The sequence below is a fragment of the Aristolochia californica genome, unplaced genomic scaffold, assembly GCF_029961685.1.
Source record: "Aristolochia californica isolate CCGP_79_NKW_82.1479 unplaced genomic scaffold, dmAriCali1.0.hap1 SCAF_6, whole genome shotgun sequence".
NCBI lineage: Eukaryota > Viridiplantae > Streptophyta > Magnoliopsida > Piperales > Aristolochiaceae > Aristolochia > Aristolochia californica.
In genome coordinates this window covers 22,965,660-23,037,748 of record NW_027182257.1, presented here as the reverse complement: position 1 = coordinate 23,037,748, position 72,089 = coordinate 22,965,660, and positions in this window count along the sequence as shown.

The following is a 72,089-nucleotide window of genomic DNA, read 5'->3' as shown; positions in this document are numbered from 1 at the left end:
AAAATTGGTGCATTACCATTTTGGATGTTCAATTTTTTTTTAAATCCTAGCTTGTCTCACTTTTCTCGTAAACAAAACGATCACAACAAAATAAAATTTGTAGAGTTCATGTATGCAAAATAATTTGAAAACTATAATAAATTTAAGTGAAGAAAATTATTTCGCGCAGTTAAAATGAACTCCAAAGTTTTGTTATCCATATATGGGAAATTCCACTAGTACAACCCCTAATATCTTGGTGGAATTTTATAAGAAAGATATTTCCAATTAATCCTAACATGTTTTAAATACAGTGGATATGCATGCCAGAAACATGTTGAAGATTCAAATAACCTAATGATCCAAAAATTTCTAGGAGTAGAAAAAAATTATACTCTCAAGTTAACGCATTGTTGGATATTTAGTAGAGCCAAAAAACCAAATTTTTGCCTACCTTCAAAATCACAGATACTTTTAGGAATTATCTCTCTCAGCATTTGTGAATTTCTATTTCGGATGATAATTTTTTATTCAAATCTAAAATTGTCCCACTTTTCTTGTAAACAAAACGATCACAACAAAATGAAAATTTTGGAGTTCATGTATGCTAAAAAATTTGAAAACTATAATAAATGTAAGTGAAGATAATTATTTCACGCACAAAAATAAACTCCAAAGTTTTGTTATCCATGTTTGGGAAATTCCACTAGTACAACCCTTAATAGCTTGGTGGAATTTTATAAGGAAGAGATTTCTAATATATCCTAACATGTTTTAAATGTGGTGGATAAGCACGCCAGAAACATGTTGAAGATCCAAATGACCTAATGATCCAAAAATTTCAAGGAGTAGAAAAAAATTAAATTCTCATGTTAACGAGTGGTTGGATATTTATCAAAGTCAAACAACCAACTTTTTGCCGATCCTTCAAAATGACAGATACTTTTTGGAATTATCTCTCTCAGCATTTGTGCACTTCCATTTTGGATGTTCAATTTTTTTCAAATCAAAACTTGTCCCACTTTTCTCCTAAACAAAACGACCCCAACAAAATGAAAATTTTAGAGTTCATGTATGAAAAAAAAATTGAAAACTATAATAAATATAAGTGATGAAAATTATTTCACTCACTAAAAATGAACTCCAGAGTTTTGTTATCTATATTTGGAAAATTCCACTAGTACAACCCCTATTAGCTTGGTGGAATTTTATAAGAAAGAGATTTCTTATAGATCCTATCATGTTTTAAATGTGGTGGATATGCATGCTAGAAACATGTTGAAGATGCAAATAACCTAATGATCCAAAAATTTCAAGGAGAAAAAAAAAATTAAATTCTCAAGTTAACGTGAGGATGGATATTTATTAGAGCCAAAAAAACCCACTTTTTGCCTATCCTTCAAAATTACGGATGCTTTTTGGAATTATCTCTCTCAGCATTTGTGCATTTCCATTTTGCTTGTTAATATTTTTTCAAATGCAAACTTGTCCCACTTTTCTCGTAAACAAAACGAGGACAACAAAATGAAAAATTAAGAGTTCATGTTTGCCAAAAAAAATTGAAGACTATAATAAATGTAAGTGAAAAAAATTATTTAACGCACTAAAAATGAACTCCATAGTTTTGTTATCCATGTTTGGGAAATTCAATCTACTACAACCCCTAATAGCTTGGTGGAATTTTAAATGAAAGAGATTTCTAATTGATCCTAACATGTTTTAAATGTGGTAGATATGCATGCGAGAAACATGTTGAAGATGCAAATGACCTAATGATCCAAAACTTTCAAGGAGTAGAAAAAAATTAAATTCTCAAGTTAATGTGAGGTTGGATATTTACTAGAGCCAAACAACCCACTTTTTGCCTTTCCGTCAAAATCACAGATACTTTTTGGAATTATCTCTCTTAGCATTTGTGCATTTCCATTTTGGATGTTCAATTTTTTTTGAAATCCAAACTTGTCCCACTTTTGTCATAAACAAAACGATCACAACAATATAAAAAATTTAGAATTCATGTATGAAATTTTTTTTGAAAACACTAATAAATTTTACTAAAGAAAATTATTTCACGGACTAAAAATGAACTCAAGAGTTTTTTTATCCATGTTTGGGAAATTCCACTAGTACAATCCCTAAGAGCTTGGTGAAATTATATAAGAAAACGATTTCTAATAGATCCTAACATGTTTTAAATGTGGTGGATATGTATGCCGGAAACATGTTGAAGATGCAACTGACTTAATGATCCAAAAATTTCAAGGAGAAGAAAAAATTAAATTCTCAAGTTAACATGTGGTTGGATATTTACAAGAGGCAAACAACCCAATTTTTTTCCTATCCTTCAAAATCACAGATACTTTTTGGAATTATCTCTCTCATCATTTATGCATTTTCATTTTGGATGTTCAATTTTTTTTTCAAATCGAAAGTTGTCCCACTTTTCTCGTAAAAAAAACGATGACAACAAAATGAAAATTTTAGAGTTCAATTATGAAAAAAAGTTAAAAACACTAATAAATGTATGTGAAGAAAATTATTTCACCCACTAATAATGAACTCCAATGCTTTGTTTTCTATGTTAGGGAAATTCCACTAGTACAACCCCTAATAGCTTGGTGGAATTTTAAAAGAAAGATATGCATGCCAGAAACATGTTGAAGATGCAAATGACCTAACGATCCAAAAATTTCGAGTGGAAAAAATTAAATTCTCAAGTTAACGTGTGGTTGGATATTTACTAGAGTCAAAAAACCCACTTTTTGCCTATCCTTTAAAATCACAGATACTTTTTGGAATTATCTCTCTCAGCATTTGTGCATTTCTATTTTGGATGTTCAATTTTTTTTCAAATCCAAACTTGTCCCTCTTTTCTCGTAAAAAAAATGTTCACAACAAAATGAAAATTTTAGAATTCATGTATGCAAAAAAAAATTGAAAACTATAATAAATGTAAGTGAAAAAAATTATTTCACGCTCTAAATATGAACTCCAAAGTTTTGTTATCCATGTTAGGTAAATTCCACTTGTACAACCTCTAATAGCTTCGTGGAATTTTATAGGAAAGAGATTCCTAATGGATCCTAACATGTTTTAAATGTGGTGGATATGCATGCCAGAAACATGTTGAATATGCAAATGACCTAATGATCCAAAGATTTCTAGGAGTTAAAAAATATTAAATCCTCAAGTTAACGTGTGGTTGGATATTTACCAGAGCCAAACATGCCACTTTTTGCCTATCCTTCAAAATCATAGATACTTTTTTGAATTATCTCTCTCTGCATTTGTGCATTTCCATTTTGGATGTTCAATTTTTTTTCATAACTAAACTTGTCCCACTTTCCTCATAAACAAAACGATCACAAAAAAATGAAAATTTTAGAGTTCATGTATGCAAAAACATTTGAAAACTGTAATAAATGTTAGTAAAGAAAATTATTTCAAACACTTAAAATGATCTCCAAACTTTTGTTATCCATATTTGGGAAATTCCACGAGTACAACCCCTAATAGCATGGTGGAATTTTATAAGAAAGAGATTTCTGATTTATCATAACATGTTCTAAATGTGGTGGATATGCATGTCGGAAACATGTTGAAGATGCAAATGACCTAATGATCCAAAAATTTCAAGGAGTAGAAAAAAATTAAATTCTCAAGTTAACGTGTGGTTAAATATTTACCAGAGCCAAACAACCCACTTTTTGCCTAATCTTCAAAATTACAGATACTTTTTGGAATTATCTCTTTCTGCATTTGTGCATTTCCATTTTTTATGTTAATTTTTTTTCAAATACAAACTTGTCCCACTTTTCTCGTAATCAAAACCTTCACGACAAAATGAAAATTTTAGAATTCATCTATGTGAGAAAAATTGAAAACTATAATAAATGTAACTGAAGAAAATTATTTAACGTACCAAAAATGAACTCCAAAGTTTTGTTATCCATGTTTAGGAAATTCCACTAGTACAACCCCTAATAGCTTGGTGGAATTTTATAAGAAATAGATTTCTAATTGATCCTAACATGTTTTAAAAGTGGTTGATATGCATTGCACAAACATGTTGAAGATGCAAATGACCTAATGATCAAAAAATTTCAAGGAGTAGAAAAAAATTAAATTCTCACGTTAGTGTGTGGTTGGATATTTACTAGAGCCAAAACATCCACTTTTTGCCTATTCTTCAAAATCTCAGATACTTTTTGGAATTATCTCTCCCAGAATTTGTCCAATTCCATTTTGGATTTTCAATTTCTTTTCAAATCCAAACTTGTCCTACTTTTCTCGTAAACAAAAGGACGACAACAAATTGAAAATTTTAGAGTTCATCTATGCAAAAAAAAATTTAAAACTACATTAAATGTAAGTGATGAAAATTATTTCACGCACTAAAAATGAACTCCAAAGTTTTGTTATCGATGTTTGGGAAATTCCTCTAGTGCAGCCCCTAATAGCTAGGTGGAATTTTACAAGAAAGAGATTTTTATTTGGTCCTAACATGTTTTCAATGTGGTGGATATGCATGTCAGAAACATGTTGAAGATGCAAATGACCTAATGATCAAAAAATTTGAAGGAGTAGAAAAAAATTAAATTCTCAAGTTAGCGTGTGGTTGGATATTTACCAGAGCCAAACAACCTACTTTTTGCCTATTGTTCATAATAACAGCTACTTTTATGAATTATCTCTCCCAGCATTTGTCCAATTCCATTTTCGATTTTCAGTTTTTTTTCTAATCCTAACTTGTCCCACGTTTCTCGTAAACCAAAGGACGACAACAAATTGAAAATTTTAGAGTTCATCTATGCAAAAAAAATGAAAACTAAGATAAATGTAAGTGAAGAAAATTATTTCACACACTAAAAATGAACTCCAATGTTTTGTTATCCATGTTTGGGAAATTCCACTAGTACAACCCCAAATAGCTTGGTGGAATTTTATAAGAATGAGATTTCTAATTGATCCTAACATGTTTTAAATGTGGTGGATATGCATGCTTGAAACTTGTTGAAGATGCAAATGACCTATTGATCCTAAAATTTCAAGGTGTAGAAAGAAATTAAATTCTCAAGTTAAGATGTGGTTGGATATTTAACAGAGCCAAACAACCCAATTTTTGCCAATCCTTCATAATCCCAAATACTTTTTGGAATTATCTCTCTCAACATTTGTGCATTTCCCTTTTGGATGTTCAATTTTTTTTCTAACCCAAACTTTTCCTACTTTTCTCGTAAACAAAACGTCGACACCAAAATGAAAATTTTAGAGTTCATGTCTACTAAACAATTTAAAAACTATAATAAATATAAAAGAAGAAAATTATTTCACACACAAAAAATGAACTCCAAAGTTTTGTTATCCACGTTTGGGAAATTCCACTAGTACAACCCCTAATAGTTCGGTGGAATTTTATCAGAAAGAGATTTCTAATTGACCCTAACATTTTTTAAAAGTGGTAGATATGCATGCCAGAAACATGCTGAAAATGGAAATGACCTAATGATAAAAACAATTCAATGAGTTGAAATTTTTTTTTTCCAAAGTTAACGTTTGGTTGGATATTTACCAGAGCCAAAAAACCCACTTTTTGCCTATCCTTCAAAATCACAGATACATTTTGGAATTATCTCTCTCAACATTTGTGCATTTCCCTTTTGGATGTTCAATTTTTTTTCTAATCCAAGCTTGTCCTTCTTTTCTCGTAAACAAAACGTCGACACCAAAATGAAAATTTTGGAGTTCATGTATGTAAAAAAAATTGAAAACTATAATAAATGTAAGTGAAGAAAATAATTTCACGCACAAAAAATGAACTCCAAACTTTTCTTATCCTTGTTTGGAAAATTCCACTAGTACAACGCCTAATAGCTTGGTGGAATTTTTAACGATATTTCTAATTGATCCTAACATGTTTTAAATGTGGTGGATATACATGCCAGAAACATGTTGAAGATGCAAATAACCTAATGATCCAAAAATTTCATGGAGTTGAAAAAAATTAAATTCTCAAGTTAATGTGGTGGGATATATAGCAGAGCCAAACAACCCACTTTTTGCGAAACCTTCAAAATCACAGATACTTTTTTGAATTATCTCTCTCAGCATTTGTGTATTTCCATTTTGGATGTTCAATTTTTTTTCAAATCCAAACTTGTCCCACTTTTCTCGTAAACAAAACGATGACAACAATATGAAAATTTTAGAGTTCATGTATGCAAAAAAATTGAAAACCTATAATAAATGTAAGTGAAGAAAATTATTTCGAGCACTAAAAATGATCTCCCAAGTTTTGTTGTCCATGTTTGGGAAATTCCACTAGTACAACCCCCAATAGCTATGTGGAATTTTATAAGAAAGAGATTTCTAATTGATCCTAACAATTATAAATGTGGTGAAGATGCATGCCAGAAACATGTTGACCAAGAATATGACCTAATGATCCAAAAATTTCATGGAGTTGAAAAAAATTAAATTCTCAAGTTAATGTGTGGTTGGATATTTAAAAAAGCCAAACAACCCACTTTTTTCCTATCCTTCAAAATCACAGATACTTTTTGGAATTATCTCTCTCAGCATATGTACATTTCCATTTTGGATGTTCATTTCTCATAAAAAAAACGATGACAACAAAATGAAAATTTTAGAGTTCATGTATGCAAAAAAATTGGAAAACTGCAATAAATTTAAATGAAGAGAACTATTTCGTGCACTAAAAATGAACTCCAAAGTTTTGTTATCCATGTTTGGGAAATATCTCTAGTACAACCCTAATAGCTTGATGAAATTTTATAAGAAAGAGATTTATAATTGATCCTAACATGTTTTAAATGTGGTGGATATGCATGTCAAAAACATGTTGAAGATGCAAAAAACCTAATGATCCAAAAATTGCAAGGAGTAGAAAAAAATTAAATTCTCAAGTTAACATGTGGTTGGATATATATACCAGAGCCAAACAACCCACTTTTTCCCTATCCTTCCAAATCACAGATACTTTCTGGAAATATCTCTCTTAGCATTTGTGCATTTCCATTTTGGATGTTCAATTTTTGTTTCAAATCCAAACTTGTCCCACTTCTCTCGAAAACAAAACGATGACAACACAATGAAATATTTAGAGTTCATGTATGCAAAAAAAATTGAAAACTCTTATAAATATAAGAGAAGAAAATTATTTCACGCACTAAAAATGAACTCCAAATTTTTGTTATCCATGTTTGGGAAATTCCACAAGTACAACCCCTAATAGCTTGGTGGAATTTTGTTAGAAAGAGATTTCTAATTGATCCTAACATGTTTTAATTGTGGTGAATATGCAAGCCAGAAACATGTTGAAGATGCAAATGACCTAATGATCCAAAAATTTCATGGAGTTGAAAAAAATTAAATTCTAAAGCTAACGTGTGGTGGGATATATACCGGAGCCAAACAACCCACTTTTTGCCTATCCTTCAAAATCACAGATACGTTATTGAATTATCTCTCTCAGCATTTGTGTATTTCCATTTTGGATCTTCAATTTTTTTTCAAATCCAAACTTGTCACACTTTTCTCGTAAACAAAACGATGAACACAATATGAAAATTTTAGAGCTCAAGTATGCAAAAAAATTTGAAAAGCACAATAAATGTAAGTGAAAAAAATTATTTCACACACTAAAAATGAACTCCAAAGTTTTGTTATCCATGTTTGGGAAATTCCATTAGTACAACCCCTAATAGCTTGGTGGAATTTTATAAGAACGAGTTTTCTAATTGAACCAAACATGTTTTAAATGTGTTGGATATGCATGCCAGAAACATGTTGAAGATGTAAATGACATTATGATACAAAAATTTCAAGGAGTAGAAAAAAATTAAATTCTCAAATTAACGTGTGGTTGGATATTTACCTGAGCCAAACAACACACTTTTTGCCTATCCTTAAAAATCACAGATACTTTTTGGAATTAAATCTCTCAGAATTTGTGGATTTTCTTTTTGGAAGTTCAATTTTTTTTCAAATCCTAACTTGTCTCACTTTTCTCGTAAACAAAACGATCACAACAAAATGAAAATTTTAGAGTTCATCTATGCAAAAAAAATTGAAAATTGTAATAAATGTAAGTGAAGAAAATTATTTCACGCACTAAAACTGAACTCCTAAGTATTGTTATCGATGTTTGGGTAATTCCACTAGTAGAACCCCAAATAGCTTGGAGGAATTTTATAAGAACGAGATTTCTAATTGATCCTAACATGTTTTAAATGTGGTGGATATGCATACCAGAAACATGTTGAAGATGCAAATGACCTAATGATCCAAAAATTTCAAGGAGTAGAAAAAATATAAATTCTCAAGTAAACGTGTGGTTGGATATTTATCTGAGCCAAACAATCCACTTTTTGCCTATCCTTAAAAATCACTGATACTTTTTGAAATTAAATCTCTCAGCATTTGTGTATTTTCAATTTGGATCTTAAACTTTTTTTCAAATCCAAACTTGTCCCGCTTTTCTAGTAAACAAAACGATGACAACAAAATGAAAATTTTGAGAGTTCATGTATGCAAAAAAATTTGAAAACTATAATAAATGTAAGTGAAGAAAATTACTTCACACACTAAAAATGAACTCCGAAGTTTTGTTATCCATGTTTTGGAAATTCCACTAGTACAACCCCTAATAGTTTGGTGGAATTTTATAAGAACGAGATTTCTAATTGATCCTAACATGTTTTAAATGTGGTGGATATGCATGATTGAAACTTGTTGAAGATGCAAATGACCTATTGATCCTAAAATTTCAAGGAGAAGAAAAAAATGAATTTCTCAAGTTAACGTGTGGTTGGATATATACTAGAGTCATACAACCCACTTTTTGCATATCCTTCAAAATCACAGATACTTTTTTGAATTATCTCTCTCAGCATTTGTGTATTTCCTTTTTGGATGTTCAATTTTTTTTCAAATCCAAACTTGTCCCACTTTTCTCGTAAACAAAATGATGACAACAAAATGAAAATTTTAGAGTTCATGTATGCAAAAAAAATTGAAAACTTTAATAAGTGTAAGTGAAAACAATTATTTCACACACTAAAAATGAACTCCAAAATTTTGTTATCCATGTTTGGACAATTCCACTAGTACAACCCTAAATAGCTTGGTGGAATTTTATAAGAAATATATTTCTAATTGATCCTAACATGTTTTGAATGTGGTGGATATGCAGGCCAGACACATGTTGAGGATGCAAATGACCTAATGATCCAAAAATTTCAATGAGTAGAAATAAATTAAATTCTAAAGTTAATGTGTGGTTGTATATTTACAAGAGCAAAACAATCCACTTTTTGCCTATCCTTCAAAATGACAGATACTTTTTGGAATGATCTCTTTCAGCATTTGTGCATTTCCATTTTGGATGTTCAATTTGTTTTTCAAATCCAAACTTGTCCCACTTTTTTCGTAAACAAAACGATCCCAACAAAATGAAAATTTTAGAGTTCAAGTATGCAAAATAATTTGAAACCTATAATAAATGTCAGAGAAGAAAATTATTTCACACACTAAAAATGAACTCCAAAGTTTTGTTATCCATGTTTGGGAAATTCTACAAGTACAACCCCTAATAGCTTGGTGGAATTTTGTTAGAAAGAGATTTCTAAATGATCCTAACAAGTTTTAAATGTGGTGAATATGCTTGCAAGAAACATGTTGAAGATGCAAATGACCTAATGATCCAAAAATTTCATGGAGTTGAAAAAAATTAAATTCTCAAGTTAACGTGTGGTTGGATATATACCAGAGCCAAACAACCCACTTTTTACCTATCCATCAAAATCATAGATACTTTTTTCAATTATCTCTCTCAGCATTTGTGTATTTCCATTTTGGATGTTCAATTTTTTTTCAAATCAAAACTTGTCCCACTTTTCTCGTAAACAAAACTATGACAAAAAAATGAAAATTTTAGAGTTCTTGTATGCAAAAATATTTGAAAAGTATAATAAATGTAAGTGAAGAAATTATTTCACACACTACAAATGAACTCCAAAGTTTTGTTATCCATGTTTGGGAAATTCCACTAGTACAACCCCTAATAGGTTGGTGGAATTTTATAAGAAAGAGATTTCTAATTGAACCTAACATGTTTTAAATGTGGTGGATATGGATGCCAGAAACATATTGAAGATCCAAATGACCTAATGATGCAAAAATTTCAAGGAGTATAAAAAAATTAAATATTCAAGTTAACGGGTCGTTGGATATTTACAGGGCCAAACAACCCTCTTTTTGCCTATCCTTCAAAATCATAGATACTTTTTGGAATTATCTCTCTCAGCATTTGTGCATTTCCATTTTGGATGTTCAATGTTTTGTTGAAATCCAAACTTGTCCTGCTTTTGTCGTAAACATAACGATCACAAAAAAATGAAAATTTTAGACTTCATGTATGCAAAATAAATAGAAAACTATAATAAATGAAAGTGAAGAAAATTATTTCACGCACTAAAAATGAACTCCAAAGTTTTGTTATCCATGTTTGGGAAATTCCACTAGTACAACCCCTAATAGCTTGGTGGAATTTTGCAAGAACGAGATTTCTAATTGATCCGAACATGTTTTAAATGTGTTGGATATGCATGCCAGAAACATGTTGAAGATGCAAATGACCTAATGATCCAAAAATTTCAAGGAGTAGAAAAAAATTAAATTCTCAAGTTAACATGTGGTTGGATATTTACCTGAGCCAAACAACCCTTTTTTTGCCTATCCTTAAAAATCACAGATACTTTTGGAATTAACTCTCTCAGCATTTGTGCATTTCCATATTGGATGTTCAATTTTTTTTCCAATCCAAACTTGTCCCACTTTTCTCGTAAACAAAACGATGAGAACAAAATGAAAAATTAAGATTTCATCTGTGCAAAAAAAATTGAAAACTACAATAAATATCAGTGAAGAAAATTATTTCATGCACTAACAATGAACTCCAAAGTTTTGTTATCTATGTTTGGGAAATTCCACTAATAAAAACCCTATAGCTCGGTGGAATTTAATAAGAAAGCGATTTCTAATTGATCCTAACATGTTTTAAATGTTTTGGATATGCGTGCAAGATATAAGTTGAGGATGCAAATGACCTAATCACCAAAAAATTTCAACGAGTAGAAAAAAATTAAATTCTCTAGTTAACGTGTGGTTGGATATTTACCAGAGCCAAACAACCCAGTTTTTGCCTATTCTTAAAAATCACATATACTTTTTTGAATTATTTCTCTCAGCATTAGTGCATTTCCATTTTGGATGATCAATTTTTTTTCAAATCCAAACATGTCCCACTTTTGTTGTAAACAAAGCAATCACAACAAAATGAAAATTTTAGAGTTTATGTATGCAAAATAAATTGAAAACTATAACAAATGTAAGTGAAGAAAATTATTTCACGCACTAAAAATGAACACCAAAGTTTTGTTATCCATGTTTGGGAAGTTCCACTAGTACAACCCCTAATAGCTTGGTGGAATTTTATCTGAACGAGATTTCTAATTGATCCTAACATGTTTTAAATGCGGTGGATATGCATGCCAAAAACATGTTGAAGATGAAAATGACCTAATCATACAAAAATTTCAAGGAGTAGAAAAAAATTAAATTCTCAAGTTAACGTGTGGTTGGATATTTACCTGAGCCAAACAACCAACTTTCTACCTATCCTTAAAAATCACAGATACTTTTTGGAATTAACTCTCTCAGCATTTGTGCATTTCATTTTTGGATGTTCAATTTTTTTTTCAAATTCAAACTTCCCACTTTTCTTGTAAACAAAACGATCACAACAAAATGAAAATTTTAGAGTTCATCGATGCAAAAAAAAATGGAAAACTATAATAACGAAAGTGAAGAAAATTATTTCACGTACTAAAAATGAACTCCAAAGTTTTGTTATCCATATTTGGGAAATTCCACTAGTACAACCCCTAATAGCTAGGTGGAAATTTTTAGGAAAGAGATTTCTAATTGATCATATCATATTTTAAATGTGGTAGATATGCATGCCAAAAACAAGTTGAAGATGCAAATGACCTAAGTATCCAAAAATTTCAGCGAGTAGAAAAAATTAAATTCTCAAGTTAACGTGTGGTTGGATATTTACCAGAGCCAAACAACCTACTTTTTGCCTATCCTTCAAAATCACATATACTTTTTGGAATGATCTCTTTTAGTATTTGTCCATTTCCATTTTGGATGTTCATTTTTTTTTCAAATCCTAACTTTCCCTCTTTTCTTGTAATTAAAACGATGACAACAAAATGAAAATTTTAATGTTCATGTATGCAAAAAAATTTGAAAACTATAATAAATGCAAGTGAAGAAAAATATTTCACTAAAAATAAACTCCAAAGTTTTTTTATCCATGTTTGGGAAATTCCACTACTACAACCCCTAATAGCTTCCTGGAATTTGATAAGAACAAGATTACTAATTGATCCTAACATGTTTTAAATGTGGTGGACATCCATGCCAGAAACATCTTGAAGATGCAAATGACCTAATGATCCAAAATTGCAAAGAGTACAAACAAATTAAATTATCAAATTAACATGTGGTTGGAAATATACCAGAGCCAAACAATCCAATTTTTGCCTATCCTTCAAAATCACAAATAGTTTTTTGAATTATCTCTCTCATTATTTGTGTATTTCCATTTTGGATGTTCAATTTTTTTTCAAATCCAAACTTGTCCCGCTTTCCTCATAAACAAAATGATGAAAATAAAATGAAAATTTTGGAGTTCATGTATGCAAAAAAAATATAAAACTATAATAAATGTAAGTGAAGAAAACTACTTCATGCATTAAAATGAACTCAAAAGTTTTTTTATCCTTGTTTGGGAAATTCCACTAGTACAACCCCAAATAGCTTGATGGAATTTTATAAGAAAGAGATTTCTAATTGATCCTAACATGTTTTAAATGTGGTGGATATGCTTGCCTAAAACATGTTAAAGATGCAAATGACCACAAGATCAAAAAATTTCAAGGAGTACAAACAAATTAAATTCTCAAGTGAATGTGTGGTTGGAAATTTAGCAGAGTCAAACAACCCACTTTTTGCCTATCCTTCAAAATCACAGATACTTTTTAGAACTATCTCTCTCAGCATTTGTGCATTCCAATTTTGGATTTTCAAGTTTTTTTCAAATCGTAACTTGTCCCAGAGCTTGTTGAAATTTTATAAGAAGGAGATTTATAATTGATCCTAACATGTTTTAAATGTGGTGTTGAAGATGCAATTGACCTATTGATCCAAAAATTGTGAGTAGAAAAAAATTAAATTCTCTAGTTAACGTGTGGTTGGATATATACCAGAGCCACACAACTCACTTTTTGCCTATCCTTCAAAATTACAAATACTTTTTTGAATTATCTCTCTCAGCATTTGTGTATTTCCAGTTTGGATGTTCAATTTTTTTTTTCAAATCCAAACTTGTCCCACTTTTCTCATAAAAAAAATGATGAAAACAAAATGAAAATTTTAGAGTTCATTTATGCAAAAAAAAATTGAAAACTATGATAAATGTAAGAGAAGAAAATTATTTCATGCACTAAAAATGAACTCAAAAGTTTTGTTGTCCATATTTGGGAAAATCCACTAGTACAACCCCTAATAGCTTGCTGGAATTTTTTAAGAAAGAGATTTCTAATTGATCCTAACCTGTTTTAAATGTGGTGGATATGCATGCCAGAAACATGTTGAAGATGCAAATGACCTAATGATCAAAAAATTTCAAGGAGTAGAAAAAAATTAAATTCTCAAGTGAACGTGTGGTTGGATATTTACCAGAGCCAAACAACCCACTTTTTGCCTATCCTTCAAAATCACAGATACTTTTTGGAATTATCTCTCTCAGCATTTGAACATTTCCATTTTGGATATTCCAATTTTTTTCTAATCCAAAATTTTCCACTTTTCTCGTAAACATACTGATCACAACAAAATTAAACTTTTAGAGTTCATGTGTGCAAAAAAATTTTGAAAACTATAATAAATGTAAGTGAAGAAAATTATTTCATGCACTAAAAATGAACTCCAAAGTTTTGATATCCATGTTTGGAAAATTTACTAGTACAACCCCTAATAGCTTGGTGTAATTTTATAAGAAAGAGATTTCTAATTGATCCTAACATTTTTTATATGTGGTGGATATGCATGCCAGAAACATGTTGAAGATGCAAATGACCTAATGATCCAAATATTTCAAAGCGTAGAAAAAATAATTTCACTAGTTAACGCGTAGTTGGATATTTACCAGAGCCACATAACCCACTTTTTGCCTAGCCTTCTAAATCACAGATACTTTTTGAAATTATCTCTCTCAGCATTTGTGCATTTCAATTTTGGATGTTCAATTTTTTTTCAAATCGAAACATGTCCCACTTTTCTCGTAAACAAAACAATCACAACAAAATGAAAATTTTAGAGTTCTTGTATGCAAAAAAATTGGAAAACTATAATAAATGTAAGTGAAGAAAATTATTTCACGCACTAAAAATGAACTCCAAAGTTTTGTTATCCAAGTTTGGGAAATTCCACTAGTACAACCCCTAATAGCTTGGTGGAATTTTATATGAAAGAGATTTCTAATTGATCCTAACATGTTTTAAATGTGGTGGATATGCATGCCAAAAACATTTTGAAGATGCAAATGACATAAAGATCCAAAAATTTCAAGGAATAGAAAAAAATTAAATTCTCAAGTTAATGCGTGGTTGGATATTTACCAGAGCCAAACAACCCACTTTTTGTCAATCCTTCAAAATCACAGATACTTTTTGGAATTATCACTCTCAGCATTTTTACATTTCCATTTTGGATGTTCGATTGTTTTTCAAATCCAAAACTTTTCCCACTTTTCTCGTAAACAAAACGATCACAACAAAATGAAAATTTTACAGTTCATGTATGCAAAAAAATTTCAAAACTATAATAAATGTGAGTGAGGAAAATTTTCACGCACTAAAAATGAACTCCAAAGTTTTGTTATCCATGGTTGGGAAATTCCACTAGTACAACCTCTTATAGCTTGCTTAAATTTTATAAGAAAGAGATTTCAAATTGAACCTAACATGTTTTAAATGTGGTGGATATGCATGCCAGAAATATGTTGAAGATGCAAATGCTCTAATGATCCAAAAATTTCATGAAGTAGAAAAAAATTAAATTCTCAAGTTAACGCATGTTTGGATATTTACCAGAGCCAAACAACCCACTTTTTGCTTATCCTTCAAAATCATAGATACTTTTTGGAATTATGTCTCTCAGCATTTGTGCATTTCCATTTTTTCTATTCGATTTTTTTTCAAATCCAAACTTGTCCCACTTTTCTCGTAAACATAGCGATCACAACAAAATGAACATTGAAGAGTTCATGTATGCAAAAAAAATTTGAAAACTTTAATAAATGTATGTGAAGAAAATTATTTCTTGCACTAAAAATGAATTAAAAAGTTTTATTATCCAAGTTTGGGAAATTCCACTAGTACAACCCCTTATAGCTTGGTGGAATTTTATAAGAAAGAGATTTCATAATGATCCTATCATGTTTTAAATGTGGTGGATATGCATAACAGAAACTTGTTCATGATGCAAATGACCTAATGATCCAAAAAATTCAAGGAGTAGAAAAAAATTAAATTCTCAAGTTAACGCGTGGTTGGATATTTACCTGAGCCAAAGAACCCACTTTCTGCCTATCCTTTAAAATGTCAGGTACTCTTTGGAATTATCTCTCTCAGCATTTGTGGATTTCCATTTGGATGTTCGATTTTTTTTCAAATCCAAACACTTCGCAGTTTTATCGTAAACAAAACGATCACATTGAAATTAAAATTTTATTGTTCATGTATGAAAAAAAATTTGAAAACTATAATAAATGTAAGTGTAGAAAATTATTTCACGCACTAAAAATGAACTCCAAAGTTTTGTTATCCTTGTTTGGGAAATTCCACTAGTACAACCCATAATAGTTTTGTGGAATGTCATAAGAAACAGATTTCTAATTGAGCCTAACAAGTTTTAAATGTGGTGGATAAGCATGCCAGAAACATGTTGAAGATGCAAATGACCTGATGATAAAAAAATTTCATGAAGTAGAAAAAAATTAAATTCTCAAGTTAATGCATGTTTGGATATTTACCAGAGCCAAACAACCCACTTTTTGCTTATCCTTCAAAATCATAGATACTTTTTGGAATTATGTCTCTCAGCATTTGTGCATTTCCATTTTTTCTATTCGATTTTTTTTCAAATCCAAACTTGTCCCACTTTTCTCGTAAACATAACGATCACAACAAAATGAACATTGAAGAGTTCATGTATGCAAAAAAAATTTGAAAACTTTAATAAATGTATGTGAAGAAAATTATTTCTTGCACTAAAAATGAATTAAAAAGTTTTATTATCCAAATTTGGGAAATTCCACTAGTACAACCCCTTATAGCTTGGTGGAATTTTATAAGAAAGAGATTTCATATTGATCCTATCATGTTTTAAATGTGGTGGATATGCATAACAGAAACTTGTTCATGATGCAAATGACCTAATGATCCAAAAATTTCAAGGAGTAGAAAAAAATTAAATTCTCAAGTTAACGCGTGGTTGGATATTTACCTGAGCCAAAGAACCCACTTTCTGCCTATCCTTTAAAATGTCAGGTACTCTTTGGAATTATCTCTCTCAGCATTTGTGGATTTCCATTTTGGATGTTCGATTTTTTTTCAAATCCAAACACTTCGCAGTTTTATCGTAAACAAAACGATCACATTGAAATTAAAATTTTATAGTTCATGTATGAAAAAAAATTTGAAAACTATAATAAATGTAAGTGTAGAAAATTATTTCACGCACTAAAAATGAACTCCAAAGTTTTGTTATCCTTGTTTGGGAAATTCCACTAGTACAACCCATAATAGTTTTGTGGAATGTCATAAGAAACAGATTTCTAATTGAGCCTAACAAGTTTTAAATGTGGTGGATAAGCATGCCAGAAACATGTTGAAGATGCAAATGACCTGATGATAAAAAAATTTCAAGGAGTAGAAAAAAATTAAATTCTCAAGTTAATGCGTTGTTGGATATTTACCAGAGTGAAACAACCCAGTTTTTGCCTTTCCTTCGAAATCACAGATACTTTATGGAATTATCTCTCTCAGCATTTGTGCATTTCAATTTTTTATGTTCGATTTTTTTTCAAATCCAAACATGTCCCACTGATCTAGTAAAAAAATGATCACAACAAAATGAAAATTTAAGAGTTCATGTATGCAAAAAAAACTTGAAAACTATAATAAATGTATGTGAAGAAAATTATTTCACGCTCTAAAAATGAACTCCAAAGTTTTGTTATCCCTATTTGGGAAATTCCACTAGTACAACCTCTTATAGGTTGTGGAATTTTATAAGAAAGAGATTTCTAATTGATCCTAATATGTTTTAAATGTGGTGGATATGCATGCCAAAAACATGTTGAAGATGAAAATGACCTAATGATCCAAAAATTTCAAGGAGTATAAAAAATTAAATTCTCAAGTTAACTTGTGGTTGGATATTTACCAGAGCCAAAGACCCCACTTTCTGCCTGTCCATTAAAATCACAGATACTGTTAGGAATTATTTCCCACAGCATTTTTGGATTTCCATTTTGGATGTTCGATTGTTTTTCAAATCCAAACACTTCCCAGTTTTCTCGTAAACATAACGATCACAGGAAAATTAAAATTTTAGCATTCATGTAAGCAAAAAAATTCTAAAACAATAATAAATGTAAGTGAAAAATACTATTTCATGCACTAATAATGAACTCCAAAGTTTTGTTATCCATGTTTGGGAAATTCCACTAGTACAACCCCTAATAGTTTTGTGGAATTTCATAGGAAAGGGATTTCTAATTGATCCTAACATGTTTTAAATTTGGTGGATATGTTAAAGATGCAAATGACCTAATGATCCAAAAATTTCAAGGAGTAGAAAAAAATTAAATTCTCAAGTTAACGCGTGGTTGGATATTTACCAAGAGGCAAAGAACCCACTTTCTGCCAATCCTCTAAAATCATAGATACTTTTTGGAATTATCTCTCTCAGCATTTGTGGATTTCCATTTTGGATGTTCGATTTTTTATCAAATCCAAACACTTCCTAGTTTTCTCGTAAACAAAATGATCACAACGAAATTAAAATTTTAGAGTTCGTGTATGAAAAAAAAATTGAAAACTATAATAAATGTATGTCCAGAAAATTATTTCACGCACTAAAAATGAACTCAAAAGTTTTGTTATCCATGTTTGGGAAATTCCACTCGTACAACCCATAATAGTTTTGTGGAATTTTATAAGAAAGAGATTTCTAATTGATCCTGGCATGTTTTAAATGTGGTGGATATGCATGCCAGAAACATGTTGAAGATGCAAATGACCTGATGATCAAAAAATTTCTAGGAGTACAAAAAAATTAAATTTTCAAGTTAACGCGTGGTTGGATGTTTATCATAGCCAAACAACCCACTTTTTGCCTATCCTTCAATATCACAGATACTTTTTGGAATTATCTCTCTCAGCATTTTTCCATTTCCATTTATGATGTTCGAATTTTTTTCAAATCCAAACTTGTCCCACTTTTCCCTTAAACAAAATGATCACAAAAAAATGAAAATTTTAGAGTTCATGTACACAAATAAATTTGAAAACTATAATAAATGTATGTGAAAAAAATTATTTCACGTACTAAAAAGGAACTCCAAAGTTTTGTTATCCCTGTTTGGGAAATTTCACTAGTACAACCCTTATAGCTTGGTGGAATTTTATAAGAAAGAGATTTCTAATTGATCCTAACATGTTTTAAATGTGGTGGATATGCATGCAAGAAACATGTTAAAGATGAAAATGACCTAATGATCCAAAAATTTCAAGGAGTAGAAAAAAATTAAATTCTCAAGTTAACTTGTGGTTGGATAATTACCAGCGCCAAAGAACTCACTTTCTGCCTGTCCTTTAAAATCACAGATACTTTTTGGAATTATCTCTCACAGCATTTGTGGATTTCAATTTTGGATGTTTGAATTTTTTTCAAATCCAAACACTTCCCAGTTTTCTCATAAACAAAACGATCACCGCAAAATTAAAATTTTAGAGTTCATGCATGCAAAAAAATTCTAAAACTATAATAAATGTAAGTCAAAAAAATTATTTCATGCACAAAAAATGAACTCCAAAGTTTTGTTATCCATGTTTGGAAAATTCCACTAATACAACCCCTAGTAGTTTTGTGGAATTTTATAAGAAAAAGATCTCTAATTGATCCTAACACGTTTTAAATGTGGTGGATATGTAGGCCAGAAACATGTTGAAGATGCAAATTACCTGATGATCCAAAATTTCAAGGAGTAGAAAAAAATTAAATTCTCAAGTTAATGCGTGGTTGGATATATACGAGAGCCAAACAACCCACTTTTTGCCTATCCTTAAAAATCACAAATACTTCTTTGAATTATCTCTCACAGCATTTGTGTATTTCCATTTTGCATGTTCTTTTTTTTTTTTCAAATCCAAACTTGTCCCACTTTTCTCATAAACAAAATGATGAAAACAAAATGAAAATTTTAGAGATCATGTATGCAAAAAAAAATTGAAAACTGTAATAATTGTAAGTGAAGAAAATTATTTCACGCACTAAAAATGAACTCAAAAGTTTTCTTATCCATGTTTGGGAAATTCCACAAGTACAGCCCCTAATAGCTTGGTGGAATTTTATAAGAAAAAGATTTCTAATTGATCGTAACATGTTTTAAATGTGGTGGATATGCATGCCAGAAACATGTTGAAGATGCAAATGACCTAATGATCAAAAACTTTCAAGGAGTAGAAAAAAATTAAATTCTCAAGTCAACGTGTGGTTGGAAATTTAGCAGAGCCAAACAACCTACTTTTTGCCTATCCTTCAAAATCACAGATACTTTTTAGAATTATCTCTCTCAACATTTGTGCATTTCCATTTTCGATTTTCATTTTTTTTTTCAAATCCAAACTTGTCCCACTTTTCTCTTAACCAAAACGACGACAACAAATTGAAAATTTAAGAGTTCATGTACGAAAAAAAATTGAAAACTATAATAAATGTAAGTGAAGAAAATTATTTCACGCACTAAAAATGAACTCCAAAGTTTTTTTATCCATGTTTTGGAAATTCAACTAGTACAACCCCTAATAGCTTGGTGAAATTTTATATGAAAGATATTTCTAATTGATCCTAACATGTTTTAAATATGGTGGATATGCATGCCAAAAACATGTTGAAGATGCAAATGACCTAATGATAAAAAAAATTGCAAGGAGTAGAAAAAAATTAAATTCTATTTTTAACGTGTGGTTGGATAGATACTAGAGCCAAACAACCCACTTTTGGCCTATCCTTCAAAATCACAAATACTTTTTTGAATTATCTCTCTCAGCATTTGTGTATTTCCATTTTGGATGTTCAATTGTTTTTTCAAATCCAAACTTGTCCCACTTTCTCATAAACCAACTGATGAAAACAAAATAAAAATTTTAGAGTTCATGTTTGCAAAAAAAATTAAAAAGTATAATAAATGTAAGTGAAGAAAATTATTTCACGCACAAAAAATGAATTCAATAGTTTTGTTACCCATATTTTGGAAATTCCACTAGTACAACCCCTAATAGCTTGGTAGAATTTAATAAGAAAGAGATTTCTAATTGATCCTAATATGTTTTAAATGTGGTGGATATGCATTCCAGAAACATGTTGAAGATCCAAATGTCCTTAAGATCAAAAAATTTCAAGGAGTTGAAAATAATTAAATTCTCAAGTGAACGTGTGGTTGGATATTTACCAGAGCCAAACAACCCACTTTTTGCCTTTCCTTCAAAATCACAAACACTTTTTGGAATTATCTCTCTCAGCATTTGTGCATTTCCATTTTGGATGTTCAATATTTTTTCAAATCCAAACTTGTCCCACTTTTCTCGTAAACAAAATGATCACAACAAAATGAAAATTTTAGTGTTCTTGTAAGCAAAAAAATTTGAAAACTATTATAAATGTAAGTGAAGAAAATTATTTCACGTACTAAAAATGAACTCCAAAGTTTGGTTATCTATATTTTGGAAATTCCACTAGTACAACCCCTAATAGCTTGGAGGAATTTTATAAGAAAGAGATTTTTAATTGATCCTAACATGTTTTAAATGTGGTGGATATGCATGCTAGAAACATGTTGAAGATGCAAATGACCGAATGATCCATAAATTTCATGGAGTAGAAAAAAATTAAATTCTCAAGTTAACGCATGGTTGGATATTTAGCAGAGCCAAACAGCCCACTTTTTGCTTATCCATCAAAATCACTGATACTTTTTGGAAATATCTCTCTCAGTATTTGAGCATTTCCTTTTTGGATCTCCGATTTTGGTTCAAATGCAAACTTGTCCGTCTTTTCTCATAAACAAAACGATCACATCAAAATGAAAATTTGGACGTTCTTGTATGCAAAAAATTTTGAAAAATATAATAAATATAAGAGAAGAAAATTATTTCACATACTAAAAATGAACTCCAAAGTTTGGTTATCCATATTTGGAAATTCCAATAGTACAACCCCTAATAGCTTAGTGGAATTTTGTAAGAAAGAGATTTCTAATTGATCCTATCATATTTTAAATGTGGTGGCTATGCATGCCAAAAACATGTTGAAGATGCAAATGACCTAAGGATCCAAAAATTTCAAGGAGTAGAAAAATATTTAATTCTGAAGTTAACGTGTGATTGGATATTTACCAGAGCCAAAAAACCTACGTTTTGCCTATCCTTCAAAATCACATATACTTTTTGGAATGATCTCTTTCACCATTTGTCCATTACCTTTTTGGATGTTCAATTTTTTTTTTAAATCCTAACTGCTGCCTCTTTTCTCGTAATAAAAACGATGACAACAAAATGAAAATTTTAGTGTTCATGTATGCAAAAAAATTTGAAAACTATAATAAATGTAAGTGAAGAAAATTATTTCATGCACTAAAAATTCACTCCAAAGTTTTGTTATCCATGTTTTGGAAATTCCACTACTACAACCCCTAATAGCTTCGTGGAATTTGATAAGAACGAGATTTCTAATTGATCCTAACATGTTTTAAATGTGGTGGACATCCATGCCAGAAATATGTTGAAGATGCAAATGACCTAATGATCCAAAATTGGAAGGAGTAAAAAAAAATTAAATTCTCAAGTTAACATGTGGATGGAAATATACCAGAGCCAAACAACCCACTTTTTGCCTATCGTTCAAAATCACAAATAGTTTTTTGAATTATCTCTCTCATTATTTGTGTATTTCCATTTTGGATGTTCAATTTTTTTTTCAATTCCAAACTTGTCCAGCTTTTCTAATAAACAAAACGATCAAAACAAAATGAAAATTTTGGAGTTCATGTATGCAAAAAAAATATAAAACTATAATAAATGTAAGTGAGGAAAACTACTTCATGCATTAAAATGAACTCAAAAGTTTTGTCATCAATGTTTGGGAAATTCCACTAATATAGCCCCAAAAAGCTTGATGGAATTTTATAAGAGATTTCTAATTGATCCTAACATGTTTTAAATGTGATGGATATGCATGCTAGAAACATGTTAAAGATGCAAATGACCTAATGATCAAAAATTTACGAGTAGAAAAAAATTAAATTCTCAAGTCAATGTGTGGTTGGAAATTTAGCAGAGCCAAACAACCCACTTTTTGCCTATCCTTCAAAATCACCGATACTTTTTAGAACTATCTCTCTCAGCATTTGTGCATTTCCATTTTGGATTTTCAATTTTTTTTCAAATCGTAACTAGTCCCACTTTCCTCTTATACAAAACGACGACAACAAATTGAAAATTTTAGAGTTCATGTATGCAAAAAAAATTGAAAACTATAATAAATGTAAGAGAAGAAAATTATTTCACGGACTAAAAATGAACTCAAAAGTTTTGTTGTCCATATTTGGAAAAATCCACTAGTATAGCCCCTAATAGCTTCGTGGAATTTAATAAGAAAGATATTTCTAATAGATCCTAACCTATTTTAAATGTGGTGGATATGCATGCCAGAAACATGTTGAAGATGCAAATGACCTCATGATCATTAAATTTCCAGGAGTAGAAAAAAATTAAATTCTCAAGTGAACGTGTGGTCAGATACCAGAGCCAAACAACCCACTTTTTGCCTATCTTTCAAAATCACAAATACTTTTTGGAATTATCTCTCTCAACATTTGTGCATTTCCATTTTGGATATTCCATTTTTTTCAAAATTAAACTTTTAGAGTTCATGTAGGCAAAAAAAAATTTGAAAACTATAATAAATGTAAGTGAAGAAAATTATTTCATGCACTAAAAATGAACTCCAAAGTTTTGATATCCATGTTTGGGAAATTCACTAGTATAACCCCTAATAGCTTGGTGTAATTTTATAAGAAAGAGATTTCTAATTGATCCTAACATTTTTTACATGTGGTGGATATGCATGCCAGAAACATGTTTAAGATGCAAATGACCTAATGATCCAAATATTTCAAAGAATAGAAAAAAATAATTCTCAAGTTAACGCGTGGTTGGTTATTTACCAGAGCCAAACGACCCACTTTTTGCGTATCCTTCTAAATCACAAATACTTTTTGAAATTATCACTCTCAGCATTTGGGCATTTTTCAAATCAAAACATGTCCCACTTTCCTCGTAAACAAAACGATCACAACAAAATGAAAATTTTAGATTTCATGTATGCAAAAAAATTGGAAAACTATAATAAATGTAAGTGAAGAAAATTATATCATGCACTAAAAATGAACTCCAGAGTTTTGTTATCCAAGTTTTGGAAATTCCACTAGTACAACCCCTTATAGCTTGTTGGAATCTTACATGAAAGAGATTTCTAATTGATCCTAACGTGTTTTAAATGTGGTGGAAATGCATGCCAGAAACATGTTGCAGATGCAAATGACCTAAAGATCCAAAATTTTCATGGAGTAAAAAAAAATTAAATTCTCAAGTTAACGCGTGGTTGGATATTTTCCAGTGCCAAACAACCCAATTTTTGCCAATCCTTCAAAATCACACATACTTTTTGGAATTATCTCGGTCAACATTTTTACATTTCCATTTTGGATGTTCGATTTTTTTTCAAATCCAAAACGTGTCCCACTTTTCTCGTAAACAAAACGATCACCACAAAATGAACATTGAAGAGTTCATGTATGCAAAAAAAATTTTAAACTTTAATAAACGTATGTGAAGAAAATTATTTCACGCACTAAAAATGAATTAAAAGGTTTTGTTATCCAAGTTTGGGAAATTCCACTAGTACAACCCCTTATAGCTTGGTTGAATTTTATAAGAAAGAGATTTCAAATTGATCCTAACAAGTTTCAAATCTGGTAGCTATGCATGCCAGAAACATTTGAAGATTCAAGTGACCTAATGATCCAAAAATTTCAAGGAGTAGAAAAAAATTAAATTCTCAAGTTAACGTGTGGTTGGATATTTACGAGAGCCAAACCACCCACTTTTTGCTTATCCTTCAAAATCACAGATACTTTTTGGAATTATGTCTCTCAGCATTTGTGCATTTCTATTTTTTATGTTCGATTTTTTTTCAAATCCAAACTTGTCTCACTTTTCTCGTAAACAAAACGATCACAACAAAATGAACATTGAAGAGTTCATGTATGCAAAAATATTTGAAAACTATAAGAAATTTATGAGAAGAAAATTATATCATGCACTAAAAATGAATTAAAAAGTTTTGTTATACTAGTTTGGGAAATTCCACTAGTACAACCCCTTATAGCTTAGTGGAATTTTATAAGAAAATGATTTCCAATTGATCCAATCATGTTTTAAATGTGGTGGATATGCATGCCAGAAACATGTTCATGATGCAAATGACCTAATGATCATAAAATTTCAAGGAGTAGAAAAAAATTAAATTCTCATGTTAACACGTAGTTGGATATTTACCAGAGCCAAAGAACCCACTTTCTGCCAATCCTTTAAAATCACAGGTACTTTTTGGAATTATCTCTCTCAGCATTTGTGGATTTCTATTTTGGATGTTCGATTTTTTTTTCAAATCCAAACACTTCCCAGTTTTCTCATAAACAAAACGATCACAATTAAATTAAAATTTTATAGTTCATGAGTGGAAAAAAATTTAAAACTATCATAAATGTAAGTGTAGAAAATTATTTCACACACTAAAAATGAACTCCAAAGTTTTGTTATCTATGTTTGGGAAATTCCACTAGTACAACCCATAATAGTTTTGTGGAATTTTATAAGAAAGATATTTCTAATTGATCCTAACAAGTTTTAAATGTGGTGGATATGCATGCCAGAAACATGTTGAAGATGAAAATGACCTGATGATCCAAAAATTTCAAGGAGTAGAAAAAAATTAAATTCTCAAATTAACGCATGGTTGGATATTTACCAGAGCCAAACAACTCACTTTTGCCTTTCCTTCAATATCACAGATACTTTTTGGCATTATCTCTCTCAGCATTTATGCATTTCCAGTTTTTATGTTTGATTTTTTTTCAAATCCAAACTTGTCCCACTTATCTAGTAAACAAAACGATCACAAAAAAATGAAAATTTAAGAGTTCGTGTATGCAAAAAAACTTGAAAACTACAATAAATGTATGTGAAGAAAATAATTTCACGCACTAAAAATGAACTCTAAAGTTTTGTTATCCTTGTTTGGGAAATTCCACTAGTACCCCTTATAGCTTGGTGGAATTTTATAAGAAAGAGATTTCTAATTGATCCTAACCAATTTTAAATGTGGTGGATATTCATGCCTGAAATATGTTGAAGATGCAAATGACCTAATGATCAAAAAATTTCCAGGAGTAGAAAAAAATAAAATTCTCAAGTTAACCTGTGGTTGGATATTTACCAGAGCCAAACAACCCACTTTTTTCCTATCCTTCAAAATCACAGATCCTTTTTGGAATCATCTCTCTCATAATTTGTGCATTTCCATTTTGGATAGTCCATTTTTTTTCAAATCCAAATTTTTCCACTTTTGTCGTAAACATTCCGATCACAACAAAATTAAACTTTTAGAGTTCCATGTATGAAAAAAAAATTGAAAACTATAATAAATGTAAGTGAAGAAAATTATTTCATGCACTAAAAATGAACTCCAAAGTTTTGATATCCATGTTTGGGAAATTCACTAGTACAACCCCTAATATCTTGGTGTAATTTTATAAGAAAGAGATTTCTAATTGATCCTAACATTTTTTACATGTGGTGGATATGCATGCCAGAAAGATGTTGAAGATGGAAATGACCTGATGATCCAAAAATTTGAAGGAGTAGAAAAAAATTAAATTCTCAAGTTAACCTGTGGTTGGATATTTACCAGAGCCAAACCACCCACTTTTTGCTTATCGTTCAAAATCACAATTACTTTTTGGAATTATGTCTCTCAGCATTTGTGCATTTCCATTTTTTATGTTCAATTTTTTTTCAAATCCAAACTTGTCCCACTTTTCTCGTAAACAAAACGATCACAACAAAATGAACATTGAAGAGTTCATATATGCAAAAAAAATGCAAAACTTTAATAAATGTATGTGAAGAAAATTATTTCACGCACTAAAATGAATTAAAAAGTTTTGTTATCCAAGTTTGGGAAATTTTACTAGTACAACCCCTTATAACTTGGTGGAATTTTATAATAAAGAGATTTCTAATTGATCCTATCATGTTTTAAATGTGGTGGATTTGCATGCCAGAAACATGTTCATGATACAAATGACCCCATGATCCATAAATTTCAAGGAGTAGAAAAAAATTAAATTCTCATGTTAACGCGTGGTTAGATATTTACCAGAGCCAAACAACCCACTTTCTGCCTATCCGTTAAAATCACAGGTACTTTTTGGAATTATCTCTCTCAGCATTTGTGCATTTCCATTTTGGATGTTCGATTTTTTTCAAATCCAAACACTTCCCAGTTTTCTCGTAAACAAAACGATCACAATGAAATTAAAATTTTATAGTTCATGTATGAAAAAAAATTTGAAATCTATAATAAAAGTAAGTGAAGAAAATTATTTCACGCACTAAAAATGAAGTCTTAAGTTTTGTTAACCTTGTTTGGGAAATTCCACTAGTACAACCCATAATAGTTTTGTGGAATTTTATAAGAAAGAGATTTCTAATTGATCCTAACAAGTTTTAAATGTGGTGGATATGCATGCCAGAAACATGTTGAAGACTCAAATGACCTGATGATCCAAAAATTTCAAGGAGTAGAAAAAAATTAAATTCTCAAGTTAACGCGTGGTTGGATATTTACCAGAGCCAAACAACCCACTTTTTGCCTTTCCTTCAATACCACAGATACTTTTTGGAATTATCTCTCTCAGCATTTGTGCATTTCCATTTTTTATGTTCTATTTTTTTTCAAATCCAAACTTGCCCCACTTATCTAGTGAACAAAACGATCATAGCAAAATGAAAATTTAAGAGTTCATGTATGCCAAAAAACTTGGAAACTATAATAAATGTATGTGAAGAAAATAATTTAAAGCACTAAAAATGAACTCCAAAGTTTTGCTATCCCTTTTTGGGAAATTCCACTAGTACAACCCCTTATAACTGGGTGATATTTTATAAGAAAGAGATTTCTAATTGATCCTAACATGTTTTAAATATGGTGGATATGCATGCCAGAAACAATGTGAAGTTGAAAATGACCTAATGATCCAAAAATTTCATGGAGTAGCAAAAAATTAAATTCTCAAGTTAACTTGTGGTTGGATATTTACCAGAGCCAAAGACCCCATTTTCTGCCTGTCCATTAAAATCATAGATACTTTTCGGAATTATCTCTCACAGCATTACTGGATTTCCATTTTGGATGTTCGATTTTTTTTCAAATGCAAACACTTCCCTATTTTCTCGTAAACAAAACGATCACAACAAAACTAAAATTTTAGAGTTCATCTATGCAAAAAAATTCTAAAACAATAATAAATGTAAGTGAAAAAAAATTATTTCATGCACTAAAAATGAACTCCAAAGTTTCGTTATCCATGTTTTGGAAATTCCACTTGTACAACCCCTAATAGTTTTGTGGAATTTTATAAGAAAGCGATTCCTAATTGATCCTAACATGTTTTAAATTTGGTGGATATGCATGCCAGAAATATGTTGAAGATGCAAATGACCTAATGATCCTAAAATTTCACGGAGTAGAAAAAAATTAAATTCTCAAGTTAATGCGTGGTTGGATATTTACCAGAGGCAAAGAAAATTATTTCACGCACTAAAAATGAACTCCAAAGTTTTGTAATCCAAGTTTTGGAAATTCTACTAGGAAAACCCCTAATAGCTTGGTGGAATTTTATATGAAAGAAATTTCTAATTGATCCTCACATGTTTTAAAAGTGGTGGATATGCATGCCAGAAAGATGTGGAAGATGCAAATGACCTAAAGATCCAAAAAAATTAAATTTTCAAGTTAACGCGTGGTTGGATATTTACCAGAGCCAAACAACCCACTTTTTGCCAATCCTTCAAAATCACAGATACTTTTTGGAATTACCTCTCTCAGCATTTTTGCATTTCCAAGTTGGATGTTCGATTTTTTTTCAAATCCAAACTTGTCCCACTTTTCTCGTAAACAAAACGATCATAACAAAATGAAAATTTTAAAGTTCATGTATGCAAAAAAAATTTAAAACTATAATAAAAATGAGTGAGGAAAATTATTTCACGCGCTAAAAATGAACTCCAAAGTTTTCTTATCCATGGTTGGGAAATTCCACTAGGACAACCCCTTATAGCTTGGTTCCATTTTATAAGAAAGAGATTTCAAATTGATCCTAACATGTTTTAAATGTGGTGGATTTGCATGCCTGAAACATGTTGAAGATGAAAATGACCTAATGATCCAAAAATTTCAAGGAGTAGAAAAAAATTAAATTCTCAAGTTAACGCATGGTTTGATATTTACCAGAGCCATAGAACCAATTTTCTGCCTATCCTTTAAAATGACAGATATTTTGTGGAATTATCTCTCTCAGTATTTGTGGATTTCCATTTTGGATGTTTGATTTTTTTTCAAATCCAAACACTTCCCAGTTTTTTCGTAAACAAAACGATCACAGCAAAATTAAAATTTTAGAGTTCATGTATGCAAAAAAATTCTAAAACTACATTAAATGTAAGTGACGAAAATTATTTCATGCACTAAAAATGAATTCCAAAGTTTTGTTATCCATTTTTCGGAAATTTCACTAGTTCAACCCCTAATAGTTTTGTGGAATTTTATAAGAAAGAGATTTCTAATTAATTCTAACATGTTTTAAATGTGGTGGATATGCATGCCAGAAACATATTGAAGATGCAAATGACCTGATGATCCAAAAATTTCAACAGGTTGAAAAAAATTAAATTCTCAAGTTAATATGTGGTTAGATATTTACTATACCCATACAACCCACTTTTTGCCTATCCTTCTAAATCACAGATACTTTTTGAAATTATCTCTCTCAGCATTTGTGCATTTCCATTTTTTATGTTGGATTTTTTTTCAAATCCAAACTTGTCCCACTTTTCTCGTAAACAAAACAATAACAACAAAATGAACATTTAAGAGTTCGTGGATGCAAAAAAAATTGAAAACTTTAATAAATCTATGTGAAAAAAATTATTTCACGCACTAAAAATGAATTAAAAAGTTTTGTTATCCAAGTTTGGGAAATTCCACTGGTGCAACCCTTAATAGCTTGGTGGAATTTTATAAGAAAGAGATCTCTAATTGATCAATCGTGTTTTAAATGTGGTGGATATGCATGCCTAAAACATGTTGAAGATGCAAATGACCTAATGATCCAAAAAAAACAAGGAGTAGAATAAAATAAATTTTCAAGTTAACGCATGGTTAGATATTTACTTGAGCCAAAGAACCCACTTTTTACCTATACCTCAAAATCACAGATACCTTTTGGAATTATCTCTCTTAGCATTTTTTTATTTCCATTTTGGATGTTCGATTTTTTTTCGAATCCAAACTTGTCCCACTTTTCTTGTAAACAAACCGATCTTAACAAAATGAAAATTTAAGAGTTCAAGTATGCCAAAAATTTGGAAACTATAATAAATGTGTGTGTAGAAAATTATTTCACGCACTAAAAATGAACTAAAAAGTTTTGTTATCCCTGTTTGAAAAATTCCACTAGAACAACCCCTAATACTTTGTGAAATTTTATAAGAAAAAGATTTCTAATTGATCCTATCATGTTTTAAATGTGGTCGATATGCTTGTTAGAAACATGTTGAAGATGCAAATGACCTAATGATCCAAAAATTTCAAGGAGTAGAAAAATATTAAATTCTCAAGTTAACGTGTGGTTGGATATTTACCAGAGCCAAACAACCCACTTTTTGCCTATCCATCAAAATCACAGATACCTTTTGGAATTATCTCTATCAGCATTTGTGCATTTCCATTTTGGATGTTCAATTTTTTTTCAAATCCAAACTTGTCCCACTTTTCTCATAAACAAACCGATCACAACAAAATGAAAATTTTAGAGTTCATGGATGGAAAAATATTTGAAAACTATATTAAATGTAAGTGAAGAAAATTATTTCACACACTAAAAATGAACTCCAAAGTTTTCTTATCCATGTTTCGGAAATTCACTTGTACAACCCCTAATAGCTTGGTGAAATTTTATAAGAAAGAGATTTCTAATTGATCCTAAATGTTTTACATGTGGTGGATATACATATCAGAAACATGTTAAAGATGCAAATGACCTAATGATTCAAAAATTTGAAAGAGTTGAAAAAAATTAAATTCTTAAGTTAATGCATGGTTGGATATTTACCAGAGCCAAACAACCCACTTTTTGCTTAACCATCAAAATCACAGATAATTTTTTGAATAATATCTCTCAGCATTTGTGCATTTCAATTTTGGATGTTCGATTTTTTTTCAAATCCAAACTTGTCCCACTTTTTTCGTTAACAAAACGATCACAACAAAATGTAAATTTTAGAGTTCATGTATGGAAAAAAATTTGAAAACTATAATAAATGTAAGTGAAGAAAATTATTTCGTGCACTAAAAATGAACTCCAAAGTTTTGTTATCCATTATTGGGAGATTTCACTAGTACAACCCCTTAAAGCTTGGTGGAATTTTATAAGAAAGAGATTTCTAATTGATCCTAACATGCTTTAAATGTGGTGGATATACATGCCAGAAACATGTTGAAGATGTAAATGACCTAATGATTCAAAAATTTCAAGGAGTACAAAAAAATTAAATTCTCAAGTTATCACGTGCTTGCATATTTACCAAAGCCAAGGAACCCACTTTCTGCCTATTCTTTAAAATCACAGATACTTTTAGGAATTCGTTCTCTCTACATTTGTGGATTTCCATTTTGGATGTTCGATTTTTTTTCAAATCCAAACACTTCCTAGTTTTCTCATAAACAAAACGATCACAGCAAAATTAAAATTTTAGAGCTCATGTATGCAAAAAAATTCAAAAACTATAATAAATGTAGGTGAAGAAAATTATTCCATGCACTAAAAATGAACTCCAAAGTTTTGTTATCCATTTTTGGGAAATTCCACTCGTACAACCCCTAATAGTTTTGTGGAATTTTATAAGAAAGATATTTCTAATTGTTCCTAACATGTTTTAACTGTGGTGGATAAGTATGCCAAAAAAAAGTTGAAGATGCAAAAGATCTGATGATTCGAAAATTTCAAGGAGTAGAAAAAAATTATATTCTCAAGTTAAGGCGTGGTTGGATATTTACCTGAGCCAAACAACCCACTTTTTGCCTATCCTTCAAAATCACATATACTTTTTGGAATTATCTCTCTCAGCATTTGTGCATTTTCATTTTTTATGTTCGAATTTTTCTCATATCCAAGCTTGCCCCACTTTTCTCATAAACAAAAAAATCACAAAAAAATGAAAATTTAAGAGTTCATGTATGCAAAAAAATTTAAAAACTATCATAAATGTATGTGAAGAAAATTATTTCATGCAAAAAAAATGATTTCAAAAGTTTTGTTATCCAAGTTTGGGAAATTCCACTAGTGCAAGCCCTAATAGCTTGGTGGAATTTTATAACAAAGAGATTTCTAATTGATCCTATCATGCTTTAAATGTGGTGGATATGCATGCCAGAAACATGTTGAAGATGCGAATGACCAAATGATCCAAAAATTTCAAGGAGTAGAAAAAAATTGAATTCTCAAGTTAACGCGTGGTTGGATATTTATCAGAGCCAAATAACCCACTTTATGTCTATCCTTTAAAATCACAGATACTTTTTAGAATTATCTCTCTCAGCATTTATGGATTTCCATTTTGGATGTTAGATTGTTTTTCAAATCCAAACACTTCCCAATTTTCTCGTAAACAAAACGATCACAACAAAATTAAAATTTTAGTGTTCTTGTATGAAAAAAAATTGAAAACTATAATAAATGTAAGTGTAAAAAATTATTTCACGCAATTAAAATGAACTCCAAAGTTTTGTTATCCATGTTTTGAAAATTCTACTAGTACAACCCGTAATAGTTTTGTGGAATTTTATAAGAAAGAGATTTCTAATTGATCCTAACATGTTTTAAATGTGGTGGATATGCATGCCAGAAACATGTTGAAGATGCAAATGATCTAAAGATCCAAAAAGTTCTAAGAGTAGAAAAAAATTAAATTCTCTAGTTAATGCATGGTTGGATATTTACCGGACCCAAACAACCCAATTTTTGCTCATCCTTTAAAATCACAGGTACTTTTGTGAATTATCTCTCTCAACATTTGTGCATTTCCATTTTTTATGTTCGATTTTTTTTCGAATCCAAACTTTTCCCACTTTTCTCTTAAACAAAACGATCACAAAAAAAATAAAAATTTAAGAGTTGATGTATGAAAAAAATTTGAAAACTATAATAAATGTATATGAAGAAAATTATTTCACGCACTAAAAATGAACTCTAAAGTTTTGTTATCCCTGTTTGGGAAATTCCACTAGTACAACCCCTTATAGCTTTGTGGAATTTTGTAAGAAAAAGATATCTAGTTGATCCTATCATGTTTTAAATGTGGTGGATACGTATGCCAGAAACATGTTGAAGATGAAAATGACCTAATGATCCAAAAATTTCAAGGAGTAGAAAAAAAATTAAATTCTCAAGTTAACGCTTGCTTGGATATTTATCAGAGCCAAAGAACCCACTTTCTACCTATCCTTTAAAATCACAGATAATTTTTGGAATTATCTCTCACAACTTTTTTGGATTTCCATTTTGGATGTTCGATTTTTTTTCTAATCGAAAGACTTCCCAGTTTTCTCTTAAACGAAACGATCAGAGCAAAATTAAAATTTTAGACTTCATGTATGCAAAAAAATTTTAAAACTATAATAAATGTAAGTAAAGAAAATTATTTCATGCACTAAAAATGAATTCTAAAGTTTTGTTATCCATGTTTGGGAAATTTCACTAGTACAACCCCTAGTAGTTTTGTGGAATTTTATAAGAAAAAGTTTGATAATTTATCCTAACATGTTTTTAAATGTGGTGGATATGCATGCCAAAAACATGTGTAAGATGCAAATGACCTAATGATCCAAAAAGTTCTAGGACTAGAAAAAAATTAAATTCTCTAGTTAATGCATGGTTGGATATTTACCAGACCCAAACAACCCATTTTTTGCCCATCCTTTAAAATCACAGATACTTTTGTGAATTATGTCTCTCAGCATTTTTGCATTTCCATTTTTTATGTTCGATTTTTTTTCAAATCCAAACTTGTCCCACTTTTCTCGTAAACAAAACGATCACAACAAAATGAAAATTTAAGAGTTCATGTAGGCAAAAAAACTTGAAAACTATAATAAATGTATGTGAAGAAGATTATTTCATGATCTAAAAATAAATTTAAAAGTTTTGTTAACCAAATTTGTATAATTCCACTAGTGCAACCCCTAATAGCTTGGTAGAATTTTATAAGAAAGAGAATTCTAATTGATCCTATCATGTTTTAAATGTGGTGGATATACATACCAGAAACATGTTGAAGATGCAAATGACCTAATGACCCAAAAATTTCAAGGAGTAGAAAAAAATTAAATTCTCAAGTTAACACGTGGTTGGATATTTACTAGAGCGAAAGAACCCACTTTCTGCCTATCCTTTAAAATGACAAATACTTTTTGGAATTATCTCTCTCTACATTAGTGGATTTCCATTTTGGATGTTCAATTTTTTTTCAAATCCAAACACTTCCCAATTTTCTCGTAAATAATTCGATCACAACAAAATTAAAATTTTAGAGTTCCTGTATGAAATGTTTTTGAAAACTATAATAAATGTAGGTGTAGAAAATTATTTCACGCATAAAAAAGAACTCCGAAGTTTTGTTATCTATGTTTGGGAAATTTCACTAGTACAAGCTGTAATAGTTTTGTGGAATTTTATAAGAAAGAGATTTCTAATTGATCCTAACAAGTTTTAAATGTAAATGACCTAATGATCAAAAAATTTCAAGGAGTAGAAAAAAACTAAAATTTCAAGTTAAAGCGTGGTTGGATATTTTCCAGAGCAAAACAACCCATTTTTTGTCTAACCTTCAAAATCACAGATACTTTTTGAAATTATCTCTCTCAGTATTTGTGCATTTCCAATTTGGATGTTGCATTTTTTTTCAAATCCAAACTTGTCCCACTTTTCTCATAAACAAAACGATCACAAGAAAATGAAAATTTTAGAGTTCATGTTTGCAAAAAAATTTGAAAACTATAATAAATGTAAGTGAAGAAAATTATTACACACACTAAAAATGAACTCCAAAGTTTTGTTATCCATGTTAAGGAATTTCAACTAGTACAACCCCAAATAGTTTTGTGGAATTTTATAACAAAGAGATTTCTAATTGATCGTAATCAAGTTTACGCGTGGTTGGATATTTACCAAAGCCAAAGAACCCACTTTCTGCCTATGCTTTAAAATCACATATACTTTTAGGAATTATCTCTCTTAGCATTTGTGGATTTCCATATTGGATGTTCGATATTTTTTCTTATCCAAACACTTCTCAGTTTTCTCGTAAACAAAACGATCACAACAAAATTAAAATTTTAGAGTTCATGTATACAAAAAAATTTTAAAAATATAATAAATGTAAGTGTAGAAAATTATTTCATGCATTAAAAATGAACTCCAAAGTTTTGTTATCCATGTTTGGAAAATTCCACTAGTACAACCCATAATAGTTTTTTGGAATGTTATAAGAAAGAGATTTCTAATTGATCCTAACATGTTTTAAATGTGGAGGATATGCATGCCAGAAACATAAAAAAAATGACCTGAAGATGCAAATGACCTGAAGATAAAAAAAATTACAAGGAGTAGAAAAAAATAAATTCCCAAGTTCACGCGTTGTTGGATATTTACCAGAGCCAAACAACCCACTTTTAACCTATCCTTCAAAATCACAGATACTTTTTGGAATTATCTCTCTCAGCATTTGTGTATTTTCATTTTTGATGTTCGATTTTTTTTCAAATCCAAACTTGTCCCACTTATCTCGTAAACAAAACGATCACAACAAAATGAAAATTTAAGAGTTCTTATATGCAATAAATTTTGAAAACTATAATAAATATTTGTTAAGAAAATTATTTGACGCACTAAAAATGAGCTAAAAAGTTTTGTTATCCCTATTTGAAAAATTCCACTAGTACAACACCTAATAGCTTTGTGGAATTTTATAAGAAAGTGATTTCTAATTGATCCTATCATGTTTTAAATGTGGTGGATATGCTTGCCAAAAACATGTTGAAGATTCAAATGACCTAATGAACCAAAAATTTCAAGGACTAGAAAAGTATTAAATTCCCAAGTTAACGCGTGGTTGGATATTGACCAGAGCGGAACAACCCACTTTTTGCCTATCCTTAAAAATCATAGATACCTTTTGGAATTATCTCTCTCAGCATTTGTGCATTTCAATTTTGGATGTACGATTTTTCCCACTTTTCTCGTAAACAAACCGATCACTGCAAATGAAAATTTTAGAGTTCTTGTTTGGAAAAAAATTTGAAAAGTATAATAAATGTAAATGAAGAAAAATATTTCACGCACTAAAAATGAACTCCAAAGTTTTCTTATCCATGTTTGCGAAATTCACTAGTACAACCCCTAATAGCTTAGTGGAATTTTATAAGAAAGAGATTTCTAATTGATCCTAACATATTTTAAATGTGGTGGATATGAATGCCAGAATAATGTTTAAGTTGAAAATGACCTAATGATTCAAAAATTTCACGGAGTACAAAAAAATTAAATTCTCATTTTAACGCATGGTTGGATATTTACCAAAGCCAAGGAACCCACTTTCTGCCTATCCTTTAAAATCATAAATACTTTTTGGAATTAACTCTCTCTGCATTTGTGGATTTCCTTTTTGGATGTTCGATTTTTTTTCAAATCCAAACAATTCCCATTTTTCTCGTAAACAAAATGAACACAGCAAAATTAAATTTTGAGAGCTCTTGTATGCAAAAAAATTCAAAAACTATATTAAATGTAAGTGAAGAAACTTATTTCATGCACTAAAAATGAACTCCAAAGTTTTGTTATCCTTGTTTGGGAAATTCCACTAGTACAACCCCTAATAGTTTTGTGGAATTTTATCAGAAAGAGATTTCTAATTGATCCTAACATGTTTTAACTGTGGTGGATATGCATGCCAAAAACATGTTGAAGATGCAAATGACCTGATGATTCAAAAATTTCAAGGAGTAGAAAAAAATTATATTCTCAAGTTAATGCGTGGTTGGATATTTACCAGAGCAAAAGAATCCACTTTTTTCCTTTCCTTCAAAATCATAGATACCTTTAGGAATTATCTCTCTCTGAATTTGTGCATTTTCATTTTTTATGTTCACATTTTTTTCATATCCAAACTTGTCCCACTTTTCTCGTAAACAAAATGATCACAACAAAATGAAAATTTAAGAGTTCATGTATGCATTAAAATTTAAAAACTATAATAAATGTATGTGAAGAAAATTATTTCACGCACTAAAAATGAATTCAAAAGTTTTTTTATCCAAGTTCGGGAAATTCCACTAGTGCAACCCCTAATAGCTTGGTGGAATTTTATACGAAGGAGATTTCTAATTGATCCTATGATATTTTAAATGTGGTGGATATGCATGCCAGGAACATGTTGAAGATGCAAATGACCAAATGATCCAAAAATTTCTGGGAGTAGAAAAAAATTGAATTCTCAAGCTAACATGTGGTTGGATATTTATCAGAGCCAAAGAACCAACTTTCTGCCTATCCTTTAAAATCACATATAATTTTTGGAATTATCACTTTCAGCATTTGTGGATTTCCATTTTGGATGTTGGATTTTTTTTCAAATCCAAACACTTCCCAGTTTTCTCGTAAAGAAAACGATCACAACAAAATTAAAATTTTAGAGTTCATGTATGAAAAAAAATTTGAAAACAATAATAAATGTAAGTGTAAAAAATTATTTCACGCAATTAAAATGAACTCCAAAGTTTTGTTATCCATGTTTAGGAAATTCCACTAGTACAACCCATAATAGTTTTGTGGAATTTTTTAAGAAAGATATTTCTAATTGATCCTAACATGTTTTATATGTGGTGGATAAGCATGCCAGAAACATGTTGAGGATGCAAATGACCTAATGATCTAAAAATTTCAAGGAGTAGAAAAAAATTATATTCTCAAGTTAACGCGTGGTTGGATATTTACTAGAGCCAAACAACCCACTTTTTGCCTATCCTTCAAAATCACAGATACATTTTGGAATTATCTCTCTCAGCATTTGTGCATTTCCAATTTTGATGTTCGATTTTTTTTCAAATCCAGACTTGTCCTACTTTTCTCGTAAACAAAACGATCACAACAAAATAAAAATTTAAGAGTTCATGTAGGCAAAAAAAATTGATAACTATAATAAATGTATGTGAAGAAGATTATTTCATGCACTAAAAATAAATTAAAAAGTTTGGTTATCCAAGTGCAACCCCTAATAGCTTGGTGGAATTTTATCAGAAAGAGAATTCTAATTGATCCTATCATGTTTTAAATGTGGTGGATATGCATGCCAGAAACATGTTGAAGATGCAAATGACCTAATGACCCAAAAATTTCAAGGATTAGAAAAAATTTAAATTCTCAAGTTAACGCGTGGTTGGATATTTACTAGAGCCAAACAACCCACTTTCTGCCTATCCTTTAAAATCACAGATACTTTTTAGAATTATCTCTCTCTGCATTTGTGCATTTCCATTTTCAATGTTCAATATTTTTTCAAATCCCAACTTGTCCGACATTTCTCGTAACCAAAACGATCACAACAAAATGAAAATTCTAGATTTCATGAATGCAAAAAAATTTGAAAACTATAAGAATTGTAAGTGAAGAAAATTATTTCACGCATTAAAAATTAAACTTCAAAGTTTTCTTATCCTTGTTTGGGAAATTCGACTAGTACATGCCCTAATAACTTGTTTTAATTTTATAAGAAAGAGATTTTTAATTGATCCTAACATGTTTTAAATGTGGTGGATATGCATGCCAGAAACATGTTGTAGATGAAAAGGACCAAAAGATTGAAAAATTTCGAGTAGAAAAAAATTAAATTCTAAAGTTAACTCTGGGTTGGATATTTTCCAGAGCCAAACAACCGTCCTTTTGCCTATCCTTCAAAATCACTGATGCTTTTTGGAATATTCAATTTTTTTAAGCATTTTTGCATATCCTTTTTGGATATTCGATTTTGTTTTAAAACCAAACTTGTCCCACTTTTCTCGTAAACAATACGATCACAAAAAAATGAAAATTTATGAGTTAATGTATACAAAAAAATTTCAAAACTATAATGAATGTAAGTGAAGAAAATTATTTCACGAACTAAAACTGAACTCCAAAGTTTTGTTATCTATGTTTGGGAAATTCAACTAGTACAACCCCTTATAGCTTGGTGGAATTTTATAAGAAAGAGATTTTTAATTGATCCGAACATGTTTTTAAAGTGGTGGATATGCATGCCAGAAACATGTTGAAGATGCAAATGACCTGATGATCCAAATATTTCATGGAGTAGAAAAAAAATTTTAAGTTAACGCGTGGTTGGATATTACCTGAGCCTAACAACCCACTTTTGTCGTATCCTTCAAAATCGCAGATCCTTTTTAGAATTATCTCTCTCAGCATTTGTGCATTTCTATTTTTGATGTACCAATTTTTTTAAATCCAAACTTGTCCCACTTTTCTCGTAACCAAATCGATCAGAACAAAATGAAAATTTAAGAGTTCATGTATGCAAGAAAAATTGAAAACTATAATAAATGTAAGTAAAGAAAATTATTTCACACACTAAAAATAAACTAAAAAGTTGCCTTATCCCTGTTGGGAAATTCCACTAATATTACCCCTAATAGCTAAGTGGAATTTTATAAGAAAGAGATTTCTAATTGATCCTATCATGTTTTACATATGGTGGATATGCTTGCCAGAAACATATTGATGATACAAATGACCAAATGATCAAAAAATTTCAGGGAATAGAAAAAAATTAAATTATCAAGTTTACGCGTGGTTGGATATTTACCAGAGCCAAATAACCCACTTTCTGCCTATCCTTTAAAATCACAGATACTCTTTGGAATTATCTCTCTCAACATTTGTGGATTTCCATTTTGGATGTTCATTTTTTTTTCAAATCCAAACAGTTCCCATTTTTCTCGTAAACAAAACGATCACAGCAAAATTAAAATTTTAAATTTCATGTATGCAAAAAAATTCTAAAACTATAATGAATGTAAGTGAAGAAAATTATTTCACGCACTAAAAATGAACTCCAAAGTTTTGTTATCCATGTCTGGGAAATTCCACTAGTAAAACCCATTATAGCTTGATGAAATTTTATAAGAAAGAGATTTCTAATTGATTCTTACATGTTTTAAATGTGGTGGATATGAATGCCAGAATAATGTTTAAGTTGAAAATGACCTAATGATTCAAAAATTTCACGGAGTACAAAAAAATTAAATTCTCATTTTAACGCATGGTTGGATATTTACCAAAGCCAAGGAACCCACTTTCTGCCTATCCTTTAAAATCATAAATACTTTTTGGAATTAACTCTCTCTACATTTGTGGATTTCCTTTTTGGATGTTCGATTTTTTTTCAAATCCAAACAATTCCCATTTTTCTCGTAAACAAAATGAACACAGCAAAATTAAATTTTGAGAGCTCTTGTATGCAAAAAAATTCAAAAACTATATTAAATGTAAGTGAAGAAACTTATTTCATGCACTAAAAATGAACTCCAAAGTTTTGTTATCCTTGTTTGGGAAATTCCACTAGTACAACCCCTAATAGTTTTGTGGAATTTTATCAGAAAGAGATTTCTAATTGATCCTAACATGTTTTAACTGTGGTGGATATGCACGCCAAAAACATGTTGAAGATGCAAATGACCTGATGATTCAAAAATTTCAAGGAGTAGAAAAAAATTATATTCTCAAGTTAATGCGTGGTTGGATATTTACCAGAGCAAAATAATCCACTTTTTTCCTTTCCTTCAAAATCATAGATACCTTTAGGAATTATCTCTCTCTGAATTTGTTCATTTTCATTTTTAATGTTCACATTTTTTTCATATCCAAACTTGTCCCACTTTTCTCGTAAACAAAATGATCACAACAAAATGAAAATTTAAGAGTTCATGTATGCATTAAAATTTAAAAACTATAATAAATGTATGTGAAGAAAATTATTTCACGCACTAAAAATGAATTCAAAAGTTTTTTTATCCAAGTTCGGGAAATTCCACTAGTGCAACCCCTAATAGCTTGGTGGAATTTTATACGAAGGAGATTTCTAATTGATCCTATGATGTTTTAAATGTGGTGGATATGCATGCCAGGAACATGTTGAAGATGCAAATGACCAAATGATCCAAAAATTTCTGGGAGTAGAAAAAAATTGAATTCTCAAGCTAACATGTGGTTGGATATTTATCAGAGCCAAAGAACCAACTTTCTGCCTATCCTTTAAAATCACATATAATTTTTGGAATTATCACTTTCAGCATTTGTGGATTTCCATTTTGGATGTTGGATTTTTTTCAAATCCAAACACTTCCCAGTTTTCTCGTAAAGAAAACGATCACAACAAAATTAAAATTTTAGAGTTCATGTATGAAAAAAAATTTGAAAACAATAATAAATGTAAGTGTAAAAAATTATTTCACGCAATTAAAATGAACTCCAAAGTTTTGTTATCCATGTTTAGGAAATTCCACTAGTACAACCCATAATAGTTTTGTGGAATTTTTTAAGAAAGATATTTCTAATTGATCCTAACATGTTTTATATGTGGTGGATAAGCATGCCAGAAACATGTTGAGGATGCAAATGACCTAATGATCTAAAAATTTCAAGGAGTAGAAAAAAATTATATTCTCAAGTTAACGCGTGGTTGGATATTTACTAGAGCCAAACAACCCACTTTTTGCCTATCCTTCAAAATCACAGATACATTTTGGAATTATCTCTCTCAGCATTTGTGCATTTCCAATTTTGATGTTCGATTTTTTTTCAAATCCAGACTTGTCCTACTTTTCTCGTAAACAAAACGATCACAACAAAATAAAAATTTAAGAGTTCATGTAGGCAAAAAAAATTGATAACTATAATAAATGTATGTGAAGAAGATTATTTCATGCACTAAAAATAAATTAAAAAGTTTGGTTATCCAAGTGCAACCCCTAATAGCTTGGTGGAATTTTATCAGAAAGAGAATTCTAATTGATCCTATCATGTTTTAAATGTGGTGGATATGCATGCCAGAAACATGTTGAAGATGCAAATGACCTAATGACCCAAAAATTTCAAGGATTAGAAAAAATTTAAATTCTCAAGTTAACGCGTGGTTGGATATTTACTAGAGCCAAACAACCCACTTTCTGCCTATCCTTTAAAATCACAGATACTTTTTAGAATTATCTCTCTCTGCATTTGTGCATTTCCATTTTCAATGTTCAATATTTTTTCAAATCCCAACTTGTCCGACATTTCTCGTAACCAAAACGATCACAACAAAATGAAAATTCTAGATTTCATGAATGCAAAAAAATTTGAAAACTATAAGAATTGTAAGTGAAGAAAATTATTTCACGCATTAAAAATTAAACTTCAAAGTTTTCTTATCCTTGTTTGGGAAATTCGACTAGTACATGCCCTAATAACTTGTTTTAATTTTATAAGAAAGAGATTTTTAATTGATCCTAACATGTTTTAAATGTGGTGGATATGCATGCCAGAAACATGTTGTAGATGAAAAGGACCAAAAGATTGAAAAATTTCGAGTAGAAAAAAATTAAATTCTAAAGTTAACTCTGGGTTGGATATTTTCCAGAGCCAAACAACCGTCCTTTTGCCTATCCTTCAAAATCACTGATGCTTTTTGGAATATTCAATTTTTTTAAGCATTTTTGCATATCCTTTTTGGATATTCGATTTTGTTTTAAAACCAAACTTGTCCCACTTTTCTCGTAAACAATACGATCACAAAAAAATGAAAATTTATGAGTTAATGTATACAAAAAAATTTCAAAACTATAATGAATGTAAGTGAAGAAAATTATTTCACGAACTAAAACTGAACTCCAAAGTTTTGTTATCTATGTTTGGGAAATTCAACTAGTACAACCCCTTATAGCTTGGTGGAATTTTATAAGAAAGAGATTTTTAATTGATCCGAACATGTTTTTAAAGTGGTGGATATGCATGCCAGAAACATGTTGAAGATGCAAATGACCTGATGATCCAAATATTTCATGGAGTAGAAAAAAAATTTTAAGTTAACGCGTGGTTGGATATTACCTGAGCCTAACAACCCACTTTTGTCGTATCCTTCAAAATCGCAGATCCTTTTTAGAATTATCTCTCTCAGCATTTGTGCATTTCTATTTTTGATGTACCAATTTTTTTAAATCCAAACTTGTCCCACTTTTCTCGTAACCAAATCGATCAGAACAAAATGAAAATTTAAGAGTTCATGTATGCAAGAAAAATTGAAAACTATAATAAATGTAAGTAAAGAAAATTATTTCACACACTAAAAATAAACTAAAAAGTTGCCTTATCCCTGTTGGGAAATTCCACTAATATTACCCCTAATAGCTAAGTGGAATTTTATAAGAAAGAGATTTCTAATTGATCCTATCATGTTTTACATATGGTGGATATGCTTGCCAGAAACATATTGATGATACAAATGACCAAATGATCAAAAAATTTCAGGGAATAGAAAAAAATTAAATTATCAAGTTTACGCGTGGTTGGATATTTACCAGAGCCAAATAACCCACTTTCTGCCTATCCTTTAAAATCACAGATACTCTTTGGAATTATCTCTCTCAACATTTGAGGATTTCCATTTTGGATGTTCATTTTTTTTTCAAATCCAAACAATTCCCATTTTTCTCGTAAACAAAACGATCACAGCAAAATTAAAATTTTAAATTTCATGTATGCAAAAAAATTCTAAAACTATAATGAATGTAAGTGAAGAAAATTATTTCACGCACTAAAAATGAACTCCAAAGTTTTGTTATCCATGTCTGGGAAATTCCACTAGTAAAACCCATTATAGCTTGATGAAATTTTATAAGAAAGAGATTTCTAATTGATTCTTACATGTTTTAAATGAGGTGGATATGCATGCCAAAAACTTGTTGAAGATGCAAATGACTTGATGATCCAAAAATTTTGAGTAGAAAAAAATTAAATTCTCAAGTTAATGCGCGGTTGGATATCTACCAGAGCCAAACAACCCACTTTTTGCCTATCCTTCAAAACCACAGATACTTTTTGGAATTACCTCTCTCAGCATTTTTGCATTTCCATTTTTTATGTTCGATTTTTTTTCAAATCCAAACTTGTCCGACTTTTCTCGTAAACAAAATGATCACAACAAAATGAAAATTTAAGAGTTCATGTATGCCAAAAAATTTGAAAACTATAATAAATGTATGTGAAGAAAATTATTTCGCGCACTAGAAATGAAATAAACACTTTTGTTATCCCTGTTTGGGAAATTCCACTAGTACTACACTAATAGCTTGGTGGAATTTTATAAGAAAGAGATTTCTAATTGATCCTATCATGTTTTAAATGTGGTGCATATGCATGCCAGAAACATGTTGAAGATGTAAATGACCAAATGATGCAAAAATTTCAAGGAGTAGAAAAGAATTAAATTCTCAAGTTAACGCGTGGTTGGATATTTACGAGAGCCCAAGAACTCACTTTCTGCCTATCCTTTAAAATCATAGATACATTTAGGAATTACCTCTGTCAGAATTTGTGGATTTCCATTTTGGAGATTCGATTTTTTTTCAAATCCAAACATTTCCCTGTTTTCTCGTCAACGAAACGATCACAGCAAAATTAAAACTATAATAAATGTAAGGGAAGAAAATTATTTCATGCAGTAAAATGAACTCCAATGTTTTGTTATCCAGGTTTGGGAAATTCCACTAGTACAACCCCATATAGTTTTGTGAAATTTTAAAAAAAGAGATTTCTAATTGATCTGAACATGTTTTAAATGTGGTGGATATGCATGCCAGAAACATGTTGAAGATGCAAATGACCTGATGATCCAAAAATTTCGAGTAGAAAAAAATTAAATTCTCAAGTTAATGCGTGGTTGGATATTTACCAGAGCCAAATAACCCACTTTTTGCCTATCCTTCAATCTCAAAGATACTTTTTGGAATTATCTCTCTCTACATTTGTGCATTTCCATTTTTTATGTTTGATTTTTTTTAAAAACCAAACTTGACCCACTTTTCTCGTAAACAAAATGATCACAAAAAATGAAAATTTAAGAGTTTTGTATGGCAAAAAAATTGAAAACTATAATAAATGTATGTGAAGAAAATTATTTCACGCACTAAAAATGAATTAAAAGTTCTTGTGATCCAAGTTTTGGAAATTCCACTAGTGCAAACCCTAATTGCTGGGTGGAATTTTAAAAGAAAGAGATTTCTAATTGATCCTATCATGTTTTAAATGTGGTGGATATGCATGCGAGAAACATGTTGAAGATGCAAATGACCTAATGATCCAAACATTTGAAGGAGTAGAAAAAAATTAAATTCTCAAGTTAACGCGTGGTTGGATATTTACCAGAGCCAAAAAACCCACTTTCTGCCTATCCTTTAAAATCACAGATACTTTTTGGAATTATCTCTCTCAGCATTTGTGGATTTCCATTTTGGATGTTCGAGTTTTTTTCAAATCCAAACACTTCCCAATTTTCTCATAAACAAAACGATCACAACAAAATAAAAATTTTAGAGTTCATGTATGAAAAAAAATTGAATACTATAATAAATGTAAGTGTAGAAAATTATGTTATGCACTAAAAATGAACTTCAAAGTTTTGTTATCCTTGTTTGGGAAATTCCACTAGTACAACCCATAATAGTTTTGTGGAATTTTATAAGAAAGAGTTTTCTAATTGATCCTAACAAGTTTTAAATGTGGTGGACATACATGCCAGAAACATGTTGAAGATGGAAATGACCTGATGATCCAAAAATTTCAAGGAGTAGAAAAAAATTAAATTCTCAAGTTAACGTGTGGTTGGATATTTACTAGAGCCAAACAACCTACTTTTTGCCAATCCTTTGAAATCACAGATACTTTTTGGAATTATCTCTCTCAACATTTGTGCATTTCCATATTTTATGTTCGATTTTTTTTTAAATCCAAACTTGTCCAACTTTTCTCGTAAACAAAACGATCACAAAAAAATGAAAATTTAAGAGTTCATGTATGGAAAAAAATTTGAAACCTATAATAAAAGAATTTGAAGAAAATTATTTCTCTCACGAAAAATGAACTAAAATGTTTTGTTATCCCTGTTTGGGAAATTCCACTAGTACAACCTCTAACAGCTTGGTGGAATTTTATAAGAAAGAGATTTCTAATTGATCCTATGATGTTTTAAATGTGGTGGATATGCATGCCAGACACATATTGAACATGCAAATGACAATGATCCAAAAATTTCGAGTAGAAAAATATTAAATTCTGAAGTTAACACGTGGTTGGATATTTACCAGAGCCAAACAACCCCCTTTTTGCCTATCCTTCAAAATCACAGACAGTTTTTGAAATTATCTCTCTCAGCATTAGTGCATTTCCATTTTGGATGTACGATTTTTTTTCAAATCCAAACTTTTGGCACTTTTCTCGTTAACAAATCGTTCACAACAAGATGAAAATTTATGAGTTCATGAATGGAAAAAAAATTGAATACTATAATAATTGTATGTGAAAAAAATTATTTCACGCACTAAAAATGATCTTCAAAGTTTTCTTATCCATGTTTGGGAAATTCACTAGTACAACCCATAATAAATTGGTGGAATTTTAATAGAAAGAGATTGCTAATTTATCATAACATGTTTTACATATGGTGGCTATGCAGGCCAGAAACATCTTGAAGATGCATATTACCTAATGATCCAAAAATTTCTAACAGTAGAAAAAAATTAAATTCTCAAGTTAATGCGTGGTTGGATATTTACGAGAGTCATACAACCAACTTTTTGCCTAACCTTCAAAATCACAGATAATTTTTGGAATAATATCTCTCAGCATTTGTGCATTTCAATTTTGGATGTTCGATTTTTTTTCAAATCCAAACCCTTCCCACTTTTCTCATAAACAAAACGATCACAACAAAATGAAAATTTTAGACTTCATGTATGCAAAAAAAATTGAAAACTATAATAAATGTAAGTGAATAAAATTATTTCGCGCACTAAAAATGATCTCCAAAGTTTTGTTATCCATGTTGTGGAAATACCACTAGTACAGCCCCTAATAGCTTGGTGGAATTTTATAAGAAAGATTTAAAATTGATCCTAACAAGTTTTCAATGTGGTGGATATGCATGCCAAAAATATGTCAAAGATGCAAATGACCAAAAGATCCAAAAATTTCAAGGAGTAGAAAAAAATGAAATTCTCAAGTTAACGTGTGGTAGGATATTTACCAGAGGCAAACAACCCACTTTTTGCCTATCCTTCAAAATCACAGATACTTTTTGGAATTATCTCTCTCAGCATTTGTGCATTTCCATTTTGGATGTTCGATTTTTTTTCAAATCCAAACTTTTCCCACTTTTCTCGTAAAAAAATCATTCACAACCAAAGGAAAATTTATGAGTTCATGAATGGAATAAAATTTGAAAATTATAATAAATGTAAGTGAAGAAAATTATTTCATAGACTAAAAATGAACTCCAAAGTTTTCTTATCCATGTTTGGGAAATTCACTAGTACAACCCCTAATAAATTGGTCGAATTTTATAAGAAAGAGATTTCTAATTGATCCTAACATGTTTTACATGTGGTGGATATGCAGGCCCTAAACATGTTGAAGATGCAAATGACCTAATAATCGAAAAATTTCAAAGAGTAGACAAAAAATTAAATTCTCAAGTTAATGCGTGGTTGGATATTTACCAGAGCCAAACAATCCACTTTTTTCCTATCCTTCAAAATCACAGATAATTTTTGGAATAATATCTCTCAGCATTTGTGCTTTTCAATTTTGGTTGTTCGATGTTTTTCAAATCCAAACTTGTCCCACTTTTCTCGTAAACAAAACATTCACAAAAAAATGAAAATTTTAGACTTCATGTATGCAAAAACTTTGAAAACTATAATAAATGTAAGGGAATAAAATTATTTCGTGCTCGAAAAATGAACTCCAAAGTTTTGTTATCCATGTTGTGGAAATACCAATAGTACAACTCCTAGTAGCTCGGTGGAATTTTATAAGAAAGAGATTTAAAATTGATCCTAAAATGTTATAAATGTGGGGGATATGCATGCCAGAAACATGTTGAAGATGCAAATGACCTAAAGATCCAAAAATTTCGAGGAGTAGAAAAAAACTAAATTCTCAAGTCAACGTGTGGTTGGATATTTACAAGATGCAAACAACCCACTTTTTGCCTACCCTTCAAAATCACAAATACTTTTGGCAATTATCTCTCAGAGCATTTTTGCTTTTCCATTTTAGATGTTCGATTTATTTTGAAATCCAAACTGGTCCCACTTTTCTCGTAAACAAAATGAACACAACAAAATGAAAATTTTAGAGTTCATGTGTGAAAAAGAATTTGAAAACTATAACAAATGTAAGTGAAAAAAATTATTTCTCACGCTAAAAATGAACTCCAAAGTTTTGTTATCCATGTTTTGGAAATTCCACTAGTACAAACCCTAAAAGCTTGGTGGAATTTTATAAGAAAGAGATATCTAATTGAACCTAACATGTTTTAAATGTGGAGGATATGTATGCCAGAAACATGTTGGAGATGAAAATGACCAAATGATCCAAAAATTTGAAGCAGTATAAAAAAATTAAATTCTCAAGTTAACGCATGGATTTACCAGTGCCAAACAACCCACTTTCTGCCTATCCTTTAAATTCACAGATAATTTTTGGAATTATCTCTCACAACATTTGTGCATTTCAATTTTGGATGTTCGATTTTTTTTCAAATCCAAACTTGTCCCACTTTTCTCGTAAACAAAACGATCACAACAAAATGAAAATTTTAGAGTAATGTATGCAAAAAAATTTGAAAACTATAACAAATGATTGTGAATAAAATTATTTCACACACTAAAAATGAACTAAAAAGTTTTGTTATCTATGTTTGGGAAATTCCACTAGTGCAACCCCTAATAGGTTGGAGGAATTTAATTAGAAAGAGATTTCTAATTGATCCTATCATGTTTTAAATGTGGTGGATATGCATGCCAGAAACATGTTGAAGATGCAAATGACCTAATGATCCAAAAATTTCAAGGACTGGAAAAAAATTAAATTCTCAAGTTAACGCGTGGTTGGATATTTACCAGAGCCAAAGAACTTACTTTCTGCCTATCCTTTAAAATCACAGATACTTTTTGGAATTATCTCTCGGAGCATTTTTGCATTTCCATTTTGGATGTTTCATTTATTTTCAAATCCAAACTTGTCCAACTATTCTTGTAAACAAAACGATCGCAACAAAATGAAAATTTTAGAGTTCATGTGAGCAAAAAAAATTGAAAACTATAATAAATGTAAGAGAAGAAAATTATTGCACGCACTAAAAATGTACTCCAAAGTTTTGTTATCCATGTTTGGGAAATTCCACTAGTACAACCCCTAATAGCTTGGTGGAATTTTATAAGAAAGATATTTCTAATTGATCCTCACATGTTTTAAATATGGTGGATATGCATTGCAGATACATGTTGAAGAAGCAAATGACCTAAAGATCCAAATATTTCAAGTAGAAAAAAATTAAATTCTCAACTTAATGCGTTGTTAGATATTTACCAGAGCCAAACAACCCACTTTTTGCCTATCCTTCAAAATTATAGATACTTTTTTGAATTATCTCTCTCAACATTTTTGCATATCCATTTTTGATGTTCCATTTTTTTTCAATTCCAAACTTGTCCCACTTTTCTAGTAAACAAAACGATCACAACAAAATGAAAATTTTAGAATTCATGTATGCAAAAAAATTTCAAAACTATAATGATTGTAAGTGAAGAAAATTCTTTCACGCACTAAAAATGAACTGCAAAGTTTTATTATCCATGTTTGGGAAATTTCACTAGTACAAACCCTTATATCTTGGTGGAATTTTATAAGATAGAGATTTGTATATGAGCCTAACATGTATTAAATGCGGTGGATATGCATGCAAGAAACATGTTGAAGATGAAAACGACCTAATGATCCAAAAATTTCAAGGAGTAGAAAAAATTAAATTCTCAAGTTAACGTATGGTTAGATATTTACCAGTGCCAAACAACCCACTTTCTGCCTATCCTTTAAATTCACAGATAATTTTTGGAATTATCTCTCTCAGCATTTGTGCATTTAAATTTGGATGTTCATTTTTTATTCAAATCCAAACTTGTCCCACTTTACTCATAAACAAAACGATCAACACAAAATGAAAATTTTAGAGTTCATGTATGCCAAAAAATTTGAAAACTATATTAAATGTAAGTGAAGAAAATTATTTCACGCAAAAAAATGAACTCCAAAGTTTTGTTATCCATGTTTGGGAAATTCCACAAGTACAACGTCTAATAGCTTGGTGGAATTTTATGTAAAAGAGATTTCTAATTGATCCTAACATGTTTTAAATGTGGTGGATAAGCATGCCAGAAACATGTTGAAGATGAAAATGACCTGAAGATCCAAAAATTTCGAGTAGAAAAAATTTAAATTCTCAAGTGAGTATGTGGTTGGATATTTACCAGACCCAAACAACCCAATTTTTCCCTATCCTTGAAAATCACAGATACTTTTTGGAATTATCTCTCTCAGCATTCGTTCATTTCCATTTTGGATGTTCGATTTTTTTCCAAATCCAAACTTTTCCACTTTTCTCGTCAACAAAACGATAACAACAAAATGTAAATTTAAGAGTTCATGTATGCAAAAAAATTTGAAACCTATAATAAATGTATGTGAAGAAAATTATTTCACGCCCTAAAAATGAAATGAAAAGTTTTGTTATCTATGTTTGGGAAATTCTACTAGTGAAACACCTAATAGCTTGGTGGAATTTTATAAGAAAGAGATTTCTAATTGATCCTATCATGTTTTAAATGTGGTGGATATGCATGCCAGAAACATGCTGAAGATGCAAATGACCTATTGATCCAAAAATTTCAAATGACCTAATGATCCAAAAATGCGAGTAGAAAAAAATTAAATTGTCAAGTTAACGCTTGGTTGGATATTTACCAGAGCCAAAGAACTTACTTTCTGCCTATCCTCTAAAATCACAGATACTTTTTTGAATTATCTGTCTCAGCATTTGTGGATTTCCATTTTGGATGTTCGATTTTTTTCCAAATCCAAACACTCCCCAGTTTTCTCGTAAAAAAACAATCATAGCAAAATTAAAATTTTAGAGTTCATGTATGCAAAAAAATTCAAAAATTATAATAAATGTCTGTGAAATTTTTTTTTTTTTTGGAATTATCTCTCTCTGCATTTGTGCATTTCAATTTTGGATATTCAATTTTTTTTCAAATCCAAACATGTCCCACTTTTCTCGAAAACAAAACGATCACTACAAAATTAAAATTTTATAGTTCATGTATGAAAAAAAATTTGAAAACTATAATAAATATAAGTGAAGAAAATTATTTTACTCACTAAAAATGAACTCCAAAGTATTGTTATGCAAGTTTGGGAAATTACACAAGTACAACCCCTAATAGCTTGATGGAATTTTATATGAAAGAGATTTCTAATTGATCCTAACATGTTTTAAAAGTGGTGGATATGCATGCCAGAAACATGTTGAAGATGCAAATGACCTGATGATCCAAAAATTTCATGGAGTAGAAAAAAATTAAATTCTCAAGTTAGTATGTGGTTGGATATTTACCAGACCCAAAAAACCCACTTTTTCCCTATCCTTCAAAATCAGAGATACTTTTTGGAATTATCTCTCTCATCATTTGTTCATTTCCATTTTGGATGTTCAATTTTTTTTCAAAACCAAACTTTTCCCACCTTTCTCGTCAACAAAACGATCACAACAAAATGTAAATTTAAGAGTTCATGTATGAAAAAAAATTTGAAAACTATAATAAATGTATGTGAAGAAAATTATTTCACGCCCTAAAAATGAACTAAAAAGTTTTGTTATCTATGTTTGGGAAATTCCACTAGTGCAACACCTAATAGCTTGGTGGAATTTTATAAGAAAGAGATTTTTAATTGATCCTATCATGTTTTAAATGTGGTGGATATGCATGCCAGAAACATGCTGAAGATGCAAATGACCTAATGATCCAAAAATTATTTCATGCGCTTAAAATGAACTCCAAGGTTTTGTTATCCATATTTTTGAAATTCCACTAGTACAACCCATAATAGTTTTTTGGAATGTTATAAGAAAGAGATTTCTAATTGATCCTAACATGTTTTAACTGTGGTGGACATGCTACCAGAAACATGTTGAAGATGGAAATGAACTGAAGATAAAAAAAATTACAAGGAGTAGAAAAAAATAAATTCTCAAATTAACGCGTGGTTGGATATTTACCAGAGCCAAACAACCCACTTTTTCCCTATCCTTCAAAATCATAGATACTTTTTAGAATTATCTCTCTGAGCATTTATGCATTTGCATTTTTTGATGTTCGATTTTTTTTTCAAATCCAAACTTTTCCCACTTTTCTCGTTAACAAACTGATCACAACAAAATAAAAATTTAAGAGTTCATGTATGCAAAAAATTTTGAAAACTATAATAAATGTGTGTGAAAAAAATTATTTCATGCACTAAAAATGAATTAAAATTTTTTGTTATACCTGTTTGAAATATTCCACTAGTACAACCCCTAATAGCTTTGTGGAATTTTATAATAAAGAGATTTCTAATTGATCCAATCAAGTTTTTAAAGTGGTGGATATGCTTGCCAAAAACATATTGAAGATGCAAATGACCTAATCAACCAAAAATTTCGAGTAGAAAAATATTAAATTCTCAAGTTAGTATGTGGTTGGATATTTACCAGACCCAAACAACCCACTTTTTCCCTATCCTTCAAAATCACAGATACTTTTTGGAATTATCTCTCTCAGTATTTATTCATTTCCATTTTGGATGTTCAATTTTTTTTCAAATCCAAACTTTTCCCACTTTTCTCGTCAACAAAACGATCACAACAAAATGTAAAATTAAGAGTTCATGTATGCAAAAAAATTTGAAAACTATAATAAATGTATGTGAAGAAAATTATTTTTTTTTTGTTATCCATGGTTGAGAAATTCCACTAGTACAACCTCTTATAGCTTGGTTCAATTTTATAAAAAAGAGATTTCAAATTGATCCTAACTTGTTTTTAAATGTGGTGGATTTGCATGCGAGAAACATGTTGAAGATTAAAATGACCTAATCATCCAAAAATTTCAAGGAGTAGAAAAAATTAAATTCTCAAGTTAATGCATGGTTCGAGATTTACCAGAGCCAAAGAAACAACATTTTGCCTATCCTATAAAATTATAGATACTTTTTGGAATTATCTCTCTTAGCATTTGAGGATTTCCATTTTGGATGTTCGATTTTTTTTCAAATCCAAACTCTTCCCAGTTTGCTCATAAACAAAACGATCACAACAAAATTAAAAGCTTAGAGTTCAAGTGTGCAAAAAAATTCTAAAACTACATTAAATGTTAGTGAAAAGAATTATTTCACGCACTAAAAATGAACTCCTAAGTTTTGTTATCCATGTTTGGGAAATTCCACTAGTTCAACCCCTAATAGTTTTGTGGAAATTTAAAAGAAAGTGATTTCTTATTGATCCTAACATGTTTTAAATGTGGTGGATATGCATGCCAAAAACATGTTGAAGATGCAAATGACCTGATGATCCAAAATTTTCAAGAAGTTGAAAAAAATTAAATTCTCAAGTTAATGCGTGGTTGGATATTTACTAGACCCAAACAACCTACTTTTTGCCTATCCTTCAAAATCACAGATACTTTTTGGAATTATCTCTCTTAGCATTGGTGAATTTCCATTTTTGATGTTTGATTTTTTCTAATCCAAACGTTCCCACTTTTCTCGTAACCAAACCAATCTCAACAAAATGAAAGTTTAAGAGTTCATGTATGCAAAAAAAATGCAAAAAAATTTGAAAACAATAATAAATGTAAGTGAAGAAAATTATTTCATGCACTAAAAATGAAACTTCCAAGTTTTGTTATCCTTGTTTGGGAAATTCGACTAGTACAACCCCTAATAGCTTGGTGGAATTTTATAAGAAAGAGATTTCTAATTGATCCTAACATGTTTTACTTGTGGTGGATATGCATGCAACAAACATGTTGAAGATACAAATGACCTAATGATCCAAAAATTTCTAAGAGTACAAAACAATTAAATTCTCAAGTTAACGCGTGGTTGGATATTTACCAGAGCCAAACAACCAACTTTTTGCCTATCCTTTAAAATCACAAATACTTTTTGGAATTAGCTCTCTCTGCATCTGAGAATTTCCATTTTGGATATTCAATTTTTTTTCAAATCCTAAAACTTTCCAGTTTTCTCGTAAACAAAACGATCATAGCAAAATAAAAATTTTAGAGCTCATGTATGCAAAAAAATATAAAAACTATAATAAATGTAAGTGAAGAAAATTATTTCATGCACTAAAAATGAACTCCAAAGTTTTTTTATCCATGCTTGGGAAATTCCACTAGTACAACCCCTAATAGTTTTGTGGAATTTTATAAGAAAGAGATTTCTAATTGATCCTAACATGTTTTAACTGTGGTGGATATGCATGCCAAAAACATGTTGAAGATGCAAATAACCTGATGATTCAAAAATTTCAAGGGGTAGAAAAAAATTATATTCTCAAGTTAATGCGTGGTTGGATATTTACCAGAGCCAAACAACCCACTTTTTGCCTATCCTTGAAAATCACAGATACTTTTTGGAATTATCTCTCTCAGCATTTGTGCATATTCATTTTTTATGTTCGATATTTTTTCATATTCCAACTTGTCCCACTTTTCTCATAAACAAAATGATTAGAACAAAATGAAAATTTAAGAGTTCATGTATGCAAAAAAATATTGAAACTATAATAAATGTATGTGAAGAAAATTATTTCACGTACTAAAAATGAATTCAAATGTTTTATTTATCCAAGTTTGGGAAATTCCACTAGTGCAACCCCTAATAGCTTGGTGGAATTTTATAAGAAAGAGATTTCTAATTGATCCTATCATGTTTTAAATGTGGTGGATATGCATGCCAGAAACATGTTGAAGATGAAAATGACCTAATCATCGAAAAATTTCAAGGAGTAGAAAAAAATTAAATTCTCAAGTTAACGCGTGGTTGGATATTTAACAGAACCAAACAACCCACGTTTTGCCTATCCTTCAAATTCACAGATACTTTGTGGAAATATCTCTCTCAGCATTTGTTAATTTCCAATTTGGATATTCGATTTTTTTTCAAATCCTAACAGTTACCAATTTTCTCGTAAACAAAACGATCACAGCAAAATTAAAATTTTAGAGTTCATGTGTGCAAAAAAATTTGAAAACTATAATAAATGTAAGTGAAGAAAATTATTTCATGCACTAAAAAGGAACTCCAAAGTTTTGTTATCCTTGTTTGGGAAATTCCACTAGTACAACCCCTAATAGTTTTGTGGAATTTTATAAGAGAGAGATTTCCTATTGATCCTTATATGTTTTAAATGTGGTGGATATGCATGCTGGAAACATGTAAAAGATGAAAATGACCTGATGATCCAAAAATTTTGAGTAGAAAAAATTTAAATTCTCAAGTTAATACGTGGTTGGATATTTACCACACCCAAAGAACCCACTTTTTGCCTATCCTTCAAAATCACAGTTACTTTTTGGAATTATCTCTCTAAGCATTTGCATTTTTTTAGTTAAATTTTTTTTCAAATCCAAACTTGTCCCACTTTTCTCGTAAATAAAATATTCACAACAAAATAAAAATAAAGAGTTCTTGTATGCAAAATAATTTTAAATGATAATAAATGTATGTGAAGAAAATTATTTGATGCACTAAAAATGGACTGAAAATTTTTGTTATCCATGTTTGTCAAATTTCACTAGTGCATCCCCTAACAGCCATGTGCAATATTATAAGAAAGAGATTTCTAATTGATCCTATCATGTTTTAAATGTAGTGGATAAACATGCCAGAAACATGTTGAAGATGCAAATGACCTAATGATCCAAAATTTTCAAGGAGTAGAAAAAAATTAAATTCTCAAGTTAACTCGTGGTTGGATATTTACAAGAGCCAAAGAACCCACTTTCTGCCTATCCTTTAAAGTTACTGATACTTTTTGGAATTATCTCTCTCAGCATTTGTAGATTTCCATTTTGGATGTTCGATTTGTTTTCAAATCCAAACACTTCCATGTTTTCTCGAAAACAAAATGATCACAACAAAATTAAAATTTTAGATTTCATGTATGCAAAACAAAATGAAAACTATAATAAATGTAAGTGAAGAAAATTATTTCACGCATTAAAAATGAACTCCAAAGGTTTGTTATCCATGTTTTGGAAATTCCTCTAGTACAACCCATAATAGTTTTGTGGAATTTTATAAGAAAGAGATTTCTAATTGATCCTAACATGTTTTAAAAGTGGTGGATATGCTTGCCAGAAACATGTTGAAGATGCAAATGACCTGATGATCCAAAAATTTCATGGAGTAGAAAAATATTATATGCTCAAGTTGACGCGTGGTTGGATATTTACCAGAGCCAACCAACCCACTTTTTGCCTATCCTTGAAAATAATAGATACTTCTTGGAATTATCTCTCTCAGCATTTGTGCATGTTCATTTTTTATGTTCGATTTTTTTTCAAATACAAACTTGTCCCACTTTTCTCGTAAACAAAACGATCAGAACAAAATGAACATCCAAAGAGTTCATGTATGCAAAAAAAATTGAAAACTATAATAAATGTAAGTGAAGAAAATTATTTCACGCACTAAAAATGAACTCCAAAGGTTTGTTATCCATGTTTTGGAAATTACACTAGTACAACCCATAATATTTTTGTGGAATTTTATAAGAAAGAGATTTCTAATTGATCCTAACATGTTTTAAAAGTGGTGGATAATGCCAGAAACATGTTGAAGACGCAAATGACTTGATGATCCAAAAATTTCATGGAGTAGAAAAATATCATATCCTCAAGTTAACGCGTGGTTGGATATTTACCAGAGCCAAACAACCCACTTTTTGCATATCCTTCAAAATCACAAATACTTTTTGGAATTGTCTCTCTCAGCATTTGTGCATTTCCATTTTTGATCTTCGATTTTTTTTCAAATCCAAACTTGTCCCACTTTTCTCATAAACAAAATGATCAGAACAAAATGAAAATTATAGAGTTCGTGTATGCAAAAAAAACTAAAACTATATTAAAAGAAAGGGAAGAAAATTATTTCATGCATTAAAAATGAACTCAGAAGTTTTGTTATCCTTGTTAGGGAAATTCCACTAGTTCAACCCCTAATAGTTTTGCGGAATTTTATAAGAAAGAGATTTCTAATTGATCCTAACATGTTTTATATGTGGTTGATATGCATGCCAGAAACATGTTGAAGATGCAACTGACCTGATGATCCAAAAATTACAAGGAGTAGAAAAATATTAAATTCTCAAGTTAATGCGTGGTTGGATATTTACTTGAGCCAAACAACCCACTTTTTTCCTATCTTTCAAAATCACAGATACTTTTTGGAATTATCTCTCTCCGCATTTGTGCATGTTCATTTTTTATGTTCGATATTTTTTCATATCCAAACTTGTCCCACTTTTCTCGTAAACAAAACGATCACAACATAATGAAAATTTAAGAATTCATGTATGCAAAAAAATATTAAAACTATAATAAATGTATGTGAAGAAAATTATTTCACGCACTAAAAATGAAGTCAAAAGTTTTATTTATCCAAGTTTGGGAAATTCCACTAATGCAACCCCTAATAGCTTGGTGGAATTTTATTAGAAAGAGATTTCTAATTGATCCTATCATGTTTTAAATGTGGTGGATATGCATGCTAGAAACTTGTTGAACATGCAAATGACCTAATGATCCAAAAATTTCAAGAGTAGAAAAAAATTGAATTCTCAAGTTAACGCGTGGTTGGGTATTTATCAGAGCTAAAGAACCCACTTTCTACCTATCCTTTAAAATCACAGATACTTTTTGGAATTATCTCTCTCAGCATTTTTGGATTTCCATTTTGGATGTTCGATTTTTTTTCAAATCCAAACACTTCCCAGTTTTCTTGTAAACAAAACGATTGAAACAAAATTAAAATTTTAGAGTTCATGTATGAAATTTTTTTTGAAAACTATAATAAATGTAAGTGTAAAAAATTATATCACGCAATTAAATGAACTCCAAAGTTTTGTTATCTATGTTTGGGAAATTCCACTAGTACAACCCATAATAGTTTTGTGGAATTTTATAAGAAAGAGATTTCTAATTGATCCTAACATTTTTTAAATGTGGTGGATATGCATGCCAGAAACATGTTGAAGATGAAAATGACCCGATGATTCAAAAATTTCATGGAGTAAAAAAAATTAAATTCTCAAGTTAACGCATGGTTGGATATTTATCAGAGCCAAACAACCCACTTTTTGCCTATCATTCAAAATCACAGATACATTATAGAATTATCTCTCTCAGCATTTGTGCATTTCCATTTTTGATGTTCGATTTTTTTTCAAATCCAAACGTTCCCACTTTTCTCGTAACCAAAACAATCTCAACATAATGAATGTTTAAGAGTTCATGTAGGCAAAAAAAATTGAAAACTATAATAAATGTACGTGAAGAATATTATTTAATGCACTACAAATGAATTAAAAAGTTTTGTTATCCAAGTTTTGGTACTTCCACTAGTGCAACCCCTAATAGCATAGTGGAATTTTAAAAGAAAGAGATTTCTAATTGATCCTATCATGTTTTAAATATGGTGGATATGCATTCCAGAAACATGTTGAAGATGCAAATGACCTAATGACCCTAAAATTTCAAGGAATAGAAAAAAATTAACTTCTCAAGTTAACGCGTGATTGGACATTTACTAGAGCCAAAGAACCCACTTTTTGCCTATCCTTTAAAATCACAGATACTTTTTGGAATTATCTCTCTCTGCATTTGTGCATTTCCATATTTTATGTTCAATTTTTTTCAAATCCAAACTTGTCTGACTTTTCTTGTAACCAAAACGATCACAACAAAATGAAAATTTTAGATTTCATGAATTAAAAAAAATTTGAAAACTATAATAAATGTAAGTGAAGAAAATTATTTCATGCACTAAAAATGAAACATCAAAGTTTTGTTATCCTTGTTTGGGAAATTCGACTAGAACAACCCCAAATATCTTGGTGGAATTTTATAAGAAAGAAATTTCTAATTGATCCTAATATGTTTTAAATGTGGTGGATATGCATGCCGGAAACATGTTGAAGATGCAAATGACCTAAAGATTAAAAAATTTCAAGGAGTAGAAAAAAATTAAATTCTAAAGTTAACGCTGGGTTGGATATTTTCCAGAGCCAAACAACCCTCTTTTTCCCTATCCTTCAAAATCACTGATGCTTTTTGGAATTATCTCTCTCAACATTTTTCCATATCCATTTTGGAGGTTCGATTTTTTTTCAAATCCAAACTTGTCCCACTTTTCTCGTAAACAAAACAATCACAAAAAAAAAAAATTTTGAGTTAATGTATACAAAAAAATTTCAAAACTATAATGAATGTAAGTGAAGAAATTTATTTCATGCACTAAAAATGAACTCCAAAGTTTTGTTATCCATGTTTGGGAAATTCCGCTAGTACAACCCCTTATAGGTTGGTGGAATTTTATAAGAAAGAGATTTAAAATTGATCCTAACATGTTTTAAAAGTGGTGGATATGCATGCCAGAAACATGTTGAAGATGCAAATGACCTGATGATCCAAATATTCCGAGTAGGAAAAAATTATATTCTCAAGTTTACGCATGGTTGGATATTTACCTGAACCAAACAACCTACTTTTTGCCTATCCTTCAAAATCACAGATACTTTTTGGAATTATCTCTCGCAGCATTTGTCCATTTCCCTTTATTATGATCGATTTTTTTCAAATCCATACTTTTCCCACTTTTCTTGTAAACAAAATGATCAAAACAAAATGAAAATTTAAGAGTTCATGTATGCAAAAAAAATTGAAAACTATAATAAATGTATGTAAAGAAAAATATTTCATGCACTAAAAATGAACTAAAAAGTTTTCTTATCCCTGTTTGGGAAATTCCACTTGAACTACCCGTAATAGCTTGGTGGAATTTAATAAGAAAGAGATTTCTAATTGATCCTATCATGTTTTACATGTGGTGGATATGCATGCCAGAAACATGTTGATGATGCAAATGACCTAGTTATCATAAAATTTCAAGGAATAGAAAAAAAATTAAATTATCAAGTTTACGCGTGGTTGGATATTTACCAAAGCCATAGAACCCATTTTCTGCCTATGCTTTAAAATCACAGATACTTTTTGGAATTATCTCTCTCACCATTTGTGGATTTCCATTTTGGATGTTCGATTTTTTTTCAAATCCAAACCCTTCCCAGTTTTCTCGTAAACAAAATGATCATAGCAAAATTAAAATTTTAGTGTTCATGAATGCAAAAAAATTCTAGAACTATAATAAATGTAAAGGAAGAAAATTATTTCATGCCCTAAAAATGAACTCCAAAGTTTTGTTATCCATGTTTTGGAAATTCCACAAGTACAACCCCTAATAGTTTGGTGGAATTTTATAAGAAAGAGATTTCTAATTGATCGTAAAAAGTTTTAAATGTGGTGGATATGCATGCCAAAAACATGTCGAAGATGGAAATGACATAATGATCCAAAAATTTCATGGAGTAGAAAAAAATTAAATTTTCAAGTTAACACGTGGTTGGATATATACTAAAGCCAAACAATCCACTTTTTGCCTATCCTTCAAAATCACAGTTACTTTTTTGAATTATCTCTATCCGCATTTGTACATTTTCATTTTGGATGTTTAATTGTTTTAAATTTTCCAAACTTATCCCATTTTTCTCGTGATCAAAACAATCACAACAAAATGAACCTGTTATAGTTCATGTATGCAGAAAAATTTGAAAACTATAATTAAGGTAAATGAAGAAAATTATTTCAAGCGCTAAAAATGAACTCCAAAGTTTTGTTATCCATGTTTTGGAAATTCCACTAGTACAACCCCATATAGCTTGGTGGAATTTTATAAGAAAGAGATTTTTAATTGATCCTAACATGTTTTAAATGTGGTGGGTATGCATGCCAGAAACATGTTGAAGATGAAAATGAGCTAATGATCCAAAAATTTCAAGGAGTAGAAAAAAATTAAATTCTCAAGTTAACGCGTGGTTGGATATTTACCAGAGCCAAACAACCCACTTTTTGCCTTTCCTTTAAATTCAAAGATACTTTTTGGAATTATCTCTCTCATCATTTGTGGATTTCCATTTTGGATGTTCGATTTTTTTTCAAATTGAAACACTTCCGTGTTTTCTCGTAAAAAAATAGATCACAATAAAATGAAATTTTAAGAGTTCGTGTATGCAAAAAAAAAAATTGAAAATAATAATAAATGTAAGTGAAGAAAATTATTTCACTCACTAAAAATGAACTCTAAAGTTTTGTTATCCATGTTTAGAAAATTCCACTAGTACAACCCGTTATAGCTTGGTGGAATTTTATGAGAAAGAGAATTCTAATTGATCCTAACATGTTTTAAATAAGGTGGATATGCATTCCAGAAATATGTTGAAGATGAAAAAGACCTAGTGATCCAAAATTTTGAATGAGTAGAAAAAAATTAAATTCTCAAGTTAACGTGTGGTTGGATATTTACTAGAGCCAAGCATCCCACATTTTGCCTATCCTTTAAATTCACATAAACTTTTTGGAATTATCTCTCTCAACTTTTGTTAATTTCCATTTTGGATATTTGATTATTTTTCAAATCCAAACATTTTCCAGTTTTCTCGTCAACAAAACGATCACAGCAAAATTAAAATTTTGGAGTTCATGTATGCAAAAAAAAAATGTGAAAACTATAATAAATGTATGGGAAGAAAATTATTTCACACACTAAAAATGAACTCCAAAGTTTTGTTTTCCATGTTTGGGAAATTCCACTAGTACAACCCCTAATAGTTTTGTGGAATTTTATAAGAAAGAAATTTCTAATTGATCCTTACATGTTTTAAATGTGGTGGATATGCATGCCAAAAACTTGTTGAAGATGCAAATGACCTGATGATCCAAAAATTTCGAGTAGAAAAAAATTAAATTCTCAAGTTAATGCGTGGTTGGATATCTACCAGAGCCAAAAAAAACCCACTTTTTGCCTATCCTTCAAAATCACAGATACTTTTTGGAATTATCTCTCTCAGCATTTTTGCATTTCCATTTTTGATGTTCGATTTTTTTTCAAATCCAAACTTGTCCCACTTTTCTCGTAAACAAAACGATCACAACAAAATGAAAATTTAAGTGTTCATGTATGCCAAAAAATTTGAAAACTATAATAAATGTATGTGAAGACAATTATTTCGCGCACTAAAAATGAAATAAAAACTTTTGTTATCCCTGTTTGGGAAATGCCACTTGTACTACCCCTAATAGCTTGGTGGAATTCTATCAGAAAAAAGATTTCTAATTAATCCTATCATGTTTTAAATGTGGAGGATTTGGATGCCAGAAACATGTTGAAGATGCAAATGGCCTAATGATCCAAAAATTTCAAGGAGTAGAATAAAATAAAATTCTCTAGTTAACGCGTGGATGGTTATTTATGAGAGCCAAAGAACCCACTTTCTGCCTATCCTTTAAAATCACAGATACTTTTTGGAATTATCTCTCTCAGCATATGTGGATTTCCATTTTGGAGGTTCGATTTTTTTTCAAATCCAAACACTTCCCTGTTTTCTCGTAAACAAAACGATCACAGCAAAATTAAAATTTTAGAGTTCGTGTATGCAAAAAAATTCTAAAAGTATAATAAATGTAAGGGATGAAAATTATTTCATGCACCAAAAATGAACTCCAAAGTTTTGTTATCCATGTTTGGGAAATTCCACTAGTACAACCCCATATAGTTTTGTGGAATTTTATAAGAAAGAGATTTCTAATTGATCTGAACATGTTTTAAATGTGGTGGATATGCATGCCAGAAACGTGTTGAAGATGCAAATGACCTGATGATCCAAAATTTTCAAGGAGTAGAAACAATTTAAATTCTCATGTTAATGCGTGGTTGGATATTTAGCAGAGCCAAACAGCCCACTTTTTGCCTATCCCTCAAAATCACAGATACATTTTGGAATTATCTCTCTCTGCATTTGTGCATTTCCATTTTTTATGTTCGATTTTTTTAAAAATCCAAACTTGTCCCACTTTTCTCGTAAACAAAACGATCACAAAAAAATGAAAATTTAAGAGTTATGTATGCAAAAAAAATTGAAATCTATAATAAATGTATGTGAAGAAAATTATTTCACGCACTAAAAATGAATTAAAATTTTTTGCTATCCAAGTTTTGGAAATTCCACTTGTGCAGCCTCTAATAAGTCGCTGGAATTTTAAAAGAAAGAGATTTCTAATTGATCCAATCATGTTTTGAATGTAGTGGATATGCATGTAGGAAACATGTTGAAGATGCAAATGACCTTATGATCCAAACATTTCAAGGAGTAGAAAAAAATTAAATTCTCAAGTTAACGCATGGTTGGATATTTACCAGAGACAAAGAACCCACTTTCTGCCTATCCTTTAAAATCACAGATACTTTTTGGAATTATCTCTCTCAACGTTTGTGGATTTCCATTTTGGATGTTTGATTTTTTTTCAAATTCAACCACTTCCCAATTTTCTCGTAAAAAAACGATCACAAAAAAATAAAAGTTTTAGAGTTCATGTATGAAAAAAAAATTTGAAAACTAAAATAAATTTAAGTGTAGAAAATTATTTTACGCACTAAAATAGAACACCAAAGTTTTGTCATCCATGTTTGGGAAATTCCACTAGTACATCCCCTAATAGCTTGGTGGAATTTTATACGAAAGAGATTTCTAATTGATCCTAACATGTTTCAAAAGTGCTGGATATGCATGCCAGAAACATGTTGAAGAAGCAAATGACCTAAAGATCCAAAAATTTCAAGGAGTAGAAAAAAATTAAATTCTCAAGTTAACGTGTGGTTGGATATTTACCAGAGGCAAACAACCCATTTTTGGCCTATCCTTCAAAATCACAAATACTTTTTTGGAATTATCTCTCATTGCATTTTGCCTTTCCATTTTAGACGTTCGATTTATTTTCAAATCCAAACTAGTCCCACTTTTCTCGTAAACAAAATGATCACAACAAAATAAAAAATTTAGAGTTCATGTGTGCAAAAAAATTTGAAAACTATAATAAATGTATGTGAAGAAAATTATTTCTCGCACTAAAAATGAACTCCAAAGTTTTGTTTTCCTTGTTTGGGAAATTCCACTAGTATAACCCCTAATAGCTTGGTGGAATTTTATACGAAAGAAATTTCTAATGGATCCTAACATGTTTCAAAAGTGGTGGATATGCATGCCAGAAACATGTTGAAGATGCAAATGACCTAAAGATCATAAAATTTCAAAGAGTAGAAAAAAATTAAATTCTCATGTTAACGCGTGGTTGGATTTTTACAAGAGCCAAACAACCCACTTTTTTCCTATCCTTCAAAATCACTGATGCTATTTGCATTTATCTCTCACCTCATTTTTGCATATCCATTTTTGATGTTCGATTTTTTTTCAAATCCAAACTTGTCCCACTTTTCTAGTAAACAAAACAATCACAACAAAATGAAAATTTTAGAGTTCATGTATGCAAAAAAATTTCAAAACTATAATGAATATTAGTGAAGAAAATTATTTCACGCACTAAAAATGAACTCAAAAGTTTTGTTATCCATGTTTGGGAAATTTCACTAGTACAACCCCTTATAGCTTGTAGAATTTTATAAGAAAGAGATTTCTTACTGAACCTAACATGTTTTAAATGTGGTGGATATGCATGCCAGAAACATGTTGAAGGTGAAAATGACCAAATGATATAAAAATTTCAAGGATTATAAAACAATTAAATTCTCAAGTTATCGCATGGTTTGATATTTACCAGTGCCAAACAACCCACTTTCTGCCTATCCTTTAAGTTCACAGATAATTTTTGGAATTATCTCTCTGAGCATTTCTACATTTCAATTTTGGATGTTCGATTTTTTTTAAAATCCAAACTTGTCCCACTTTTCTCGTAAACAAAACGATCACAACAAAATGAAAATTTTAGAGTTCATGTTTGTAAAAAAAATTGAAAACTATAATAAATGTATGTGAAGAAAATTTTTTCACGCACAAAATGAACTCCAAACTTTTTTTATCCATGTTTGGGAAATTCCACAAGTACAACCCCTAAAAGCTTGGTGGAATTTTATATGAAAGAGATTTCTAATTGATCCTAGCAAGTTTTAAATGTGGTGGATATGCATGCCAGAAACATGTTGAAGATGCAAATGACCAGCTGATCCAAAATTTTCAAGGAGTAGAAAAAAATTAAATTGTTAAGTTAACGCGTGGTTGGATATTTACTAGAGATAAACAACCTACTTTTTGCCTATCCTTCAAAATCACAGATAATTTTTGGAATAATATCTCTCAGCATTTGTTCATTTCAATTTTGGATGTTCGATTTTTTAAAAATCCTAAAAGTTCCGACTTTTCTCGTAAACAAAATGGTCACAACAAAATGAAAATTGTGGACTTCATGCATGCAAAAAAAATTGAAAACTATAATAAATGTAAGGTAATAAAATTATTTCGCGCACTAAAAATGAACTCCAAGGTTTTGTTATCCATGTTGTGGAAATACCACTAGTACAACCCCTTATAGCCTCGTGGAATTTTATAAGAAAGAGTTTTAAAATTGATCCTAACATGTTTTAAATGTGGTAGATATGCTTGCCAGAAACATATTGAAGATGCAAATGACCAAAAGATCCAAAATTTCAAGGAGTAGAAAAAAATTAAATTCTCAAGTTAACGTGTGGTTGGATATTTGCCAGAGGCAAACAACCCACTTTTTGCCTATCATTCAAAATCACAAATACTTTTTGGAATTATCTCTTGGAGCATTTTTGCATTTCCATTTTGGATGTTCGATTTATTTTCAAATCCAAACTTGTCCCACTTTCCTCATAAACAAAACGATCACAACAAAATAAAAATTTTAGAATTCATGTGTGCTAAAAAATTTGAAAAGTATAATAGATGTAAAAGAGGAAAATTATTTCAAGCAGTAAAAATGAAATCAAAAGTTTTGTTATCCATGTTCGGGAAATTCCACTAGTACAAACCCTAATAGTTATGTGGAATTTTATAAGAAGGGGATTTCTAATTGATCCTAACATGTTTTAAATGTGGTGGATATCCATGCCAGTAACATGTTGAAGATGCAAATGACCTGATGATCCCAAAATTTCGAGTAGAAAAAAATTAAATTCTCAACTTAACGTGTGGTTGGATATTTATTAGAGCCAAACAACCCACTTTTTGCCTATCCTTCAAAATCACAGATACTTATTGGAATTAACTCTCTCAGCATTTGTGCATTTCCATTTTTGTAGTTCGATTTTTTTTTCAAATCCAAACTTTCCCACTTTTCACATAAACAAAACGATCACAACAAAATGAAAATTTAAGAGTTTATGTATGCAAAAAAAATTCAAAACTATAATAAATGTATGTGAAGAAAATTATTTCAAGCACTAAAAATGAACTAAAAAGTTTTGTTACCCCTGTTTGGGAAATTCCACTTGTACAACCCCTAACAGCAATGGGGAATTTTATAAGAAAGAGATTTAGAATTGATCCTATAATGTTTTAAATGTGGTGGATATGCATGCCAGAAACATGTTGAAGATGCAAATGACCTAATGATCCAAAAATTTTGAGTAGAAAAATATTAAATCTCAACTTAACGCGTGGTTCGATATTTACCAGAGCCAAACAACCCACTTCTTGCGTATCCTTCAAAATCATAGATACTTTTCGGAATTATCTCTCTCAGCATTTCAGCATTTCCATTTTGGATGTTCGATTTTTTTTCAAATCCAAACTTGTCCCACTTTTCTCGTAAACAAATCGTTGACAACAAAATTAATATTTATGAGTTCATGTATGGAAAAAAATTTGAAAACTACAATAAATGTAAGTGAAGAAAATTATTTCACGAACTAAAAATGAACTCCAAAGTTTTCTTATCCTTGTTCACTAGTACAACCCTAATAAATTGGTGGAATTTAATAAGAAAGAGATTTCTAATTGATCCTAACATGTTTTACATGTGGTGGATATGCATGTCAGAAACATGTTGTAGATGCAAATGACCTTATGATCAAAAAATTTCAAGGAGTAGAAAAAAATTAAATTCTCATGTTAAAGCGTGGTTGGATATTTACCAGAGCCAAACATCCCACTTTTTGCCTAACCTTCAAAATCACAGATAATTTTTGGGATAGTATCTCTCTGCATTTGTGCATTTCAATTTTGGATGTTCGATTTTTTTCAAATCCAAAATTGTCCCACTTTTCTCGTAAAGAAAACAATCACAAAAAAATGAACATTTTAGACTTAATGTATGCAAAAAAATTTGAAAAATATAATAAATGGAAGGTAATAATATTATTTTGCGTACTAAAAATGAACTCAAAGTTTTGTTATCCAAGTTGCGGAAATACCACTAGTACAACCCCTAATAGCTAGGTGGAATTTTATAAGAAAGAGATTTCTAATTGATGCTATCATGTTTTATATGTGGTGGATATGCATGCCAGAAATATGTTGAAGATGAAAATGACCTAATGATCCAAAATTTTGAATGAGTAGAAAAAAATTAAATTCTCAAGTTAACATATGGTTGGATATTTACCAGAGCCAAACAACCCACGTTTTGCCTATCCTTTAAATTCACAGAAACATTTTGGAATTATCTCTCTCAGCTTTTGTTAATTTCCATTTTGGATATTCGATTTTTTTTCAAATCCAAACATTTTCCAGTTTTCTCGTAAACAAAATGATCACAGATAATTTAAATTTTAGAGTTCAAGTATGCAAAAAAATGTGAAAACTATAATAAATGTAAGGGAAGAAAATTATTTAACGCACTAAAAATGAACTCCAAAGTTTTGTTTTCCATGTTTCGGAAATTCCACTAGTACAACCCTTTATAGTTTTGTGGAATTTTATAAGAAAGAGATTTCTAATTGATCCTAACATGTTTTAAATGTTGTGGATATGCATGCAGGAAACATGTTGAAGATGCAAATGACCTGATGATCCAAAAATTTCAAGGAGTAGAAAAAAATTAAATTCTCAAGTTAACGCGTGGTTCGGTATTTACCAGAGCCAAACAACCCAATTTTTGCCTATCCGTCAAAATCCCAAATACATTTTGGAATTATCTCTCTTAGCATTTGTGCATTTCCATTTTTTATGTTCGACTTTTTTTCAAATCCAAACTTGTCCCACTTTTCTCGTAAACAAAACGATCTCAAAAAAATGAAAGTTTAAGAGTTCATGTAGGCAAAAAAATTTGAAAACTATAATAAATGTATGTGAAGAAATTATTTCATGCACTAAAACTGAATTAAAAAGTTTTGTTATCCAAGTTTTGGTAATTCCACTAGTGCAACCCCTAATAGCTTAGTGGAATTTTATAAGAAAGTGATTTCTAATTGATCCTATCATGTTTTAAATGTGGTGGATATGCATGCCAGAAACATGTTGAAGATGCAAATGACCTAATGACCCAAAAATTTCAAGGAGTAGAAAAAAATTAACTTCTCAAGTTAACACGTGGGTTGATATTTACTAGAGCCAAAGAACCCACTTTCTACCTATCCTTTAAAATCACATATACTTTTTAGAATTATCTCTCTCTGTATTTTTGCATTTCCATTTTGGATGTTCAATTTTTTTTCAAATCCAAACTTGTCTGACTTTTCTCGTAACCAAAACGATCACAAAAAGATGAAAAATTTAGATTTCTGGAATGAGAAAACATTTGAAAACTATAATAAATGTAAGTGAAGAAAATTATTTCATGCACTAAAAATGAAACTTCCAAGTTTTGTTATCCTTGTTTGGGAAATTCGACTAGTACAACCCCTAATATCTTAGCGGAAATTTATAAGAAAGAGATTTCTAATTGATCATAACATGTTTTGAAATGTGGTGGAAATGTATGCCAGAAACATGTTGAAGATGCAAATGACCTAAAGATTGAAAAATTTCGAGTAGAAAAAAATTAAATTCTAAAGTTAACGCTGGGTTGGATATTTTCAAGAGCCAAACAACCCTCTTTTTCCCTATCCTTCAAAATCACTGATTCTTTTTGGAATTATCTCTCTCAACATTTTCGCATATCCATTTTGGAGGTTCAATTTTTTTTTAAATCCAAACTTGTCCCACTTTTCTCGTAAACAAAACGATCACAAAAAAATGAAAATTTTTGAGTTAATGTATACAAAAAAATTTCAAAACTACAATGAATGTAAGTGAATAAAATTATTTCACGCACTAAAAATGAACTCCAAATCTTTGTTATCCATGTTTGGGAAATTCCACTAGTACAACCCTTTATAGCTTTTTGGAATTTTATAAGAAAGAGATTTCTAATTGATCCTAACATGTTTTAAAAGTGGTGGATATGCATGCCAGAAACATGTTGAAGATGCAATTGACCTGATGATCCAAATATTTCATGGAGTAGAAAAAAATTATATTCACAATTTAACGCATGGCTGGATATTTACTTGAGCCAAACAACCCACTTTTTGCCTATCCTTCAAAATCACAGATACTTTTTGGAATTATCTCTCACAGCATTTGTGCATTTCCATTTTTGATGTTCGATTTTTTTCAAATCCAAACTTGTCCCACTTTTCTCGTAAACAAAATGATCAGAACAAAATGAAAATTTAAGAGTTCATGTACGCAAAAAAAATTGAAAACTATAATAAATGTATGTAAAGAAAATTATTTCACGCACTAAAAATGAATTAAAAAGTTTTCTTATCCCTATTTGGGAAATTCCACAAGTACTACCCCTAATAGCTTGGTGGAATTTTATAAGAAAGAGATTTCTAATTGATCATATCACGTTTTACATTTGGTGGATATGCATGCTAGAAACATGTTTATGATGCAAATGACCAAGTGATCATAAAATTTCAAGGAATAGAAAAAAATTAAATTATCAAGTTTACGTGTGGTTGGATATTTACCAGAGCCAAAGAACCCATTTTTTGCCAATCCTTTAAAATCACAGATACTTTTTAAAATTATCTCTCTCAGCGTTTGTGAATTTCCATTTTGGATGTTTGATTTTTTTTCAAATCCAAACACTTCCCTGTTTTCTCGTAAAAAAAACGATCATAGAAAAATTAAAATTTTAGAGTTCATGTATGCAAAAAAATTCTTGAACTATAATAAATATAAGGGAAGAAAATTATTTCATGCACTAAAAATGAACTCCAAAGTTTTGTTATCCATGTTTGGGAAATTCCACAAGTACAACCCCTAATAGTTTGGTGGAATTTTATAAGAAAAAGATTTCTAATTGATCGTAACAAGTTTTAAATGTGGTGGATATGCATGCCAAAAACATGTTGAAGATGCAAATGACATAATGATGCAAAAATTTCATGGAGTATATACCAAAGCCAAACAATCCACTTTTTGCCTATCCTTGAAAATCACATATACTTTTTGCAATTATCTCTATCAGCATTTGTGTATTTCCATTTTGCATGTTTGATTATTTTGCAATTCCAAACTTGTTCCATTTTTCTCGTAAACAAAACGATCACATCAAAATGAAAATTTTAGAGTTCATGTATGCAAAAAAAATTTAAAATTACAATAAATGTAAATGAAGAAAGTTATTTCACGCGCTAAAAATGAACTCCAATGTTTTTTTATTCATGTTTCGGAAATTCCACTAGTACAACCCCATTTAGCTTGGTGGAATTTTATAAGAAAAAGATTTTTAATTGATCCTAACATGTTTTAAATGTGGTGGATATGCATGCCACAAACATGTTGAAGATGAAAATGAGCTAATGATCCAAAAATTTAAAGGTGTAGAAAAAAATTTAAATCTCAAGTTAACGTGTGGTTGGATATTTATCAGAGCCAAACAAGCCACGTTTTGCCTATCTTTTAAATTCACAGAAACTTTTTGGAATTATCTCTCTCAGCTTTTGTTAATTTCCCTTTTGGATGTTCGATTTTTTTTCAAATCCAAACATTTTCCATTTTTCTCATAAACAAAACGATCACAGCAAAATTAAAATTTTAGAGTTCATGTATGCAAAAAAATGTGAAACTATAATAAATGTAAGGGAAGAAAATTATTGCATGCACTAAAAATGAACTCCAAATTTTTGTTTTCCATGTTTGGGAAATTCCACTAGTACCACCCCTAATAGTTTTTTGGAATTTTATAAGAAAGAGATTTCTAATTGATCCTTACATGTTTTAAATGTGGTGGATATGCATGCCAAAAACTTGTCGAAGATGCAAATGACCTGATTGTTGAAGAATTTCAAGAAGAAAAAAATTAAATTCTCAAGTTAATGCGTGGTTGGATATATACCAGAGCCAAACAACCCACTTTTTGCCTATCCTTCAAAATCACAGATACATTTTGGAAATATCCCTCTCAGCATTTTTGCATTTCCATTTTTAATGTTTGATTTTTTTTCAAATCCAAACTTGTCCCACTTTTCTTGTAAACAAAACGATCACAAAAAAATGAAAATTTAAGAGTTCATGTATGCCAAAAAATTTGAAAAATATAATAAATGTAGGTGAAGAAAATTAATTCGTGCAATAAAAATAAAATAAAAACTTTTGTTCGATGGAATTCTATAAGAAAGAGATTTCTAATTGATCCTATTTTGTTTTAAATGTGGTGGAAATGCTTGCCAGAAACATGTTGAAGATGCAAATGGCCTAATGATCCAAAAACTTCAAGGAGTAGAAAAAAATTAAATTCTCAAGTTAATGCGTGGTTGGATATTTACAAGAGCCAAAGAACCCACTTTCTGCCTATCCTTTAAAATAACAGATACTTTTTGGAATTATCTCTCTCAGCATTTGTGGATTTCCATTTTGGAGGTTCGATTTTTTTCA